Below are 72,089 nucleotides of genomic sequence, written 5' to 3' on the forward strand. Positions count from 1 at the left end.
TTCATTTGGTTCCGTAAATTTAAATTTTATATAGAAAAATTACACAGACTAATTATGAGACGACGCGAGAAAAAAAAATTAACTCCTAAGTTCCGACACCGTTGCGGCGCCCGGCTCGCATTGCGGCCCTCCGCTTCGCTCCGGGGCAATGGGCCGGATCGCTCGGCGTGTTAAAACGCTTTTTATGTACAATCTAAGTTGGTATTCATTTCGTAAAAAGATGAATTATTTAGGGACGAACTAAACGCCTTTTTTAAACACTGATGTGTAGGTGATGTTTTTCGATATTTTGGAAGAGAATTCGGTTCTTGCTGCACCTCTGAGTAAAATTGAGTACTGGACAATATTACCACCCAAAACTAAACGATAATATCGCCCAGGACGATATTATCGTTTTGGACGATATTATCGTACAGAAAACGAAAATATCCATTAGATTTTCTGGAACGGTAATATCGTCCAGAAAACGATAATATCGTTTTTTGAACGATAATATCGACAATAAAACAATACTATCGTCCAGACAATATTTTAGAATTTTTCAATTTAGACGATATTATCGTCCTGTATGAAAATTTTTTGGGCGATATCGTTTTTTTGGACGATAGTATCGTCTAAAAAACGATAATATCGTTTTTGAGACGATACTATCGTCCAAAAAACGATATTATCGTTTTTTTGGACGATACTATCGTCTAAAAGCGATAGTATCATTTTTTAGACGATAGTATCGTCCAAAAAAACGATAATATCGTTCCTGACGATATTGACGGTGTGGAAATGTCCCGCCACCAAAAAAAGGTACAAATACTCTACTCAACTTAAATGGTATATAAGTGAATTTGTGAATGAAAACAAGATTACATGAACAATTTGTTCACCGAACATGATATTTAAAACCAGTTGAGAACGCAGCAGATCGCTTTTCATTTATACATTCCGAAGAAATGAAAAACAATAAAAAATTTACTCTTCGTACAAGTGAAAGACACTGCACACACATCATTCGACAATATAATTGCTTTTGGATTGATACTTCCGTAGATATTTGTGAAAAACCTTGACAACATTTCTATAGTGGCAATTTATTCAACCGTGTACCGGGCTTATTCGATTTGTTTTCCTCATCAATGGTAAGATTTACTTAAGTTTAAGTTATACTCTTATCGAAATAATAGTAGCGGGTTCAGTAATTCTTGTCACAAATAAATGCTCTGAGTCTGAGTCTCATGATTGGTAAGATCTACTTAAGTTATGCTATTATGCTGTTATTAACGAAAGATAATCGCAGGTTCCGTAACTCTAGGCACAAAAAAATGCTCTGCTCTTATTATCCCCTCCGCATCGTACGGTACTTAAAATATTTCCAAGACAATGACGTACACGAACTGTAAAGGGTGTTTTATGTTCGAGAAATGGTAAATAGCAGCGTTTTCATAAAATCGATCGAATGAATCGTCGTTCCATTCTGATAATTTTGTGGAAATTTGTTGGGCCCATTATCACAGTCTCTGAGAAAAATGATCTCCGAAGTGGTCGTGAAAATCGTTTTTCATCAATAACTCTGATTAACGTCAAATTGTGTACATCTATGAAGTTTACAAAAAAACCTTGTTGATCCGTGACCTTGAATTTTTCTAATTAGTGTTTTTTTGACTACATAATCCCATTAAAACTTTTTTTCTAAAATCCATAGGAACGCAAATCACTTTTTTTGACGAAATGCCCCCCTACTTGAGGTAAATACTGTTGACCAACAAACGTCCGGCCCACCCAGCTGCTACAATTTTCTTTAAGTTCCAAAATAGTTTTTTTTTACTACGATGGCCGTCACGACCAGACTTCAGTAGGAAACGGACGCAAAAAATATTTTTGTAGGTTTCGATAGTAGAGAGTAGACTCTGGACTTCGTATTCAGTTATTCCAAGTGTTTAGGGAAGATTTGTCGATTTTTTTACTGAAAAGACGAGACCGAAATGACCGAAATGAATGAACCGAAATGATTTTCTCATAACGACCTCAGCTGTCTGGTTGTCTGGTAGTACATACCATTTGAAAATTTGAATATCAGATAACCGTTGCATTTCAATTGGTCGCAAAATCAATATTAAAACGTTGAAAGATCAAAATGAAGTCATCACTGTACTCAAATGCTTTGTCCTGTCAGAGTTTAAACAAAGTGGATGACAAGCTCAGAGCTTGCTATATGTTCCTACAGACATCGAAATCAGATATGTGGACAAATACTTTGTTGTCAATCTGGTATCTAGCAACATCAACGAATGTTTTACTCAAGATCTCGATTACTCAATGACATAAACGTCATGGCAAACACAAAACATAAATTTTCTCATCTAAAATTCTCAGGATAGAATTTCAAAGAAACATTTCTCAAACTCATTTCCAGCTTATTGATAATAATTGTACCAGATAATATCGCTTTGGCTATACAAATGAAATCTACACATATATCACAAAACGAACTCGTCCGAAAATTCCTTCCTTCCTTCAGGCGATCCGTATTATTAGTCTGATCAAACAAATGTCTCTCATAATCTAGATTTCAATTTAACTTCAAATGATTCTGTATGCATTTCATTTCCACAAAATAATTGCACAATGACGTAAAACTCGAATACACTTATTTACACACTGTACTCGGCTTACCATTTAAAAGCAATTCTCATATCGAACCACAACGTACACTGCATACAATTATCCGAAAATATAGTAACGGCTTGGTGATAGTGGGTAGATTTTCCCAAATCGGTTTTTCTAACTTCTCAAAGCTTTTAAACAGCTTCTCTGTACCACAAAAATAAGGCAAACACTTAATGGATGAATATTTTCATCGATTAGAGTTGCTAAGTTGTGAGTGGTATGGCAAATGGTTTTATAATAATTGAGTTAATTTTATTGGGTACTATTGTCAATGGATGGTATCGATTCGAGTCGATATTCTGATAATCGCTTACGACAGCGTTAATGAACCGAGACCAAAAATAAAAGAAGAAAAAAAGTAATTTCGAATTTCCGGCTAAGTTTCTATCGACTAAGTTTTTGTACGGCTTGTTGTGCCGAATGATATTGTAATCGATCAAATAATTTAAGACGAATCGACACAAATTGTAGCCTATATTTGTACGAAAAAACGATATATTTTCGATGATAACTTCCTATCCGCAACCTTTCTAGAAAAAGTGAGAAAACGCAATAGTTCACGAAAATTTGCACAAAATCTGAGTTTTCGTGTAGAAGGCTACATCACTACAAACATTTATCATTGTTACAGAAAGCCAATATTTCTCGACACAAAACGACGCAGATTATTTTTTCGCACAAATTTAGGCTACAACTGAAGAGACATCGATCCTTTGCTGAGTCCGCAATTAGGACCACACATGCTTTCAACAGACAATAGATTTGATATTAGCAGTTTGACCGGCTCTGAGAAAACTGAGAAGTTTATGAAAATTTCGTTTAACTGCTGACTTTTCTCAGCGCTGGTCAAACGACTACAACTGCAACCAAAACTAATTTTTATTTAAAGCCACATTCGTGGTCATTATTGCGGTCGTAAACACTAAAAGGCTTTTGATGTCATCAAAAACGAAATACGAGACACACAAATGTAGGCTACAATTTCAGCTGAGCATCGATTCCTCTTAAGTTTATTTTGTCGTCGTTTATCCACAAGAAGTTATTTTAGAATTGCAATGTGACGTTGGCCTAATGGAGACAAATTATTACTTGAAATTGTCAAATACAAAACTACCCGAAACGAATCTATGATTCATGTGCAGTGCAGTGCTGTGGCAGTCTGTACATGTATTTATATATATTTTATATGCAACATGCGTCGAAAACCGTACTTTTCATGTTTTAAGCACTTCTTTCGACGCCCTCAGCATGTAAAATCCATTACATAACTCGGGATAAAAGTGAAAAGTCTTGTTTTCGTGTGTTTATTGACCTCGGCTTCGCCTCGGATCAACAAAATTCACACGAAAACTCTACTTTTCATCTTTTTATCCCTATTCATGTAAAAGTATTTTATTTGATTAAGAAGTTGGTAGGTTGTTAACGCATTCAATGGTATATACGATGTGCAATGCCAATCGAGTAAATTTCAACAACGAATGTGAATCTGAGCTCGGTCAAGTTGAGTGGAAAAACTTGGTTAAGTGATGCATCCATTTAAGTTGATTTTAACACAACATTATCTTTCCATGCTACAATTGTTTCGAAAACAAAATGCTTAATATACTTTCATTTATTGAATGAAAATGAAAATTGTTTCGGTAATAATTAATTGAATTGTTAGTCATTTTGGCCAAATGGCAAGAAAATTTGTAGTCGTTTCGCCTTGCTGACGATGTATAGATATGGATTATGTATATTGGCTGGATGCATACCATTTTGAATCGGAATTTAATATCAACCGTTAAATTAATTATATTTATACAGTTAGATTAACGTAGACGTAAATGTTCAATTAAAAAGCATTTTCATTTTCTTTGAATTGAACAAGAACACATCGAATAGATATTACTTGCTCGTAAATATTAAATCGCCAATATATTTAATTGACATAATCTTTTCTCGAAAGCCTTGTGAAATTAATTAATTTTAATTCAAAATTAAACACCAAGCTGAAAACTTCTCAATCAAACGAAAATTTTAACACACAAAAGTATCCCTCAGAAATATATATTATTATGGGGCAAAAAAGAAGAAAATTTTTAATGATAATAACATTTAAAATTGAACTCTTCCGGCCACCTATAAATTAAAGTAAACACAAAATTTATAATTGAATTTAAGATAAATAAAACCGCAGCACTGGTTAGAAATGGGGCTCTCTTCCATGTTGTAAATATTAAAATACGAATCCCATAAAATGTATAAGGTGACAAAATTTCCATTAATTTCTTATTTAGTCGAAAGTAAAATCAACAAAAACCCTTTTTGATAATGATTGATTTTCCACATTGAACCCTATTATAAAGTGTGAGTCAAATAAACATTCAAAAATATTCATAAACATGGATTGTATTTTTATCTGGGACACAGTGGAATTACAAAAATCTATTGAGAAAATATCAGTCAGTCAGTCAAGGGACCTGATCCAACCAAAAGGTGGGACCTAGTAGTTTTGTTAAGCATCACAGAACAAAGAAAATTTTTGTCGAAATTTTGGTGTGTTTTCAGCTTCAGAAATATTCATCAAAAAACTGTCGGTTTTGGTTCTTTCCACGTAAAGAATTCAGTAACAAAAATAAAAACATGCGAGACGTGCATTATGTGCATGGTTACAGAATAAAAATTATGTTTTATTTGAATGTTATGTTTTTTTTTGCATTTTTTTAATTTTTATAATGATTTGATTATTTGATTAGCTTAAGAGACATCGGTGCTTGGCTGAAAAGCATACATTTGGGCGTTTTTTAAATACTGGATTTTAGTTTACTTTAGACCCGGGCGCCGGTTTTTCGGTTGAGGCTACATAAGTCGCCGTTTTACGAACATTCCCTTTTTTCGCACATTTTCTGTGAATTTGTTTTACGGCCATTCTTATTTTCCCATTTTTGACATTTTATAATGTTATTGGCAACTTAAAAAAACTGAATTGTAAAACACATGAATGTCAGTGCTTCCACCTAGCTATTATTACACATACAAGGACCTAATCTTAATCTATTGGAGCCTTACGGACAAATAAAAGTGTAACTATTAAGAAAACAATGGTGCGAGCTCAGCGAGCAAAAAAAAATTAGACTAGTAAATGTCCAGACGTTTGAATTCTGTTCCTTTGAAATGACACGAGTACAGAGGAAAAAGTACCTATATTGACTAAAGGTACGCTAATTCAACGTTTCCGAACTGAAGAAAATAAATTAAGACGAATCGACACAACGCTAAATTGTAGCCTAAAGTTACTAAACTTGTTCAACGTTTTGTAAATGGAATATTCCTTCTACAAAATGTGAAGAAATGACCAATCCCTGTAGAAACGGTAGCTTCCTAACTGCTCGTCATTTCTTCAAGGAACTCGACGTTTCTTCAGAAAGTCATCGTTTTCGTTTGTTTTCTTCTTGTTGCAAGTGTGTGTAAAGTACACTCTTTTAAAAAGATTTTACACACAATGTGTAAAATACACGCTTAAAAGAGCCCGTGCGGCTAACGCCGGCGCCCGGGTCTGGTTTACTTATGATGATAACTTTCCACCAGATTTTTTTTTCGAAAATGTACGACTGCAATAAGGACCACAAATGTGGTAGCTTTAAATAAAAGTTAATTTTGATTGACGCAGTTTCACCAGCCCCGAGAAAACTGAGCAGTTTATGAAAATTTCGTTAAACTGCTCACGTAGATCCGGTCAAACGACTACTACAACCAAAACTAAGTTTTACTTAAAGCCCAGCCCAGACAATCTCAATTCGGAAAATATTACATTTGAAACGCCCAATGTTCCGGTCCGGCACATGATGATACTTTACCAGATGAAATCCAAAACAACGATGAAGACTTCGGTGCTCAAGTGCAACCTGGTTAGACCATAATCACAAAGTAGACCAGAACACACGTTTAATTTTAATCCAGACATCCGATTTAAAATCAAATAAAATTAGCCGTTCGCCTTGAATCAATCTAGGTCGCTATAATCAAAAATCAAAATCATAAATGAACGATCTTCCGGGAATTCGACTGTCAATAATTCTCAGCCGAATCAGATAATCCTGTTGCTGAATTAAACGGATGTAGATCAGTGTTGTCATGCGTCGCGTCGCTGCCCAACATTTGTATTTAAGTCGTAAGTATACCAATACCAAATTACAATATCATAAACAATATCATTACAAATTTTCTTCAAAATCTGTTGTTTACTTCCGTTGTGCACAAGTAGTGTTCACAGTTTTACAAGATTTTTTTTTACATAACCTGCGATTTTCCTAAATACCTTTAACATGATTTGTCAAACTCAACACTACCCACGCACGATGAATCATCCTGTAGAGTATTTCAACACTATAGAATTTTATTGATGTCACAAGTGCCAGTAAGAGGTTTCCTTTTTGATTGACAACATTGGGTGATCTGAATCAGATCTTCTGATCATTAAGCTTCATTCACAAAATACACCACGCACACTAAGTGAAAGATGGGATCAAAAGATAGCGTCAAAAATTGTCAATTCACTTTGCGTGCGTGGAATGGGGGCATTAAATTTGTCATGATTAACGTACTAACCATAACATATTTTACCATAACATAAAACAATTACCACCGCTCTTCACCCTCAATCGTCACATGTCATATCAAATACTCGTTCATTCATACGTCGTATTTGAGTGCAACCCTTCGCGCATTTGCATGCGGATAAATTATTCTTATATGAAACCTCAGCCCACAATATATGAAACACTGCAAAAAAAAAATCATTTCTTTTTCATCCTCTTAAAGTATCTTCAATATTTTCCTTCACTAACACCGTATTTACTTCGGCATTAACTTCAAAAATAACGCAAGATTATAATGAAAACGAAGAGAAAGAAAAGCAGAAAAAAAAACGAATATCATAAACTGTGCTACCAGGCACGTTCATTTTCTAAATATGATTAGCCTCGTAGTGTATATAATAATTCATTTACCCCCAAGTAGCATTTCAACAATAATTTAACTTTTATAATACCCAGTTTTGTGTCGTAATCGTAACCGGTGACTAAAGCGCACCTTTAAGCAACATCATAAAATCAGCATAGTAAAATATTGTAATATGGGTACATTTCACTTAAATTTGATTACATTTATATGCCTTTTATGGTACCTAGGATAACCATTTTTTCTTATCCTTCCAAAATACTTCTTTTTACAACAAGTACGCAAAATATTTTAGGGTTAAATTTGGGGATTGGGGGCTTACATGTATTTTTGATATACGACCGGTTGACATTTTACATAGTTAGTTAGTTCTGCCGTATAATACGTTCAATAGGAATATAATAGTCATGTTTCATTCCAGTTTCGAGCATCATGGGATTAATATAAATTCAAATAATACGAAGATATAAATTCCGTTTAAAATCAGATATATAATTGAAAACAATGAAATGTATTTTTGGGTGACACGTACCGCAAAAAGTTCGTGTTTTCGTTCAGCATTCAGTAAAATGTGGACCGAACGCAAAATAATTGAATCCGTTGGGGCCAATAAGTAAATATAATGAACCTGCACATCGATTAACTGGAACGGGTCGCCAATGCAACAATGACGAAACTTTCTTAGCGAAAACATTTGCGGTAATTCGCGAAAGGTTAGAAAACGCTTCACTGCCGGAAACTTAGACAAATTATACCTAGACCGGTATTTCTTCGATTTTTCACCAATACTTGTATGCGCTGACGCTTTTTGATAGTTCAATTTTCCCAGTTAATTAAGACACTACCAAACATTTCGTATTTCATGTTGAGACCACATATTTTATGTAATTTTGTTCGAAAATTCCTCTCTAAGTATAATTACTCTTAGGCCGGAAATTAGATATCAAGCCCATCCCTACAGACATCACTTACTTCTGAACACTTACCCGTCACCTTTCACCCAACATTACCTTACATTTATCCAAATTGGCCCCTATTCCGTCTGCATTTACCCGAGTTGCTTACCTCTCAACGCTTACCCGAGTCACTTACCTCTTGACGCTTACCCGAGTCGCTTAACTCTCGACGAAAGGTAACATACTCCTGGGACAAAAACGAGTGACGATGGCCTCTTATTCGTAATTTGAATTACCGAATTTACCGATGAAATTACCGAAGTCACTAAATTTACTGACGCAATTACCGAAAAGTAAGTTCGACGTTTAGTGTACGCTTAAGATGATGGAAGGTCAATAAAATTCTGTTGAAGGGCCTGTCGTGACAGACAAGTTTTAAATCGGAAAAATCATTTTTCAAGCAGGAGAGGAACAATATGTTTGTTGCCTTTAGTTCTAAATAGTAAAGATTTTTGGAGAGTCTATTTTTGTAAATTCGAGTCTGATTAAGGGTTAGGTGATTCCTATGCAAGTGTAATAACGTCATCATAAAGACAAAATTCATAGCACGATTTGGCCATGGTGTTGTTTGGAAACTTCGCGTAAAAACGATTTTTCCTCACTTTCGATCCTCGTTGTAAGGCAAACACATATGTGGCGCATACATTGTACGCTATTTTTGATGATCATGTTATTGTTGTGTCATGAAAGGCTTTTAGATTTTAATTATTTTTTGGTCAAGTTCAATTTAATCCACCATAAATAACCATTCGAATTAATTAAGCCTGACACAAAAATATTCAATAAAAACACTTTCAATTATGAACCGAAATAATACCCATAATTTTTGTCAATGAACGAAAAAAAAAATTTGAGAATAAAATAACAGAAACGAAATTAATAACTCAACACAACACATAGTTATAAATAGATCGCTTAAGATTATTCATCGAATAAAATGCGAAAATACATTAGATATATGTCAGTCAAACGAGTGCTGGAGAGAAAAAAAAAGGTAAGCGAAAAAACTCACTCCTTCCTCTATGCATTAATTATTATAACAATTTGTTCATAAATGAAGTGCTATTAAACTCGTGCGACTGTTAAATGGCAATGACATCGATCAAGAAAACTTTTCAAGGTACTCAGCTGAGCTAAATTCTTTGAAAGAAATGTCTTAGTTTGGTAGTTGGTGTTTCGGGACAACTTTCAAATTTATCAGATTTTAAATTCCTGTTCATTTTTTTCGTCACTTTGACTGTATAACGTTTCATTTTTTTCTCTTCGCTTTATTAATTGAAAATAATGCAAAATGAGATTATTTTTTCATTATTATTAATTGACTTGTTGCATTTCGAATATTGAATAATGTTTCTCGGTCGATTTCTTAATATTGTGACATTTCGTTTTTATTTTAATTCAATAATTTTAATTAGTTCGCTAAATTGAAACACGCTATGATTGGATGTTATTTGTAAAAACGAATCATAATCGCATATCAATTTACAGACGCTAGAGTGAGCAATGAGCAGATGTGATATTAAGTTTTTATGCATCAATAATGAGATAATACTTGCATAAATATATGTTTGGATCGTATGCACTCATTGAGAGAAGTTCGTTGCGGTTTCTGTTCTTTTTTTTAAAAAAGACTGCTACAGTAAAGCAAAATTAAAGAGCAACGTTTCTTCTTGTTCATTTCATATGGCAGATGGCTGCACGGTTCTGGTTGTTTTTACTTACCCGCCAAATCTGTGTAACCCAACCATTCCATTACACAAATTTAACAATATTGTTTCACACAATATTCTTCAAAATGGTTCTATAGGCATGGTCTCCCATTCTTTCAGAAAGAAAAGAGTTTTAAAAAGCAATGGACCATTTGCAAATTCTTTCATTCAAAGTCCTTTACATGCTACATGCGTCGAAAACCGTACTTTTCATGTTTGAAGCACGTCTTTCGACGCCCTCAGCATGTAAAATCCATTACATAACTCGGGATAAAAATGAAAAATCTCGTTTTCGTGTGTTTATTGACCTCGGCTTCGCCTCGGATCAACAAAATTCACACGAAAACTCTACTTTTCATCTTTTTATCCCTAGTCATGTAAAATACTATTATATGTGTCGTTATTGACCAATATTTGGTTGAGAAAAATGTTGAAATGTTTTTCAAAATAACCTTAAAAATCTAAGAACATTCTTGATGAAAGATGTTCTTTATATCTTGTCCGTAATTGACTTCGTGTCTGGCCGTAGTACATAGATTGACAACAGCTACAGGTGATTCCGGATTGACTTACGCTCCCAAGATAACCAATACACCCGAAACAAACATTCTAACTTCCTTGCCCGTTCTACACAGTCCAAACCATCGATATAAAATAGGGTAGATTAGCAAACACAAAGAACGTTTGTGCGGAAATAATGTATGTATGTATGTGTAACGTAGCTTACCTTACGTTCTAAGAAAGCGCGCGGAATAAAGCCATACAAATATTTTAAAATCTTAATGTCCCTTTCCTTTTTGAATGTACTTTTTAATGTCACTTAGCTTTATTTTGTGTTGTGTCGTTGTGTGTGTGACATATTTCCGAATTTTCAATCTACACTATACTATATCGATGGTCTAAACTCGTCCGAACTGAAAAATAAGAGACAAGATGCGTTTAATAAACAGAACTTACTGCATACTGGAACATTTTGATCGTACCTGAAAAAACATTAGGACTTTCGTTGGCAGAGAAATGATAACAGATGGTGTTTTTTTTTTCGGTCAGGCTGCAGCAACACTATCTGTTATCATTTCTCTGCTCGTTGTTTGTATCGAATTTTATTCATATTCAGCCTTGCTTCGAACCATTTCTTAAACATCAAACATCTTTTACAGTCTTTGTAGCATAAAACACTATTATTGGTTGGGTTGTTATGGCAAATCTCACCTTTTAGTAAACTACGGCTAAGTAGCCGTATTCCGTGTCTTTAGTGGTAGTGGTAAGCCGTTACCACGTTCATTAACCGACATTAAATTACCGTGTAAGAAATTGGGAGATAGATCACTAGGTCCCACCTTTTGGGCGGGTCAGGTCCCTTGACTAACACTTTTCTAAATGTATTTTTGACGTATTCATAAAAACTTGTCGCGTTTAATACATCAGATATTTACTATATTAATGACTCCACGCAGATGACAGTAAAATTTGACAAAAAAAATTCTTGGAAACCATCGAGCGTAAGGTGGAATGATTTTTGACCACTTTTTGAGCTCTCAATTTTCTTATCAATTTTCAATTTTCAAGATTTTCAATCAACCTCAAATCATAAATAAAATATGACTCGTGTAGATTACGGCCCTCGCTTCGCTCTGGCTGTAAACTTCCCACTCGTATGAGCTGTCTATTAAAGTGGAAGCATATAATTTGATCGATTCTACTCATTTAATTCATTTTTAAATAATTGTAGTTTTTCAAAAAATCATTTCGAAAACATTACAGTATAAAAGCTTACACATGCGCATTAGAGCTGAACGCATTCACTTGAAATGTGCCGAATGCTGACATTTTGCTAAACCCTAAATGTCAGCCCTTCCAAGTGAGGGCGATGAGAAAATTTTCAGTGTATTTTGGTCCAAAATTAAGATGTGAAAATTTTCAGTGCATTTTGGTCCAAAATTAAGATGTGAAAATTTTCATTGTATTTTGGCCCAAAATTAATATGAGAAAATTTTCAGTGTATTTTGGTCCAAAATTAAGATGTGAAAATTTTCAGTGCATTTTGGTCCAAAATTAAGATGTGAAAATTTTCAGTGCATTTTGGTCCAAAATTAAGATGTGAAAATTTTCAGTGCATTTTGGTCCAAAATTAAGATGAGAAAATTTTCAGTGCATTTTGGTCCAAAATTAAGATGTGAAAATTTTCAGTGCATTTTGGTCCAAAATTAAGATGTGAAAATTTTCAGTGTATTTTGGTCCAAAATTAAGATGTGAAAATTTTCAGTGTATTTTGGTCCAAAATTAAGATGAGAAAATTTTCAGTGTATTTTGGTCCAAAATTAAGATGAGAAAATTTTCAGTGTATTTTGGTCCAAAATTAACATGAGAAAATTTTCAGTGTATTTTGGTCCAAAATTATTATAAAAAAATTTATTTTGGACCAAAATACACTGAAAATTTTCTCATATTAATTTTGGACCAAAATACACTGAAAATTTTCTCATCTTAATTTTGGACCAAAATACACTGAAAATTTTCTCATCTTAATTTTGGACCAAAATAAAGTCGGAGCATTATAATTTGATCGATTCTAATCATTTAATTCATTTTTAAATAATTGTAGTTTTCGAAGAAATCATTTCGAAAACATTACAGTATAAAAGCTTAGACACATGCATTTGAACGGATTACCCGCAGGTATACCGCTAGTAAACAGCTCTAGTGCGCATGTGTAAGCTTTTATACTGTAATGTTTTCGAAATGATTTCTTGAAAAACTACAATTATTTAAAAATGAATAGAATCGATCAAATTATAATGCTTCGACTTTATTCTGTTCAATTACCTTTTTGTTACGTCAGATTATGATTTACACACACTACGCAACAAAATAAAATTTCATCAAAGTAATCTTTTTCGATTGAGGCTATAATCAACAGTGTAAAATCCCGTTTTTCTCGGATAGCTTCCAGATCCTTAGTCCTACATAGCCTACATAAAAATTACTCAAGTTATCGTGCCCTCAACGATTTTTTGTTACCCACATTTAACGTTTTTCATAGCATTTCATACATTTTCAATCACAGTGAACCTTTTTGTTACCCACATTTTTCGGTATTTTCTGGTGTAAGACCCTGACTTTCAGTCAAGGGAATAATACTTACATTGCTTACAAAAATACTAATTCGGTCATTCAATAACTACCCCTGATCTTTTTTTGTAGTTGCTTGCGTTTTATAATTGGTATACGATGTGTTAGAATAGGTGTGCAATGCAATGTGTCTTCGGTGAGCTCGATCCGTTAGCTTATTCAAAATTGCTTTAATTTTGATCATTTTTGTTAAACTAACTTTGATTTGTAAGAAATGTAACGTGAAGCCAATTACAGCGATCGCATTATTTCTTTTACAAAACATACATAAAGTTAAAGAAATACCGTCAAGGACATATAAATTACATATATGATTGATCGAGATATTCCGGAAGCAGTCAATCGACCGATGTAATCGTGCATACCATCGAACGATTATAATATGTATCGGTCGAACTAATAAATATCGAACTAGAATTCAAATATTATCTTACGCACCCTTCAGCTACATACTGGCCATCAGACAACCCTGTCAAGAACCCTTATTTATCGGCTTTAGGTATGACTTTGATTTCAGGTTTTGAACATGTTTTTGCGGGAGGGATAGGGATTTGTTCTTGGGTTTTCGTATGCACTTAGAGCAGTATATGGTATACGGAATCGAATTTTATTTTGAATGTAATCTCTATGACGTTGGGGGAGATAAATTGGTATGCGCAGGCAATTATGGCTATTTAGGTGGTCTCCATTTTTAAATTTTTGATATCCTCCTTCTATCAGTTATTTAATAGTACATTACGTCCTTGCTTCGAAATTTTTATTTGCCGTAAAGGACGTTTGTAGCCAGAGCCGAAGGCGAGAGCTATAATCCCTCGTGGTAAATTAACAATCACCAAACAATTACGTAAGCTATTTTATATGTCTCTGTGTGGTTAAGACCAACATTATGCATCAGCTCGGAGAGGGAGTTTGGGTTTATCTTTGCATGGACACATAAAAAATGCTATGCATCTGTGTCCAAATGTTTATTTTGACGAGTTGGATTATAATCCGCGCCTTCGGCTTAGGATCACTATCACCAACTCGTCAAAATAAACATTTGGACACAGATGCATAATTGCATAATATGTACTATACTTTTGAGGCCCTGCGAAAATGAAAATGATCGCAAGTGTCAACGGTATGCCCCTTGCGAAAGTTTCATTGCTGCTACAGGGCCGTAGCTAGACAAGATTTTCAGGGCGGGCTCAAGCCCTTAGATTGAAACTTTATAAAAAGCTTTACGTTTATTGTGCAGAAGTAAATGTTAAAACGATTGTCGTAATTTATTACACTATTTTTGTTTGTGTTTACTAAAACTAGATTGTTAGTTGTGACAACGCGAGCGGAGCGAGCGAATTTTTTTCAGTAATAATGATAGAGACAATTTCAATTTTCATTTGATTTCTTTTGAACATAACATCGGTAGTCAGGATGACCATTTGATGCCGACTTCGCTATTGCAACAACGCCCTTTCATTTTTTTAAAATTTAAGAAATGGCCATCCCCTCAAGAAAGACTCAAAGAATTGACTACAAAAAAAATTAGATTTCGAAAACGTACTGCCTTTTTAAAATCCATGCTTGTATGTTAAATGTAGTTCAAAATTATAAATAATGATGTCTTTTAGTATAACTTTTGAAGTCACTGCTTCATAAAAAAAATTACTTCCAGCCAAAAGTTGTACTCTTCTCGACTCTTCTTTGAACTTTGTTAAGGGTTGAAGAAACTAAGGAAACACAAAATCCTCTGAATAGCTTCGATTTGTTCCAAACAAGAAACTACAGGCTGATCTAAAATTTTTACTTTTTGTCAGTGATCTTGAAGTCAGAAAGCTGAGGAAATATTTTTAATCAAGAACATGAAATTTTTGAGAAAAAAACTTCCAAAAATTTTCTAGCGGTGCAACAGCCGTCTCAACTTGTCTATGAAAACCGCTGCCATGATCCGACATCTTTAGAAGCTTATCAGGTTTTAGTAGTTCAAGAACGAATGCTTTTTTATGAGAAAGCAAATCGTACAGAAAAGCTGTTCAATGTCATTAACAAAGTCATGTAGCTACACTGGAAGTTACTTGTTGACGACCATTTAAAATTCAAAATGCGAAAAATGTAGCTACTGAGCCAAGTGAACGCTGAACATCTTTTATGACCTTCAGCTTTCAGCGTAGGTCAGACCTAAAGCATTCATTTTTGACCTGAATTTACCCGATTCCGAGCCCTCAAACCTTGATCAGGATTTAGATGAACAAAAGTACTTGATGACTCAAAAATGAAAAATTTCAAAAATTTCGTGTTTAAACAACTAAACAAGTTTTTGTCTCAACACGTCGATCAAAGGTAATTCGGGATTAGGATAGCCAAAGGTTGAAGGAAAAAACGCTTTGAGCATCTTGAATGTTTTTCATACAGCGTCCTGCATTAAAACTCAAAATTGTTTTAAGTCTCTACTATGTAAATAGCCGCGCAGCGAGACTTTTTTTATGAACTTAGAAGATATACACAGCAAATGAACAAACAGAATTAGGTTGATAAATACATAAGGCATATGAGAGACATCAACTTCAATCGATATGTCTTTAAGTTAACAGAATTTCCAGATGAACTCTAGAAGTTCCAGGGTGGGCTCGCAAGATTTCAGGGCGGGCTCATTAGCCCATTAGCCCATTAGTAGCTACGGCCCTGTTGCTGCAAGTAAAATTATTTGACTATTCGGCAAGCCTCTATGTTCCCATCAAATGGCAGTAATATATATTGATGTTTATACTGTCTAATTGAGCTTATCCTCGAGCATGTGAGGTGTTTACACGTATAAAACACTGTGATTGTTATACAAACGGTTCAAATGTTTACATTTGTTCCAACATCAAGTTTATTTGCATATTGCATTCACTTGAGCAGACCAATTATTTCCTTCGTTCGAAAAGTATCGCCAACCATTTTTAACACAAAAAACCTTTAACTTCATTTGTTGCAACAATTCAATCGACCATATATAAGACCACATTAATCCAATTTCATCGCACTAGTTTTTCTCTCGTCGTTGACGCAAAAAGATGGTTTCGGAAACGTAAAAAATGCAAAATGAAATGCGGAAAAATGTTCGAAACCAAAATTTGTAATTGATGATGTCAATATCGTTTCGAGTGTAGTTTCCCATCTCTGAAATGCAATTTAAAACTTTCCACAATATAAAATAGCTGACGGCTGTGTGTGGTTTTGCTGTAAAATGGTGACAGAGAACTTCGCGAAATGACTATAATGAAATGTAAACAGCATAAAACCATTCGACAAGCGCAAGCGAAACGCGGTAACGGTTGCAGATTTATTGCACTGAAGGTACTCCATTGCATTTTAACTGGGTGAGGAAAAAAAAATGCAAACACAGTCGACGTTAAGTGTAAAAATATTTTATAATAATTCATCTCAGTTTGTTGGGACGATACCAATTTTTTTTTTTTTTTTTTGAGAGCATTTGTCTACAATCTAAATCATTTAAATCTACTACAAAATATCAACATTTTATGAAACCGGTCGTCGTTTAAATTTAAAAAAAAATAATAAAAATTATTTCAATGCTTAACTAAAATTGTGCATAAATTATAATAGTCAAAAGTTCAGGCTTATACAACTGGGCGCAATAAGAGACACAAAAAAAAATCATTTCAATAAATCCACGCTTATCGATTAAAAACCTAAAATATTATGGCAAAATCATAATTCCTATTAATTCGATCAGTTGGATGAAACATTTAAAAAAAACGACAGAAAGAAATCAGAGAAAAATTACAAAATTGTTAAAATCTTATTCAGGAATTTGTCGATAAACCTCTTTCGGCTTCAAGTCAAAATATGATTTCGATAGAGCTTCTTGATCGACTTGAGTAATACCATCCGATTCAATATCGTTAATATTATTTGTAGCCTTTGTACTATTTGCATTTGTGTCCGATTCAATTTCATAACCCAAATTATCGTGTTCGTTCACTTTGTTCTGTTCGACGTCTGACTGCGACTTTTTGTAAAAATAATTTCTAAGTTTAATCACTGCCGGATTGAGCAGTTTATCGTCACATTGTTCCTCTTTGTTGTAAGTCAATTTGCTGACAATGCATGCAACAAATATTGTAACAAATGTTCCCAGCGCACTGTAATACATATAGCTCATACCGAATACGGACGAGAGTGGTGTTCTGAAAAGACAAAATTGGTACAGAGAACTGGTACAGACATAAAATAAATTTAATTTTTTGCTGGTGGTGGCCGCTTACCTTTCTGGTATGGTTGTTTCGTGTTTTAGTAGAAATGAATTTTCATTATCTGTCCAGCCAATTTCAACGGGACTTGTTTGGGACAACCAGCTCGCCTCTGATTTCGTTATCCACGGAGAAAATGTTGTATTGGTGCATCCCTGTTGCGAGCACAACACACAAAAAATATTGTTATTTGCTAATTGAATTTTCGTGTTGCCGTTCCCTTTCATTAAACGAATTCGCATATCGTTTGGACCTGCTTTTAATAGCTTTACCAGTTGAAAGAAGCATAAATGAAATGTGTCGTTTTTTGTGTCTTGGAATTATTATGTAAATTTTGGAAAATCGTACGCTTAGATAGTCGTGAAAGTTGATGAAGGGAAGTAAACATCCGCAGAGAAACAAAAATCGTGCGACTGATTTACACATCTCAATGTTGAGTTATTTTCTATCTTCGTGTGATGTTAGTGGAAGTTCCAGTCTGGAAGTAAAAGTGAAGATCTTCCACAACAAAGGGGGTAAACGTATCAGAGTGTCTGGCTTCAATATCTTTATTCTTAGCGCTGTCAGCTGTAAAACGTTTGTTTTGTTTTCTTATACGAGAACTAAACATCCACTGTAGTCGACGTGTGTCACCGAAAGGAGTTATTCTGAGGGATTCTTTTGAATTTCGACTGACCGAAATCGGCGCTATTTTTTTCCGGGACTTTTTTATATATGCCTAGTTAGGCCTTGGTGCCTAGGCCCCAAAACCAGTCTCAGATATTTTTGATATTCCATACCTGGCTGGTTGTAAGCGGCCAAAAGTCGAAAAATGAGGTTTCGTAGTTCGGATTTCATTTCCGTAAGGTGGCGAGGACACGGGCGTGTATGGGTTCGTTGGAAAGCTGAGGTCAAGTACTCCTGGGGCAAATATTAACTTCATAAAATTTGCTGATAATCGGCCGAAAATATGACTTCTGGAAAATTTCTCAGAATCGATGGAACCTCCGTGAACTTTGATGAGAGCTGTGACCTCACTAATGCAATTATTTGATAAAATTATTACTTATTGTGAATGTGGAAGGCCTCAGCTTTACAGCGATACGCATATTTACTAGTTTGGCGGAGTGAAACACACAGTTTTCATCTGTTACGTAGTCACGTACCAAACTACTAAATATGGATATCGGTGTAAAGCTGAGGTCCTCCACATTCATAATAAGTAATAATTTAATCAAATAATTGCATTAGTGAGGTCACAGCTCTCATCAAAGTTCACGGAGGTTCCATCGATTCTGAGAAATTTTCCAGAAGTCATATTTTCGGCCGATTATCAGCAAATTTTATGAAGTTAATATTTGCCCCAGGAGTACTTGACCTCAGCTTTCCAACGAACCCATACACGCCCGTGTCCTCGCCACCTTACGGAAATGAAATCCGAACTACGAAACCTCATTTTTCGACTTTTGGCCGCTTACAACCAGCCAGGTATGGAATATCAAAAATATCTGAGACTGGTTTTGGGGCCTAGGCACCAAGGCCTAACTAGGCATATATAAAAAAGTCCCGGAAAAAAATAGCGCCGATTTCGGTCAGTCGAAATTCAAAAGAATCACTCTCTACGAATTCAAGTGCTTAACAAAATACCGTTCATGCGACATTTAAAAACAAGATATAGACGGACACTATCTTCCTCACCCTACTATAAGTCTGAAGCATATGCTTTATAGCTCCGCGCTAAACTGTACATTAAGATTTTTGCTATAAGTGCTGTAGTTGATGCTTTAGTGATGAATAGAGTGTATTGTGTACGGAATACAATGGGCTCTGCTACCCTTCAACTGTACATCATTTCACACTTTTTTTGTCGAATCGCTAGAATTATCTTTATGCAGTTCATACAGTTGCAGCACTTGCATGAACATGAACATCGCCCAGTTTCAACTTGCACACTTCTACTCACCTCAGTAGATGTTGTCAGTACTTGAGACGGTAAATCCATGATGTAGCTTCCAATTGTGAATGTTCCAGTTATGATATGCGATGTTATCATTCCTGCCGCTGCACCCTAATGCAAAATGTCAAACGTTAATATCATAATCGAGTTAAATAAGTTAATTTACGCGAACCTTCCAGTTGGCTATTGGGACGAGAACAGCTAACAGAAACACTCCAACTAACGGGCCCGTTGTTATCGAACTGGTCAACCTGGATATCAAGTGGACATATTTACATTAGGAGTAATTTATGGTGTCGCTGTATGAGTCGAACAAAACTTACATAGCCACTTCGATTACACCGGATAAGAGACCCACACCAAACGCCACTCCCAATGTTATGAATGCGTACTAGAGAGAGAAAAAAAAATGGAAATTATTGGTGCGACTCTTTTCGGTCATCGTTCGTACACCGAACTGCATGAAATTCGATACGGCTGAACCTGTCTCAATAATTGACTCTGAACAGTTTGCTAAAAGTCCCTCAAGATAGAAACATCAATAATGTCAATTCAATTGGGAAATTCAGTGCCGAATTAAAAACGAAATCCAATAGAACTCACCACTATGCCGACTATTTTGATCATTGGCAGTTGATTTTTCTCTTTCATACTTCTGAATCGCGGCAACGGGGCCAAAAAGTCCTCCCAAGTAACTGTTGCCACCGAGTTAATATTGGACACGTTAATGCTGGCAAACGAAACGAAAGGCAATTCGTTATGTTAGACAAAACTTATTTCAATTTAAAAAGAAAATTTCATTTCACATATAAAACACATAACACATATAGGAATAAAAATGGGAATTTACCACAAAGCTCCATTGAACAACGCCGCCATGAACAATCCTAAGCATCCAGGAATGTACATTAGTTTGTCGTGTACAAAGAACGGTAATATTTCATCATATTTTGTTATGTAACCGTCTTCTAGGGGATCACACTTGATGTATGTTGAGTAAATGACCATACCCACTATCCAGGGCAATGTGAATAAAACAGCAATGAAGGGTACGTTGGCATACAGTGTGCTACAATTTATCTTTATCAATTTGATATTTTTTCTTTCTACTTTTTTTTTTGGTTTTTGGTTTTGCAGAGTTGTTGTACAGTTTTTACACAGCAAATTTTATGTTTTACGCTCTAGCTATATAATGCCATACTAACCGTTTAACCTCCTTTTCGGATTTCATGCTTAAATATCGTTGCACTAAATTTTGTTGACAACCGAGAATACTTAATGAAATGAATAATTGACCCAGGTAAGCCGAGCCAGTGTCCACACGCGTTGTTAAATCACCGGTAAATGTGAATAATTGTAGCCTGCCTGCAATGTTCAGATATTAAAATAGAATCCATTGTCCATGCTTAATGTATCGATGCCGTACCATTATCTCGATTGATGTTATACACTTCGGCAATGCCACCACTTTCGAAGATACCTTGACCGATTACCACTATTGAAATGATAATGATTGTGATACCTTGGATGACGTCGGCGGTTATAGCTGCTTTCAGTCCACCCTACAGTTTAAATGATAATGGATGTTTGATTAAGGGAAATGGAAAATTTCATGTTCAATTATGGAAAACTATCTGCATTACCATTCGGCTCCCTTTACAGTCAGCGTAAACGTTTTCCAATATATGACTCGAATTTTTCCTACATTTTCCTATTTTTACCTAAACTTTTCGATTTTTCCAAATTTTCCGGTTTTTCCCAAATTTTCCGTTCCTTTTAAATTGCCAGATTTTTACTAAATTTTCCGTTTTTTTCTGCAACACTGTTACAATATAGTGTAAACACTGTACACTGTAAACTCCCATAAATGAAAACCATTTTTCGGAGCAATTTTTATTGCTCTTAAAAATTAATCGCCAAAATCTGATTTAGCAAATGATAAACCACTCAAGGCATGTGTTCCTTATACCAACAAAACCTAATACATTATGTAGCGGACTTTATATACGGACGAACTGGGTCTCCTAATCTGTCTTTGAAATTGACGACTGTAATTTCATTTCAACTATAAAAACTGTTTATGACTCTGTACGTACAGCATGCTATTTTCTTTTGCGTTCATATAGCTGTTTCAGATGGTTGTCGTTTTGATATGAATGCACTCACAGAAATTCGTGTGGCAAAGCATAAAAATAATAATTTATCACAATACACCACCGACCGTACTGTACGTACATATTGAGCAAAACAAAAATAATTTCATTTAATTTCGGATATAACAAAAAAGTAATCCAATTCGACATGATTTTAATAAATGAAAACTATTAAACTCATGTCGACAACTAAGGTCAGTATAATGTTGAATGCTGATATACAGTGTGATGTATCAACAATTTGCAACGAATATTTTAAAAGTAAATAAAAAAAGCCATTGGGAGTTACCACCATCCAGCATTCTGTTAAATGCTGTGTGTTAGTTTAATGGTCTTCATTTATAAAAATCATGTCAAATTGGATTACATTTTGTTTGTTATCCGGAATTAAATGAAATTATTTGTTGTTAAAAATGATGTTTTTTCATACGAAAATTTGTGTATTGGTCCTATGAATTTCAGAGTATATTGATCAGTGAGTCGGAAGAGCTTTAGGTGTAGATAATTTGAACGGTTCACAGGAAATGGTATTAACTACAACAAATGTTCGGACGTAACACAAGTTCATTAGTAGAGCCAAATGTGAACAACGGCGTAACATTAATAAATTATAATCTGCGAATAGTTTCACACTCGATCATTAGGCTCAAAACACACGAGCCATCGAAAAACTGTTTCAATCAAAATTGTCTTTGTTATAATTTCGTTAAACATCAAATAGCAAAGAAAATTTTGGTCGAAACACGTTTGCGATGCCTCGTGTGTTTTGAGCTTAAAGCTCAAGCTAAACTAAGTTCGCTGCTCTTGTCTCTACTCTTTGAGACCATTTCATTATGGAAATATTTTATTGCGCCAGTCGTAAGCTCAGCGATAAACCTTATTGCCATCTATGATCTACTAGGAGCGAACCTAGTAGAAGTCGAATACCAACGCTTTGCGAAAGTTCTACCTTCAACTTATTAGCTTGACAGTAATATTAATTTTGTAAAACTTTTTTTCACGAACCCCATTCTCATTGGCTAAACAAAGCTTTAGACCTTCAGTGGATCTTATGTCTACAAGAACCGTACTCAAATTCGAAGCACGAAATTATGCCCAACTACTACTTCGTAAGTAACTTTTACTTTTTTTACTTTTTTAGTGTGTGACCTAGCAAAGAGTCAATGGAAATAACAGGCTCGCATGCCACATTGTCATATCAAACAAATCGGTTACAAATAATGTTTATAATTAGTATCAATCCGACCGCAGCGTTATGAGTCGAAGAAAAAGTTCGACCCTGGCAATGTTTTACATTAATTATTTCGGTCAATGTTGTGTAATCCGATAAAAATTCCATACAAAAAAACTATTGCTACGGCCCCATAATATTGAAATGACAGAAAGTCGTGACATCGATTTCCATTAAATTTAATTGAAGAAAGTTTTCATTCGTTGATTTAGCATAATATACTAATAAGCTCCGTCGATATTCATGTGTTTTCAATCGATTTTTTATTTTTATTTTATCAATAAAATAACAACTTACCAATAAAGTGAATAAAATACAAATGGCTGTCATTCCCAGCAATGTTATCCAATAAGGAACGCCACCCACCGTATTTAGAGCGACACTAGGTGTATAAAGTGTAATACCCATTGCAAAGATATTTCGTATAATAAACGAACCAGATGCAAGACATCTCACTAATCTGCTCTTAAATCTGAAAATTCCAGTAAGAAAACGCAAATTAAAATTTACAATTTTTTACTCTGGTCTTTCGCGTTACATAAGGACGCATCTAGAACGGGGTGACCTTTTTCCGTATTAATTCCATTCACAGTGACTTTAAATTAGATTCATGTTCCACAATTTCCATTAACTCACCTTAAATCTAAATACTGATACACAGAAGTTATAGCCAAATTGAAATAAACGGGCAAAAAAACCCATCCCACCAATGGGTACGCATTCAATAAACCATAAATTGTCTCCCACATACCCGCACCTCTGTAATACAATTCACTCGGAAATCCTATAAAAACAATATTTTCCCATTTTTATTTATCCATTTTCATCCTTTTTATAGACTTTTTTTTTAAATACCATCATACCTATAAAAGCTCTTACACCAAGTGATCCCCTTGCTATTGAAAGCATAATAGCAAACATAGAAACCCGTCCTGTCGCGAATACATAGTTGGCTTTTGTTTGCTTTTCCTTTCTGCCTCTTATGTCATTCCATAATGGATATAATGTGGATCCGATAATGAACAGTGCAAACACTAAGTAATCCCATATCAATGAGGAAAATTGAGACGACATCTGTAAGGAAATAAAATTTTCCAATAATTAGTGTTTCGCAAATTATATTAATGTCATTAACTGTCTACACCCGAAGAAAGTTCGTTTATGCATCGCAAAAATAAACAAGTAAGCAAAATGATGAGTGGTTATTTATATGCCAAAGAATCAAATAGCTATTCGCCGAACAAGTGCCGCAATGGATTTTCGCAGAAAATTGTCAGAACAAGACGAAATCGTATGTGTAAAATATCCATTTTCGCAAGTGTTAATTTTACGTTTTCATCAAATCAACGCACCATAAACTAGCGTATCTGCATTTCAGGTATCACAATCTCGGATTTGACTTACACTTAATAAGGAAAAACTTTGAAATTTTCCTACAAATAAGATACATCCATGTCATGTCATTGTTAAAAGTGGTGTGCAAATGTTGGTGCGTTGATCCAATGAATATTTATTCAAACAAAATAGTTTTCTCAACTCTGAGACTCAGTGACGAAAAGTAAAACTTTCATTGGCTTTCATAAGGAAAACGTCTCTGCGCTCTCGAGTAATAATCTTAACATCTAGCTGCCTAAAAAAGCATTTATCACTATTGCTAATAACTAATAACCATTTGTGCGATTGGCAATTAAATATGACAGTTTGTCATGATAGGCGAGTGGCATTCCGCACTTCTTGGATTGAATCGACTAAATTTAAGTGCAGCAACCCCGAGACGAGCTAATTATTTTCAATTCTATACGATTTAGCCCATTTAATGTTAAAATAATTATTTGACATACTTTTCCGCACTTGTATCGAAATGAATGACATTTGCGTTGACTGCGTGTCAATTAATTTTTTTAAAATTATTTCGACGTTTGTCTATTGTAATTGACAATTGCAAAAAAATAGGTATTGTGTGAGCACACGTCCGACATTTCCATTGAATATTTGGGACTAGTGCAAGAAAAACCGAGTCTTTGTTTCGACACAATTAAATCGCACATTCGCAATAAAAACAATCCAAACACACTGCAAATATTCAAAAAATTAGTCCAACAATAATAAGCGATTATCGTATCACTATTCCGTCATACATTATACGGCCGATGCATATGCAACGAAAACAAAACTTTGATCCGCTTTGTTTAAATGGTGCGTTAGGTGCCTACAAATTTTTTAGTTTTTGAATGATTACCCAAAAACCGTTCTTGTTAACACTACTTTATGTTCATTCTATGGTTAGTTTTCGCTGACACTAATTTTACGCTTTTTTAAGAGCTAAGTCAGGCGTCTTTCTCCCAAAAATTGATATAGAAAATTTCATTGACAAAGGATTTTCAATAAGGAAATCATCTGAGGATTTTCTTTACCGTTTTTCCTGGATTTCTAATGACTTTTTTTAGTTTTCTGCAGATTTGTTTTCTTTGATTTTTAACCGATTTTTAAAAGATTTCTTAAGCAATCTGTGACATTTCTACGCACTTCTCTTGTATACATATTCTCACCCATCTGAACTAGCTCACAGAAACACAACACTTCATAGTCTTCCCCTCTCACATATTTCACAATACACTTTCTCAGGCTCATTTCCTTCTGCCAAATTGTTGAATGGTACAAACGCTCACGGAAAACATGTTAACTCATCGAAAATGAAAAGATGTTGCAAACGATTGACACTTTGACTGTTTTACTTAATTTTAATAAAACATTTTATCGGAAAAAATATTTTTCTAGTTCTATTATTCTATGCAAAGTGACTTTTTGCGTTGATACCTGTCACGTTTTGTAAAAGCATGTTGTCAGTTCACCCACCAGCATACCTTAACCTGTCCCACGAAACGTTACGAAAAGAAAAAAAAATTATTTGTGTTTCTGCATTTCGCGTAGACAATATGTCGTTTTGTAAATCGCGATTGTTATTCAACGACTTTACGGTTGAGAAAAAGAAATGAAATCTTGGAAAAATGAGTGCGACAAAACACTTTAGAAAGAAAACCTACAGCGAACAATCATCAATGCACGGCTGAACGCCGAAAAGAGTACGTCTTGGTGTTGAAAAATGCTCGGTACGTTTCACATGTAAGGTGTTTCTGGAGACAAATTAAGAGCCAATGATTTTCTGTGATATCACAAGAAATGTAAAACTTTCTCTGATTATACGTTACAGTCAGAGGCAGTAAAATTTCAGCTGATCCACGCAAACAATCAAAACTAATTATTCGTATTTATACGGTTTTACCACTATGAAGCGCGTGCGTGAACCGGTATGAAACGTTTTGATCAGCTGTTGCAAATTCATGCTGAAGGTTCACTGTCTCTGACTGTAATTACAAAAATGTTTGAATGATAGGAAATTGTAGTTCGTTTTACATGTTGGTAAAGTGAAGATGCGAACGAGTAGATTTTCTTTCAGCAAGACGTAACCTTGCTGAACGCGTTACACAAAGCACTACAATGTGTTTATTTATAAAACTATTTAGGAAACTATTTTGTTTTTGTTTGTTTTTTTTTCGAGCCTAACATATCAACACGACTCTTATCATCTATTATGTGTTGTTTGAAGGTCGTCTAGTCAATTTTTTACATTTCCACCGATTTGCATTTATTTTTATCGAATAGTAAAACGTGTAAAATGAAGCATACGAAGCGAATATGTAATGTTTGATTGAATGTTTCTACAAATTTCTCTCAGTGTATACCTTAAAGACACACTTTATCTAAAATGGGGCACACAGTAATGTGCAAAGAAGATATTTAAACACGCATATTCGAATTGATAGCACACAACAAAACCGCATATGAAAAGGCTTACGGAGAAGAGACTGAAAACGACACATCATATTCCCAGTACATTTAATATATACGACATTAACGTGGCCGTTCAAACGAAGCAGTATGCCATATAAGAAAGTTTCGTCAATTTGGTGGCTTAATAGAAAAGTTTTGCGTCTCAAAGTTTATTGTATTCGCTTTATATGATTACAAACACAATATTCGAGCAAACTAATCCGATTAAAACATCGACTTTCATTAAAAACTAAAAAAAAAAATTAATTTACCCAACTATGTTTGAGCAATCCTTGTGAATTTGGCCAATAAATACAGTGGAAACGTTTTTCTCTAATCAAAGTTTTCCGTTTTCGGGGTGAATCAATGGAATGGTTTGCTCAAGTTTCTCGAAAGTTTTTTTTTTATTTGTTGGTTAGAACTTATCGCTCATAAACTAATGAAAATTCACGATGCGTTACGAAATTTTCCGTCTTGCAATGAATTTGTAAAATTATTGCTATAAAAGGGAACAATTTATAACTTAGATTTTACAAAACAATTATGTGGAATTCAATGCACTGATGATCACCTTTTGTTTAAATATTAAACAGGACCAGACAGATATATACACACTTGCGGGTAAAATCTATTTTTTATCGTCTGAATGATATGAAACTTATTTTGAAATAAAACACTAATAATAGCTCATTGAATATATATATATATCTGTTAGAACCATTGCGACAATCAATGGTTTGATTTTTGTTAAAAATTTTAGACGGAAAATTCGGTGACCTTTTAGCTATTGATTACCAAATGTATTCCGAATAATTTATGAAAAGTATTTAGAAATGAAAAACGAAACTGGGAAAGTAATGACATTTTCTGTGAAATGAAATTTTATGTGCGCCAAACGTAAATTGAGAAGTTTTACGAGAGGAATAAAATATTTTCCGCGGATGATTTTCTTCGAGTTGTATACATCGAAAAACTTCCAATTTAATAAAATATCGAAAGAACTGAGTTTATTAGATTATTGGGAGACTGCTGGATACGAAACGTTCCGATTCGGTCGGTCATATAGAAAACAATTACGATATTTATTGCAATAACAGTAATAACATCGGAGTTCGCGTTCGATATCACCAATATAAAGGTTACGCTTTCACAGAACATTAATTTCTTGAATGCCATTCCGGGCATCCCAGCACATATCTACTGCCGAATTTTTTCAATTCTCGAATATATACCATAAACTTTACGACGGTTTTACGGAAGAGTCGACCAGGTGTCGTACGTCTCGTACGTCTCGTAAACATGTGATAATACTCGCTTCGTTCCTGGTTAAACGAAAATTGTTCAAATAAAATTGCCACCTGGTCTTTTGTACAGCTCAATACTATCAACGAAAACGAGGACATGCATCATTTTCTTCACCAAAGTGAAGACGATAGAAAAGTAAATGAGTTCAACCAGGGCACAACGTGTAAGCTCTACCGTCGACTTCGTTCTATTTTAAAGTGGTTCTATTCTGAGATTGCGTAAGAATTTCAAAAATATCGCGCTTTTGTGAAGTTGGTTAGCACACAAAATCCAGTAGGTGATCTACAGTGAACGACATCTCAAATGTCTCACTGTCATTTTTTTCAGAGATGAATGTCATTGTGAATTTGCAATGACACAATAAAATTCTCATAAAAATTTGACAGTGAGACATTTGAGATGTCGTTCACTGTAGTCTTTTTTCGAATATAAAAGCCTATAATGATAAAATCGTATGAGCACTAAACTAGCAGGGGACACCACACCAAAATTGTATGGGGTGTCCCCTAAGCCAGATACTTCTTCCTCTTGATTGACATACTTTATGAACAACCTCTATAGAAAAATGTACCGACTGAAGTGAACTTTGCTACAAAAGATATTGACGCAAGCTGTAATATCTCGTGTAGTTTTCAGAATTCTTACAGTTTTTCCTTAAAAAATTGTATTCGAATTTCGACTGAATAAGTCAATCGATAATGAAACAGAATTTAATTCATAATTAATTCAACGTAGAATTTATTCATTTTTCTTTTAAGAAGAGCTACCCTATAAATAATACGATAGACGCGTCTAGGTTAATGGCGCCACCTATAAATGAAGGTATTACATCGAATGTGAAGCAAACCATTTTATAGCTGAGAAACGATGCGAGCAATTATTAATTACATCAATTCGCATACCAGTTTTCAGTTATTAATGCAACGTTGCTCCACGGTGTACGTATAATAATAATACAAAAAACCGATGTACGAGGACCGACATTGATCGTTTGTTTCAGTCTGACTTCCACTGTCTGTTCAATATAATTTTTTTGTATCGTTCAAGCTTCATGACACGTATTCGTATCAGCACAACATTATTGACTTAAATAGAAACTCTTTTCTTTTTAGAAAATTAATTTTTAATTCTTTTTAATTGCCGCTCTGTCGGGTATCTTTTGATTGTTACTGTCCATCCAACGTTTAGCGGAAGTAAACAGTGAATGAATCTATTATCAAATTATGTTTTATTTTCGATCGAAAATGTTGGAAAATACTCTTTTGTTTGACGAATGTGGGTTTATCAACAATTAAACAAATTTAGCAAAGATCTGTACACTGATTGTAAACACACGCAGAACATTACACCGCACAGAATGTGTTAAACATATGAAAAATGATTCATGCAGTGGAGTTTCCAGAGTCAAAAAATTCTTTACTTTTAAAAGGAACAATTATCAATATCACGATAATCAAATTGTAAAACTTAATACGAAACAACAAACAAATTAGCAAAATTGTTGTAAATGTGAATAGTTAGGTACAAAGAATTAAATAGTTACATGTGAGTCTAGCGTAATTACCGTGACGAATGTAAACTATGGAACTTCTTAATTAGACTTCCGATGCTGTCGATTGAATAAATAATGTAAACGACACGATCTTTATCGCTTTGCTAGCCGCATTGCACTAGCACTTTTATAATGGTACTCAGCGATTAAGAGCGACAATTTAGGCCTAAACTAATTTAAATGTTGTGACCTAACAAACAGAGTACGGGATTCCCTCATTCATTTGAATATCAATGTAATGTCGAATTTTGTTGAGTCATTCACCATCCAAACATTATGATGACTTAAAAAAACATAACAAAAGAACTCGATCCATACGTAGTTCAGATACGTCATTATCAGGTACTTCGGTGAGAATAAATGTAACACTTCATCATAATCAATATAATCATGACTAACTGGTGACTTTAAAAGCATTAATTCAACAGACGTTACGTATGTCAAGCTTATGTTTAATGAATACGTCGTCATTAGTGGTATATGGTATATCGTATTATCGGTGTTTTACTGTTGTCTTGTCTGATGAGATAGACATTTTGTGAAAATATGCTAAATAAATAGCGTCGAACCTTTTGGCTGGACAAGTAACATTTTTTGTGTAATTACACTATAATGCGCCATCACTTTCGGTTTTCCAGATCGGTCCGCTCCAACAATATCATTTATTTTACAATTTGAAACACAAGGGTTTCTAGGGTTACTATTAGGATGTTCATATACGTTTTTCGAAACTGAAAATAGTAGTTTGGGAGGAGGGAACAATGATTGAAGCAAAAGTTCTAAGAAACTCCTTCCGCGTCTGAAATGCAACAAAAATGCAACGAAAATGCAACAATGCAACACTTTTGGTCTACCGTTAGTAATCATAGAAATCCGCAATATTTCAATGTCTCACTAATTTAATACTCTAGATGACTCATAACTGAAGAATACTAACTGCTCCAGTCAAATTTGACTGGAATACAAAAAAACAAGGCATCAGAACAGTCGGAGCGTTTGCTGCGACTTAGCCCCGTACGACCCGTAATCCTATTTCGTCCGTAGCCGTAATACGCCCGGAACCCTAATACGTCTACAACCCTCTAATGCGTCTGTTACCAAAATGCAAGTCAAGTTGGGCATGGTCAAATTTACTGGAAGTGTTCATTTTTAAAATTGCGCATAGCGCAATTACGAAAGCCCGTACGAAGTACCTCTCAAATAAAACCAACAATTTACGATATTATTTTAGAATTATCTCTCAAATGAAACAAAAACTAGCAAAATCGGATGATATTTACTCGATTTATGTGCAAAAAACACTTAGGACCGAGTAGCGGCCTTAGTCCAAGGGTCCAAATTTAAAACTTTTTTTGCCATCATTCTATTCGGCATTCAATTATCTCTCAAATGAAACAAAAACTAGAAAAATCGGATGAGATTTACTCGATTTATGTGCAAAAAACACTTAGGGCCGAGTAGCGGCCTTAGTCCAAGGGCCTAAATTTGAAACTTTTCGCCACGTTATTTTCGGTATTCAATTCCCTTCCATAAAAAACTAAATCTAGCAAAATCGGATGAGATTTACTCGATTTATGTGCAAAAAACACTTAGGGCCGAGTAGCGGCCTTAGTCCAAGGGTCCAAATTTGAAACTTTTTTTGCCATCATTCTATTCGGCATTCAATTATCTCTCAAATGAAACAAAAAATAGCAAAATCGGATGAGATTTACTCGATTTATGTGCAAAAAACACTTAGGGCCGAGTAGCGGCCTTAGTCCAAGGGTCCAAATTTGAAACTTTTTTTGCCATCATTCTATTCGGCATTCAATTATCTCTCAAATGAAACAAAATCTAGCAAAATCAGATGAGATTTACTCGATTTATGTGCAAAAAACACTTAGGGCCGAGTAGCGGCCTTAGTCCAAGGGCCTAAATTTGAAACTTTTCGCCACGTTATTTTCGGTATTCAATTACCTTCCACAAAAAACTCAATCTAGCAATATCAGATGAGATTTACTCGATTTATGTGCAAAAAACACTTAGGGCCGAGTAACGACCTTTGAGCCCTCCCAACAAGCTCTCGTTGCATCTTACCCAAAAACAATGTTCAGCAACTTTGTTCTACTCGTCAATACCTTTCATTTGATATATCACAAGCAGCTATTGCGTGCGTATTTCGGTAGATATCGTCGAAAGACTGAAAAACACCTATAGGGCCCTAGCTCTGGAAGGTCCGACCCTACCATGCCCATTTTCGAACTTGACCTTACTTTTGTCGATACCAATCGGGGGAAAAAAGAATTTTCAAAAAAGCTAGAGGGGTCACAGACGGACGGGCGGAGGGACGGACGGACGGACATTTTTTTATTGCGGATTCGTCATCTATGAACATAACCAAATGCTTTGCCCTTACTGTCTGCTTCCAATTCGACGTGTTACAAACGGCATATTAATCTTATAAGCCCCCAGTACTTCGTACGGGGCTAAAAACAAAAAATGGATTAGGCCTCTTTCGCGTCGCTATGTGTGCGAGCAGTAAGTCATCATCGTAGTCTGTCCGGAAAGTTTTCTTCTTAATTCATGTCGTTTTGAATAAATTTGACAAAAAGCAACAAATCGTACGCTCATACGATTATTTGCTGGATGGAAAAAAGAACAAACCATTCATTTGTAATACACAACATTTATGGTCTATTAGTGTAGAATGTCGAAGTTAAAACGAAACTTTTCATGCGGTAAATTCATGTCTCGGAAACTATTTTATTGTGTGCTAGTGATCACCTCTCTCTAAATTCCAAAATTGAGAGCCTTGAATTTCAAACTTGCTATCTATCAACTAAGCAAGGTTCTCATTCATTGTAATTAATTAAATATTTTCTAAACAATCCCTTCGACGATATTGTTTTGATCGAGTAATTTGAATTTTTAGAGGTTACCAACACGTTCAGCATAACGACAGTTTTAAACTTGCTTTATTTCAACATCACAATTATTTTCGTTCCGAGAAGAAGTCAATGAAATGAAGCGTCCGATATGTTCGGTTCGTGTAAATTGTTGTTTTGTTTTGTTTTGCGATGCTTTTTTGCAAGAAATGTTGGAGAAACAAGTATATTTAAACAAGTTTTCTATAAATATACTTCCATGGCGTGAATTCGTGTATTGAGAGGGTGTTGGAAAACGGTGATTCTTTTGGAGACTCTTGAACAAAGCCATGCGGAAAACAATCTAAGATATAATCAGTTTAATTGATAGGTCGGAATTTATTTTTATTTTTGGTGTGCTGCTTGTATTCTCAGTCAATTATTTAGGTAGTATAATAGTTGTTCATTTGAACAGTATTTAAGAAGAAAAAGCGATATTCAACTCAATCCATTTTATTTCACTGTTGCAGGGAAAATGTAGGATTTGTGCTGATGTATAGCATTGGACGTTTACATTTTTAAAGCTGCATTCCATTTGGCAATGCTAGCAGTAATGGATTTCGATAAAATTCTGTTTTGTTATCAATTTCGAGTGAAAATATGTTACAAAGTAGAAAATCGGATATTTTTTTTCTATTGTTCACAGACGCAGACGGTGCCATCATCGATTTGACTGTTAGAAAATTAACACGATAGTACACCAAACTCATTTTAACTTTTTAAGTTTTCTGTCTCAAGAATGCATGAAAATGTAAAAAGTTAAAATGAAATTACTTAAGGCAAGACTTTGGTTTATGAAATTAATTATTTATTTTTTGTTGTTGTTGTCATTATCATTAAAACTACTTGCCAGACTTCTTTGTCCAAAACTTTTACTTTACTTCGGTGCTATGCCTTATTAGCTCACTTACTTTTGCAAATAATAATACAAAGACCGGACAAAGATCTTTATTTTCTATTCAAATTCATTGTTTTATTAAAATTTCCAACTATGTAGTTCCTCGAACTTATAGCACAGACATGAATGATTGCCTTTCCATTAAAAAAAAAACTTTTAAAAAATAATTAAGTCAACGAAGGGAAAGAAGATGTTTCAAAGAAACGCAAAAAAAAAGTAATTGCTCAATTGTTTTAATCGTAATAAGGAGAAACGACGTTAATATGCACCGGATTAAAAAAGTTTTTAGAAGACGCAGCCAAGGACGTAACCAACACCTCAAGTTTTATTATTTTTAGATATAATAAGTTTCCGAACATAAATTAATATGGTTTTTTATGAGCTTACCTCAAAGGGACCAATTTTTCCACTAAGGCAGTAATCGTGAAAATATCTGCTGTGGCTTTTTCACTTAATTTACATGCGTCGAAAACAGTACTTTTCGAGTTTCAAGCACTACTGTCGACTCACTCAGTAAGTTATAACTATTTTCCTAATGCGTGTTCAAAGGCTCAAATTCGATTCCCACTCATTCACTTAAAAAGCCAGTTAGCATAAGTTAGGAACAACGTTTTTCCTAATTGACGTCGGAAAAGTTGAAAAGTAGAGTTTTTGCGTAAAGTTTGTTGATCCGAGACGAAGCAGAGGTCAACAATCACGTGAAAACGTGACTTTTTATTTTTAGTTCGAGTTACATACAATGTTTTACAAGCTGAGGGCACCAAAAAATTCTTCATTGATGAAATGAACGGTTTGGGTGCAGATGAGGAGTCATGTAATATATATTATGCACCTGTTGCCAAGATTGGTATTTTGACGTGTAGGACATTATTGCCCTAGCCGAAGGCGTGGGTCATAATGCCTACACGTCAAAATAACAGTCTGGCAATAGGTGCATATCATATTTTATCTGTCGAGAACAGACATATCGAGATAAACAAAAACTCCCTAGAGGGATAAGCTCGAGATTATCGTTCTAGACAGATAAAATTTATTATCTATCTAGAACGATAATCTCGAGCTTATCTCCCTAGGGATATTATCTCGATATATCTGTTCTCGACAGATAAAATATGGTATTACTGCCCACGCCTTTGGCTCTGACAATAATGTCCTACACATCAAAATAACAATCTTGGCAACAGGTACATAATATATATTACGTAACACGGGATAAAAATGAAAAATCAAGTTTTCGTTAGTTTATTAACCTCGGCTACGCCTCGGGTCAACAAAATTCACACTAAAACTCAACTTTTCATCTTTTTATGCCTACTTACTGAAATGCGATGAAAATTACCTACATTTCTGTGATTTTATAACCAAGTGGAAAGAGATAGGTACGTATTGGTTTCCCTTTCCCCTTCATGGCCGTAATGGCTTGACGTCATTTTTGAATGAACTCTCAGGTGGCAGGCATGAGCGCCGACGGAGAAACCTCGGCGGCGGCTAGCCGAAAAAAATTTCTCGGCGGCGGCGAAAAAGTCGGCTTGAGCCGGCTTAAAACGGCTCGGCTGGAGGTTCCTTTTAACTTTTTTTCAAAATAAAAACGTTTAGATAAATTCATGGAAAATGATCTAGTAAGCATGAAAATGAAATTGTACGGAAAGCGAAAATGTAGGTAGATTAGGTTGTTCAAAGTGCAAGTGGAACTGGTCTTGTTACAAGCAAGTCTCTAAGTCTAAGGTTCACTAACACGTCAAGTTTTATTGCCTCAAAACTTGAACTAAATGGAAAATCATGCTCCGGTACACTCATTTAACTCATTAAGAAAATGGTTTTCGAGAAGAAATCGAAAGCTCACGAAAATCAAGTAAAAATTGAAAAGAAAAAAAATCGAGAAAATTCGCAAAGATCGATAAAGTTTTCTCAAATTTGTGAATTAACTGATTGTGCGCCTTCGGCTCGTTCTGCAAAGGTCATACTTGCCAAAACAACAAACTTAGAAGCGAGGACGTAATATACCATTCTGGAAAATTCATGAAAATTCAAGAAAATTTTCAAAATTTTCTTAATTTTGAAAAAAAAAATTCAAAATGTACTTGAGCTGCTTAGGATCAACAGGAATCTCGGTTTTCAAAATTATTTCACCCATTCACCTTTCGAAATCTTTATTTCATTTTCCAGCCGTTTCAAGCCGGCTTGAGCCGTGTTTTTGGCACCGGCTCGGCTGCGGCGCGGCTTGATCAAAAAGGGCTGGCGGCGGCTTGATCGGCGGCGCTCATGCCTGTCAGGTGGTAAATAAATGAAAATTGATCAAATGTGTTGTTTGAGAAAAGTTAATTTGTAGGACATAAAAATCATTGAAAATCGGTTTAGGAATTTAATATGATATATAGGATGAGTACGCTGATGTGAATGTTGTGTGTGTATAATGTAATGAATACAAACTTAATTATCCTCCAACGGTGCCATTTGGAACAAGTTTACGTAAGTAATATTATGTAGAGAAGTGACTAAACCCACAACATATATTGAGTAATTTATTCGCTATTTTTTTTGCTTATTTTCACCAATGACAACGAGAACACCACAAAAAGTTTTGTATTTTTAACTATGCAACCACAGAATAATGTTGTACTGACACGGAAAATCTGTCGTTAAAAAAACAAGAACAACCTGTACACTGCACAGAGGTTATATTCAAATTTATATACCAAATTGACCGTACCACTTATTACAATTGGAATGTTTTATTTTTCTCAGATTGATCTGTACAACGTTTGATTTGTAGTGGTGATCCACACACTTTACTGCATAATTACTTGTTTCGTTCGATTGAGGTTAATATAAATATTTTGAACAATAATTAGTCAAATACCAAATGTTCTGTTATGTCTATAAATATTGATTGTTATAATTCATAAGCTCGTGCTGCTCGTCATGTACACAAAATAAAAGTTGTAATAATGTGTTGCTTGGAACAATATTCCAAATGTGAGCACAGCGTAAAGATGATTTTATTACGGATTACATACAGAATGAACGAAGGAAAATATTTGTTTACGTTATCAATGATCTCCCATACACTCTCTCTTCCTCAGCATCTTTTACAAAGATTTGAAGCAACTTTGATAACTTGTAAGAAGGAGTCAGTTCACTCTGTTAACGTAACAACAATAGAAAGAGAGAGAGATAGAGCAGTTTTTATTGCTTTATTCAAAACAGAAACGTAAACGTTTAGCGCTTTTGATCATGATGAGTTTTCGTACTTATGTTAATGTTACATATTTTAGTGGGAAGTAGATGCTACGCGTGTTTTTATTTTAGGGAGACCTAATTTTTCTTTTAAAAAACGATTACAGTAAGGCATGCACTCTCGCTGTTCAGAAAATATTCTCTTTGCGCATGCGCTCTATGAAAACAGAGATTACGATCCACGATTTAACACTCTCAATAATAGATTCAAAGTCACTCCGTCTCGGTCGTCGTTTTCAAAATGAAAATGAAAATGAAAACTGTTCTCTCTTTTCATTGTTATAGCGTTTCATGCTTAAATTCTCGTCGCCTCTTTTTTATTTCTCGAACTCGGGATAAAAATGAAAAGTCTCATTTTCGTCAGTTTATTGACCTCGGCTTTGCCTCGGATCAAACAAAATTCACACGAAAACTCTACTTTTCATTTTTATCCCGAGTTATGTAATGGATTTTGCCTAACTAGACTAGTGTTAAAATATCGTGACATCGTCACTTGTTTCACACTGCGTTTAAGAAAAAACTTGTTCCTTACTCATGCTCAAAGGCTTTTTTTTAGCGAATTCGATTCCAGCGCTCGCCTCCGGCTCGAGCTAGAAACTTCTTATTCGTTAAAAAAGCGTTTTAGCATGCGTTAGGAAAATAACTATTACATTCTTTTGAAACCTAGACCAATTTTCTTGTTTTCCCTAGGTACGTAATAAGTCACTTTCGACCCTAGGTAAAACAAAAGCAAGCAAAAGATATTGGGAATAAAACGGGAATCTACAATGTTAGCCTCTGTAATGAAAATAGTATTTTTTTGATATCGGAATTTTTCAGAGCACTTCGTGAGCTTGTCCTCGCCTTGGGACATAATCACATTTTTGATTTATGATCTACTAAGCGTTTGCATAGTAATTAAGGCGTAAAAAATTATTAGGAAACAACACCGCCAAAAATTATGCACATCTAGCAATTTTTGGCATCTGATTCTTTCGAATCTTATAGTCTCTGTTATACGCAATAAGAATACTATTTCAATAATGTAAGAATGAGCGACGGACAATTACTTTGTCAATTGAGGCAACTTAAGTTTATTCTAGAATTTGTGTCATAAAAAATAAAGATTTAATAAGCAGACTCCATGTCATTATAGCTTGCTTAATATTGGTCGGTAATTAACTGCAATTAGTGACGGATATAAATAAATATTAAGTAGTGACTGCAAAGCTGACGTTTAATTTTTTTTCTTTTTACAAATATTTAATGTATGAACCGGAGACTTGTCAGATATTAGTTAGACGTTTCGGATAACGTTTCTCGAACACATTACGTTATAGGAGCTTTATACTTGAATTCTGTGTTGACGATATAACTGCTGTAGAAATCCACGAAAAATTTAGGTGGAAGGAACTAAATTTGAGACTTTTTTCCTTTTCAAGAAATTATACAACCTTCACTCACAGTTTTTCAGCCTCTAAAGTTTGTGATATCCCAAACAGAGAAAAATAACAATAAAAAGTTAGCTGCGTATGTGTTCTATTTCGTTCGGCTACAACTCGCTAAATTGCCTAAAATCAATGGGTTGTGATGGAAGTTACAGATTTAGCCGCAAAATCGACTCCAGCGCCAACTTTGTAATTTTCTTTCTCGAATTTCACACGTAATAGATCTTTTAAGTTGAAAAAAAGACTAGATGGTCTGGAGGGATGAATTGACAGTTGACAGCTGTGATCGGTTCGCTTTTGGTCACTATCGTTCACTTTTCACTTTTATTCAACGAAAGTGAACACAGTCAATGAAAAGCGAACCGATCGCAGCTGTCAGCTGTCAATTCATCCCTCCAGACCATCTAGTCTTTTTATCAACTTAAAAGGTCTATTTCTGTTCAAACGGGAATAATTTTGTAATTTTACTTAAAAGATAGGCACGACCGTAATTTTTACAGAGCGACGAAGACTTGAGAAAAAAGAATCCAAAATTGACCTCATTATCATTTCCGAAACTTGAACCAGTTTCTAACAACTTACAAAAGATCGAATAATGGTCATCCAGTGAAGTTTTTGTTTTTCACATGTCTTACTTGACTGTACATTGGCACGTTAAACAAAATAGCCAATTCATTATTCAGATATTAGACATATGCATGCATGCGTCAATAACATAGGAGATATAACATTTTACGATATACTCGACGATTCTACATGTATTGTCAAGTCTATGATGTAAGAATAAATTAAAAGAGTTCAGGCAAAATGATATTAACAAAATGTTTTTGTTCGCGGAAAATTTAATAAGGCATCGGTGAACTGGAAAGCATTCGGAACAGCGTACAAAACGACACGTACCGTCAAAAGCATACTGACATAATATGAAAATTTAAAAAAAAAATGAATTTTCTTGGAAGTATCAAAGGTTTTTCAGAGAATGGCTTTTAAATTTATCAGAATTACGCTAGAAGCTACAATTTATTTAATGCGCTTCGTACTTTTCGACCGAGTTACGCGTTTAGATTTGAATTGAATCTTTCATTTAGAATTGGAAGGAAAAGGAAATTTTTTTTGGCACAGTAAGTAAGGCCCATATGGTCAGATTTTTGTGGAATACAGAAAAGTGGACGCTCAAAGCCGTGTTGTTCTATCGCAGGAGAACTACACTTTAAGAGAGATCTGCTGGGCACATATTTGTTTATCCTTAAAATTTCTGGGCTGCCTATGGCGAATACTGACCACTGGCACTATAACAATTTATTATTAAATTCCACACGAAACTTGCATCGGAGGAATAAACTATTTCTGGTAACGAAGTATGTCATATAGCTCTACGTAGCAAGTTGATCTATTTTCTCGTATAATATTTCAGCAAATATTCCATCTATCCTATGCATATACCGAGTTAAATATTTAGAATTATTCATCAAATATTTGCTAATTGACTTCAATTTTAGAAGCAATTGGCTGTTTAACGTCTCTAATTAACAGTATACGATACCCGCAAAAACTAAAACAGAACCTCAAATATATATTTTTGATGGGTCTTCCATGCGGAATACAAACGATTACCAGTGTGCATAGTGTGTTTTTATTCTACCAATTTTCTCTCAGGTTTATCCCGCTTCCCTTTTGCATATATGGTTTAATTTTGCCCGCATCAACCAATGGATTTTTGTTTCATTGATTGATTAATAGCTTTTCATCAGCATGCTACTGAAACTTTAAAATGAATGCAGTCGAACAAATTATTTTGAGTAAATCAGCATAATCAAGGGTCACATTGTTGAACTGGGTCTAAAAAAAAGGTATCGACAACTGGACGGAATGTCAAAATGAACATCAATAAAACTTAAACAATTCTACCATCATGGGTGCTCGTTGTAAAACTGCACAAGAAAATGTGCTAAAAAGGATGTTAGTTAAACTGAGACTTTTTTGTATCATAATACAAAAACATACAAAATCATGCACCGAAAGTTATGCGAAACGATTGTTCATAGTAACCATCAAACATTCAAAGATTGGAAAATGAACTTTTGAATAGATATGAAGGCGAATAGATTCCTCCCTTTTTATTTGTTCTTTTCTGTTTGTTGTATCATGACGCATGTAAAATCTAGTACATTACATGCATGAAGAACCACCACTGGGATTCAATGTGTCGGAATTGGTATACCTTGCAAATCATTTTTACTTACGTTTGTATGTTATGCCTTATGTTCAAACAAACCGAGCAAACATGTAAAAATAATTCTCTCTGTATACGAATTCACACCTATTCAGGAATCTCGTGTGTTTGTTCCATGCGATGTAATAGTTATTTATGCCACTCAGCATCTTAAGAGTCAACTTGCCAAAACTTCGAACAACTTAAAAAACAAGCCATCGGCGATTTTTGGACAGTAATTGAATCAGGGGACCCTCCTGAGTCATTTGCAACAAAAAAAATCCTTGAAGTAATTATGTTTTCACGCCAGAAATCGTCAAAAAATGGTCTGCACTAGGGTGACCAACATAGTTTTTGTTGCATATCACCAACAATAAGTGTTGCATTTATCTGAAATTACGGTGGTTGGCAGAGGTGTTGAGGACGCATGTGTTGGCCTTTAAAAGATTTCGAAATTTTTCGTGTATGTGGTGCAGCAGCTATTTTAGGGGGAAAAAATTCCAACTTTCGGATATGGGTGTCGTTGGATAGGTAGTGACCTCTACTATCCATGACACCATAAACCTACAGCACCACGACTTTCGTTGAGCTTCAATTTTGATTGAAGTGTACTAACACAAAAATTCTTCAGACTTCCAATATTCTTAGCGTCTAGTTTAATTTTTCTGACGAATTAGACATTTTTAAGGCAGGGTTGGAGTTACTGCCAACTTCCGCTTGGGGAAATTTTGTTTGGGGCCTACAAAATTTGAAAAAAGTCAACTAATTCAATTTTGTCGTATAAAAATTCATCTGTACTTCGGGTGTTCAGTATGGCCAGTGCGGCACTGTATCAAGTGTTTACTAGCATATTATGATCATATTTTGTACGTTGGCCACTTACCGGAAGGATTTGAAATTTTTCACAAATTCACCAATACGTAGAATTTGACATATTTCAAAATCCTTCCGGTAAGTGGCCAACGTACAAAATATGATCATAATATGCGAAGTACTTTATTAGGCTCGAGATGTGTAATTATGACACTAAATGTCATAAATAACTATTATTCAACTCATGTAATCATACATTTGCATACATTTGTATGTTTGATAACAAAGTTGCGTTCAATTGGAAGAAAGAAACAAGTTCAAGAAACAATAGCGTTTTCGTGTGAATTTTGTTCATCCGAGGCGACGCCAAGACACGAAAACAAGACTTTTCATCTTTTTATACCGAGTTTTCATTCTGAGGACGTCAAAATAAGTGCTTGAAACATGAAAAGTACGATTTTCGACGCGTGTAGCTAGCATGTAAATGTCATTGATGAATATATCTAAATTTAAAGCTGACCAGTGGCGTTAGTGTTCATTTATTTTCTCTTTCTCTTCTTCTGTTTTTGTCTATGTCAGCAATTCATTATTACACATTAAACGGCATAAAACAGAAGCTCAATCCTTCTCCCTCTTAACAAAGTAGCGCACAGCTACACTAGTCTAATACTCGTCATTTCCAGCTCGTTTGCAGTAGAACCACAAACCATTGGGGAATAATATATTTATGGAAATATCCTATTTTCAGAAAGGATACTGTAAAAAATTCTGTGATTAGTGGTCTGTACCTATCTAATTATATTTTGTCCTTCATCCGAAGATAACTTAGTCATCAAAATACGTTGAAGGTGATAAAAATAGCAACGTTATTATCACTGTTATGAAATTGTAATCAGCATGTTTCGGAATTAAAACTGAGTGTTTGTTTGGATCGAGGGGTTGCTCGCTCCTTTTTTCGAAGTGATTAACACGGACGAAGTGGTTAATCACTGATTTACCAGTGGTTAATCACTGATTTACCAGTGGTTAATCACTGATTTTTTAATTATTACCAGTGTTAATCACTGATTTACCAGTGGTTAATCACTGATTTACCAGTGGTTAATCACTGATTTACCAGTGGTTAATCACTGATTTACAGTGTTAATCACGTGGTTAATCACTGATTTACCAGTGGTTAATCACTGATTTACCAGTGGTTAATCACTGATTTACCAGTGGTTAATCACTGATTTACCAGTGGTTAATCACTGATTTACCAGTGGTTAATCACTGATTTACCAGTGGTTAATCACCGATTTAACAGTGGTTAATCACTGATTTACCAGTGTTATCATTGATGGCTTATCAGCAAGTGGATAAACAAACAGTGAGTGACCTAAAACGTATAGAAACTGGAACCTCAATAACTGAGCATCAATATTTCGTCTTCTTGTTTGGGAAAAGTCTTATACATGAATGCAGTGAACATCGTTAAATCTCTCTTTAAAGTTTTGATCATGAGTCAAGTTCTAATTAATTATATTGCTCATTCTTGCAAACGATATTGATGATAATTACGCAGGGCTGGGTCTCGGTAGCTGCTGCTCTAGTCCTTACTAGGTAAAAAAAGATAACACAACATCGTCACAGGCTGACTGAATGACATTTACAAACGAGATCTACAGAAAGACGTTATCTGTACTAAATTCTAGACGCAAACAAAATTACAACAACAATCTGATAATATATATTATCTGTCGAGAACCGATATATCGAGATAAGTAAAAACTCCCTATAGAGATAAGCTCGAGATTATCATTCTAGATAGATAAATAGAATAACATATGTGTTGCGGTTGTATTTCGAACCCGCGACTGGCAATTCAATAATTCAATGTGAAGTTTCGACTTACTTAGTTGTTAAAACTTCAATATTTCAGGCGAAAAAAAACTTATGGAAACCAAAAATTAAAGATTTTGAAAGTTTTCCATCACTTAAAAATTTGGATTTCGGAGTTTTGTAATTTATTTCCACAATATATCTTTCACCTGACACCGAAATATAATCAAGAGACTATCGATCGTTTTACACTTTCAACTGCTTCCTATAACGTGTACCAAACGCTACACAGACCTATGTCAGGGGCAAATAGACAGTACTCGTGTCTCTCTTCTTCTTACCAACAAAAAAACTGATAGGTCGCAGTCCAGTCCATTTCAAACATTGTTAAACCGTCTGCAGATCAACTTCAGTGAGTTTTTGACGCATTTGTTTTGTTCCGAAGTTTCATGATTAACCAGTGATTAACGTGATTAAACCAGTGGTTAATAAGAGTGAGCAACCCCTCGCATTGGATGCAATCATCGTCATTAAAAATGTAAAGTTAAAATTTCTTATTTCTTTCAATGTACCTACTTACATGTTTGTTTATTAAATTTGAGAATGTGCGATGCTATAATCACTTTACGAATGTCAAGTTATACCGATAGATGGGTGACCTCCTTCTCATATAATACAATATTATATGAAATAATAAAATATCCCCCGTCAACAACGTTGCAGTATGGTCGATTTGTGTATCGTTTTGTTGTTTCTTTTTTTTTTAAATTATTTCAATTGCTTGAATGCAGCAAAGGCGTTATGCACCAAATACCAAAACAAATGTTTCAACTTCAATGAACAAAAATGTTTGGAAAAACTACAATTATTTCACCATTGCGCTCATTAAAAATGCCATCATTCAGACATTTCTACTATCAGCGAATATTTATTTTCTCTCGAAACACAATGCTATAAATAATGAAAGAGTGATGCTCGCTGAAAGACTGCAGGCGTCATATAATAGTGGACATCAACAATAGTAGATGGAATAAGTAATGACGGGTGTTAAGCAGAAACATATGAAAAGTAAAAAGATTGATTTACAATGGTGGTAACCATAAAGTTCAACGGTTGGAATTCTTAATTATTATCATGCATCAAATCACACCGATGCCGCCGAGTGTATCAGTAACACTGCTAAAACGTTCAAATTTTCATAACACCGAAACCACAAAGACAAGTCGAAATTTTTATGGGGTAGCGTACACTCTTATAGACTCCACGTAATTTATGAACGTCTCCAAATCTTAATAATGTCCGCGGGACTGATGTGTTTACAACGTTTTGATGACTCGAATACCGTTCGAAAATAAGTAATTAGCATATTTCATACGCACTCCATTGGAAATGTCATTATTCGTTGTTGGTAAAGTCGGCCAATTTTAAATTGGTACACGCATTTTAACGATTTATTTCAAATTAACATTTATCTCCAATGTTATGCCACAGGGCATGGATTGGAGAAATTGTTATTGAGGTGCGGTGAAAATTGCAGGTCAACACAGAACGAGCAAAATGTCTAAACTGTTTCATGGTCGTTGGAAGCTGTTACGTAGAATCAATAATGTGAGGTATGGGGAACAGAGCATATTATTAAGTCGAATTGAATTCTCGTCTTCGGCTCGATTAAACCAATTCCATTTTCCTCAAGGAACTTTACTTCACAACTTGAAAATTTCTCTTTGGTGAGCTTTCAAAAAACGAGACCGAATGCGATAAAACTTAGTATATGATGTCAGTCAATCGTTGTTCAATCACTGCCGAAGTTTAATAAAATGCGTCTATTCATTGACAGAGTCCCGAACTTGGTTTATCTGCGGTAAATACTTTCCGCAGATGCAGTTGTGCACGCAAATCTAAAATGCAACAAAGTATCGGAATAATGCTCAAAATCCGTACAACGCTTCAGTCATGTCATAATTAAATTGTGATGATGAGGAAGGGAGACACTGAATGCAATTTGAAACAATTCGCATCGCACGCTCTATGAGTAAGCACAGTCACCAACGCGGTAATGTCAAGGAAGCCAATTTCGTTTAGAATGCACTTTCGGTGGAAGAAGATGAGGGGTGATGTGGTTGTAGGAACATCAAAACGAGAAGATGGGAAGTGTCTGTTCCAAAAATTTTGTGCTAAAAATCAAGGTTCTGAAAGAACAGGTTCAGACACTTCTGAGTTGATCACGAACTCGGTGAACGCGGTGAACCACAAATTTTGACAATTTCGACAGGTTTTGTTAAACACACTCATTTACAGATTGCTTCTAGTTTTCTTTTCACACAATCTATAGACTGTTATGATGAGAAAACCGAAGGCTAGTTATTATAACTTGCGTTGGGGTACTTGTCAAAGTATTTGCCTCTCCTTCAACGTGGTACATTGGTAGCGAGAGGACAGAAGACCAGTTAATTTTAACTTGTCTTGGGGTAGTTGTCAAAATATCTTCTTCTCTTTCATCATACCACTCTATGATGAGTGTGTTTAACAAAATCTGTCTAAATTGTCAAAATTTGTGTTTCACCCGCCTTCGTTAAGACACTTGTTTTTTCAGAACCTTGCTGAAAATAGCCAAAATACTGAACACCTGGCATGAACGGCGCCCTTTCCACTGCAGTACACTGTTTTATTTTGATATTTTACTTATTACTTCAACCAGCAATAAATAATTCTGATGTAACCGGTGTGACGGTTTCTGATAACGATGTTAAATTAATGTATTTCACGCCACATTTGCTTAATTATGAATAATCAGAATGCAGAATTATTCATTTATTGGATTACACAGTGAATAGTGCCACATACCGCATATTGGGGTAACTCAGGTGTGTGAGGTCTACGCATTTTTCCCATGCATTATGGTAAGCAACGAGTAAAAGTACGATTGTAAGCAAGCCCACCGACTGGAGTTAAAGCAACGTGTGCATTTAGCTGTCCCTATTACTCAAGTTGTTCTGATTATGGGAAGTGACATGCTTTTTATTAAAGAAAGAAATGTAATTTTCGCCTTAAAATTCGCTGAAAAATATATGCCGAAGAACGAAGGACAGAAGTACGGAAGACTTGCTGGTAACAGAAAAATTTGAAGAATATTTAGTAAGTAACGTCAATAATTCATTGATTTTGTTGTTAACTATCTATGTCAACAAATCTGTGAATTGTACAGATTGCGTGGATAGCATAATTTTCGATAACAACCAAATACATACTATAGGTTATCTATTGATTCATTGTCAATGATAGCTACACGATATATGATAATTATATTGCTAAATATAATAAATTATGAAGCAGCGGCTTTTATTTCTTGTATAGAAAAAAGAGTTAATTTCGTAACTCTGTGAATCTTTAATTGTTTAGTAATAACATTGAATGATTTGACTGTTTAACGCAGTCAATAGCTTTTATGTGAATGATTGATATTTCTTTATGGATGAGAAAATCATGATTGATTTCTCTAAATGTTAATTCGATTTTCATGACCCTCACCCACTTAACTTATTGATAAATGCCACAATTTATGAATTCATATTTAAGCAGAGAAAAAAAATGTTTCATTCAGCCGTCAGAATCAAATCATCTTTCTACAGCGAATTCTAATAAGTGAGACTTGTAATCTGTCCTAAAATGTTGGTGGAATTCTTGCCCAATCGTTTGCATGTTTGTGTTAATTATGATACAATTTTGTTAATTACGACCTTAAATATTTTTTTTAATGATTCCTTTCAATTGACCTTAACGATCTATAATGTTACAAAAAAAATAGTCTTAGTTAAGAAGAGATTCTGTGACAGAATTTTTTTTAATCCGTTAAATCTATAAATGTTAGATCATAAATTGGTTAGTGTCGTTGGTTTTACGCTCGACAAATTTAAAATGAAAGTGAAATAAAATGATCGATTCTGGTTTTTGGCAATTGAAATTCACTCGATCATTTTATTTTGCTTTCATTTTAATTGCGAAGAATTCTTCACTTCTAGACAAAACGCTAAGTTTAACAGCAGACTTAAATGAATTAAAAACGATTCTTCTCACTTCCTAGCTAATTTCATTTATACTCTTTACACGCTAGCACTTAAGCAGGTTTTGACGTGTTCGATCTCGAGTGCGGATACGGAATGTAGATGATATCATGGCTGCGTAAAGCATGTCCGTTTGTAGCAAAACGAAAATTGTTTTTCATGCGCGCGTTGTGTTTTGCCTTATTTTTTCCACTCAATAGGCCGTGAGAAAAATGTGTTTTCGTGACGACTGGTCGAATGACATTTCTAGTGAGTAGAAGTGCAGCACTTTCTCTCCCGACGGGAGAAAATTGAACTTTTCTTTATGTTTTCGAAAATGGTATGGAGAATTGGTGTTTTCGTTTCGTGGAGAATGCGCTTATAAAAAACGTTGCGCTCACCAACGTTCTCCAACGTTGTGTTGGAGAAATAGGAAATTCCAACTCGAGCAAAATTAGAATTGTTAGAATTTCCCATTTTCTCCCCTCTGTAAACAAATCCAACAAATTCACCACTGAATTGACCAATTTGTACATAATGCAAACCACCTCAACTGTGGCCAGTAGTGCAATACAAGTAGGCTATAGATGTGAATCTAAGTAATCGAAACATGGCCGTTACACACCTGTTCTGGGGTACCTGAAGCTCCTTCATTTTCGTAGCCATATAAGCAGCATGCATTGCAAATGGCTTTAAACGTAAGCAAAATAAAGTTGTTTGTCTTTAATTTCCGGATAAATTTTCCATTTCACTACATTAGTGTGATGAATGGGCCTGATCAATTTCTTGACGTGGTCCTCATGGTTGTTAAATTTAAGGTTCTCATCAATCAGTAGTTGGAGATATTTGTAGGTTCTGACTCTTTTGATTGGTGTGCCATCTGAGCAAAAAATTATTCTGGAAAATGCGACGAATTGAACCGTTTTTTTTTTGTAAAGTGAATTAACCCTCCTGCTACTGCAGACACTCATTTCTTTTGTCAGACGTAAAAAAGCAGTAACGTTTTGACCACTACCACCGGACAATTTTTTGCTTAGATTTAAATTCTATATCGATAAAAAACGTAGAAAATTCGAGGCATTAGACTTTGAGGAGCGATTAAAAATAAACTGTCCATTTTAAAGGCATGTTGTAGAACAATTTTTTGCAAAAAATGAGAACCTGCATCGATTAAAAATAGAAAAACTAACTACAAAAGAAAATATTCGGTCCCTGTTCTCATTGAACTTGTAAAATTTATAGCAAATGAATTTAAAAAAATTCTAACACCACTTCTCACATAGTTTTAATGACTGTGCTTTTCAGCGCTTTCATAAAGTTTAGTTTACATTTAAAAAATATATTCAATCACTTACATTGATATCAAACTTTTATTATCCGATTACGTTTGTCCACCGGCCACCGATATACAATTTGGATATTGTCAATTTAAATACGACAAAAAAAATGTTTTGCTATAAAAAGCTCGTATACACACACAATCTCACTCTTTCTCTCTCTCCCTCTCTCACCCCTCGACGATACGAATTACTTTAAATATTTAACGTTGCTGGTGCTTCAATATTCAACCTCAATGTACGGTTTAATTATTCGACATAGATAAATAAAAAAAATAAAAACAAATTTTTAAGTGTCTGTGAGTGATAAAATTCACGAGATAAATCAAAATTCACTATTCATTTCCAGCGTAGAGACAATAATATGATGCGATTGTTATCACACTAATTAAATCTTCATAAAATTTGTCATAAAATAGATTTGTTGAGTTTGATTGGCTGCATAATTACATATACTTAATAGGCAACAAAATATTATTATCACCAGTCACAATACACTGGGGTCTGTATGCATATGTTATGTTAACGGATTGTTTTGCTTTTCTTAATTCAATATTTTCTTTCAATGCAACAACGGAAACGATTTTCACAAAAGCAGCGAAAATGCAATACAAAAAACAAAAACAAAAATATCTCAGAGAAAAAAACAATTTCAAATGCAAAAATAATTGCACCTCGGACTTGAATGCAAACACTTATTACACTTACAATAATTAGCAACGGTTTAAGGTTCGTTTTTTTTTAAATTTTAAAGTAATAACAAGAATAAAAAAAAATCAAATTCAACCACAAACACAGAGAGATTATCGCGTGTGTCGTACTGTTATGATATCGAGTTGACTTCAGACTGGTATATAAATTAATAAAGAAATATTTACAAAAGTAAAATTTCATCGATCTTGCAATGATTCACTATGGATCTTTTTCTTATGGATATTTTTGTGGTACTGCGTATAATACCACACTGCATTGATAATATTGAAACCGGTACACAGCCCAACTCTATTTTACTTTACTAGCGTACCGAATGAATATATATGTATGTTTTTGGTCAGCGCGAGATTCGTCTGCAACATCATGTAGCAAACTCGTTTCAGATTATTATGAACTTAATAACAACAACAACAAAATCAGAAAAAAAATTAACAATTTTTTTCTTCTTCTTCTTCTTCTTCGTCCGATACGAAATAGTATTTTTCCTAACTAGTGGTGAAATATCGCTTATTTCCCACGTCGTCTAGGAAAAACGTTGTTCCTAACTTATGCTAAAAGGCTTTTTTAAGCACTCGTTAGGAAAATAACTATGGGGTAAAAAGATGAAAATTTGAGTTTTAGTGTGAATTCTCGGCTACGCCTCGGATCAATAAACACACGAAAACGAGACTTTTCATTTTTATCCCGAGTAATGTAATGGATCGGAAGTAGTGCTTGAAACATGAAAAGTACGATTTTCAACGTATGCAGCATGTAAAAGTTGTTTACGTGTACAGATATCCGAAAATATAAACTTAATATTTTGTTTTTGGTTCCGTAATATATCTTAAAGCGTATCTGCATATGTGCACAAGTAAACACCACACATTATTATGTATGGCAATGGCATGGCTTTTACAAAAGATACAAAAAAGCAAAACAAAAAAAAAGAGTATCCAACTGGGTAAGTTGTGTATTTCTTTTACCATCAAATGTAGCAAGTAAATAAAAATTCATCTGAGGAGTGGAGAGATATTGATTGTTGATGCTGAGGATACATTTCGACTTATATTTGTACACACAATATAACTACGTTTTTAATGCCTTTGCAATAAATCGGCTTTTTTAATACCCATAATGTATAATACTTCTTCTTCTTGGAAAGTGTATAAATTGTATGGGTAAAATAATATTTTAGAAGATGTGCACGGTGGACAGTCGGTTTTAAAGCCAATTTTATGTGCTGGCAAGATTTCGATCAAGAGATTGTGTGTATTAAGGTGAGGTCGGTTACCCGAACAGTGAACTGAACAGTATTAACCTTAAAAGCATAAGTATTAATGACCACCAATGTTCGCAAATGCTAAATTCATGGAACAATGGCGACATTATATACCGGGGTCGTTAAAACACAAAATACAACTGGAAATAAAAGCTTCAGTTGACGAAGAGAAAAGCGACAAATTTTTGTATCGACAGTAAACATAATTCTTGACACCGACAGGCTTTCCGCTTAGAAATGTTTTTAGGAGTTCGCAGGTCGAACATCATAATCAAATGAATAACCAACGAACACAAATATAGACTGTTCTTTCAGGTCACAATTGGCCAAATTCCCGTTAAATAGTTGTTTGTTGACCGAAGGAAGAAAATAGCATATTACAATAGCGAAGTTTCGTATTCAGAGCGCAGCGATGGCCGTGAATCGCTCAAGTTGGAATTTACTATTTTCTTCCTGAACACAGCATTTTTCCACGAAACAAAAACATCAATTCGTTTCATAACTTTCACATTTAAAACAAAATGAAAGTTAACAGCTCGGAAGAATTTTTTTTTTATTATCTACCCAAACCAAAACAAAGGGGTAGAAAATAGACATTTACATGCTACATGCGTCGAAAACCGTACTTTTCATGTTTTAAGCACTTCTTTCGACGCCCTCAGCATGTAAAATCCATTACATAACTCGGGATAAAAATGAAAAATCTCGTTTTCGTGTCTTTATTGACATCGGCTTCGCCTCGGATCAACAAAATTCACACGAAAACTCTACTTTTCATCTTTTTATCCCTAGTCATGTAAAATACTATTACATGCTTTTGATTTGAAATCATAGATTTCCCCACGGCAGAAAATGGCACTACTAGAGAAAATAAGAGAATTGGTTTCGGGATAGGAATGAAAAGGCCTCGAAGCGCCAGTAAAACATCATTTTCTCATGATCTTTTCAGTTGAGACTCAAGTCAGTATTTCCCTAGGTTGATAAATAGGAAATTGTTTCATGCTTTTGGCAAAAGTATGAAAAGTTGTGTACGCACTTGTTGGGAACGGTTTGTTTTAGGCACTTCCGCCACTTCGTTCAGGCTACAAATTGCCTAAAATATACCGTTCACAACATATACGTAAATTAAAAATTTTTTTTCTTTACCGTGAATTACTCTACGAAAAGAAAACTCTTTCGAGTACTGTGGAACGACAACAAATTCAAAACAAATTTTACGCGCCTTATTGTTCCAACATTAAAATTTTTTTTATATTCGGGAAAAAATTCCCCGAAAACGACAATTTTATAAAACGATTTTAATGACACAATCCAAAAGGTAAAACAAACATTTCTTCCCTCGAACACTCCAGAAAAAGTAACCGATCACAATATTACACAATAAACTACAAATTTACGCTGATTTCGTCTTTATAAGACTCATCAGTGCACCTTTGTTGCTTGCAACCATGTGCATATCAGCGTGTTCAAATTCAAACTAAAAAATAATTTGAATTTGATCACAACACAACACAGTCTGAACAGCATATTGCGAAACAAAGGATCGTGACGTCACATATAGAGGTTTCTCGAAGGAAAAAAATGTTTGTTTTTTGTCAGTCTGAGTGTACTGAAAACCTAATTCTTTCTATCCAAGATAGCAAAATAAATTCGGATAAATAGACACTCTACTCAATCTTGCTTGGCAGCTAAATCAAATTAAAAATTTTTCTTTACCGTGAATTACTCTACGAAAAGAAAACTCTTTCGAGTACTGTGGAACGACAACAAATTCAAAACAAATTTTACGCGCCTTATTGTTCCAACATTAAAATTTTTTTATTCGGGAAAAAATTCCCCGAAAACGACAATTTTATAAAACGATTTTAATGACACAATCCAAAAGGTAAAACAAACATTTCTTCCCTCGAACACTCCAGAAAAAGTAACCGATCACAATATTACACAATAAACTACAAATTTACGCTGATTTCGTCTTTATAAGACTCATCAGTGCACCTTTGTTGCTTGCAACCATGTGCATATCAGCGTGTTCAAATTCAAACTAAAAAATAATTTGAATTTGATCACAACACAACACAGTCTGAACAGCATATTGCGAAACAAAGGATCGTGACGTCACATATAGAGGTTTCTCGAAGGAAAAAAATGTTTGTTTTTTGTCAGTCTGAGTGTACTGAAAACCTAATTCTTTCTATCCAAGATAGCAAAATAAATTCGGATAAATAGACACTCTACTCAATCTTGCTTGGCAGCTAAATCAAATTAAAAATTTTTCTTTACCGTGAATTACTCTACGAAAAGAAAACTCTTTCGAGTACTGTGGAACGACAACAAATTCAAAACAAATTTTACGCGCCTTATTGTTCCAACATTAAAATTTTTTTATTCGGGAAAAAATTCCCCGAAAACGACAATTTTATAAAACGATTTTAATGACACAATCCAAAAGGTAAAACAAACATTTCTTCCCTCGAACACTCCAGAAAAAGTAACCGATCACAATATTACACAATAAACTACAAATTTACGCTGATTTCGTCTTTATAAGACTCATCAGTGCACCTTTGTTGCTTGCAACCATGTGCATATCAGCGTGTTCAAATTCAAACTAAAAAATAATTTGAATTTGATCACAACACAACACAGTCTGAACAGCATATTGCGAAACAAAGGATCGTGACGTCACATATAGAGGTTTCTCGAAGGAAAAAAATGTTTGTTTTTTGTCAGTCTGAGTGTACTGAAAACCTAATTCTTTCTATCCAAGATAGCAAAATAAATTCGGATAAATAGACACTCTACTCAATCTTGCTTGGCAGCTAAATCAAATTAAAAATTTTTCTTTACCGTGAATTACTCTACGAAAAGAAAACTCTTTCGAGTACTGTGGAACGACAACAAATTCAAAACAAATTTTACGCGCCTTATTGTTCCAACATTAAAATTTTTTTATTCGGGAAAAAATTCCCCGAAAACGACAATTTTATAAAACGATTTTAATGACACAATCCAAAAGGTAAAACAAACATTTCTTCCCTCGAACACTCCAGAAAAAGTAACCGATCACAATATTACACAATAAACTACAAATTTACGCTGATTTCGTCTTTATAAGACTCATCAGTGCACCTTTGTTGCTTGCAACCATGTGCATATCAGCGTGTTCAAATTCAAACTAAAAAATAATTTGAATTTGAATTATTTTTTAGTTTGAATTTGAACACGCTGATATGCACATGGTTGCAAGCAACAAAGGTGCACTGATGAGTCTTATAAAGACGAAATCAGCGTAAATTTGTAGTTTATTGTGTAATATTGTGATCGGTTACTTTTTCTGGAGTGTTCGAGGGAAGAAATGTTTGTTTTACCTTTTGGATTGTGTCATTAAAATCGTTTTATAAAATTGTCGTTTTCGGGGAATTTTTTCCCGAATAAAAAAATTTTAATGTTGGAACAATAAGGCGCGTAAAATTTGTTTTGAATTTGTTGTCGTTCCACAGTACTCGAAAGAGTTTTCTTTTCGTAGAGTAATTCACGGTAAAGAAAAATTTTTAATTTGATTTAGCTGCCAAGCAAGATTGAGTAGAGTGTCTATTTATCCGAATTTATTTTGCTATCTTGGATAGAAAGAATTAGGTTTTCAGTACACTCAGACTGACAAAAAACAAACATTTTTTTCCTTCGAGAAACCTCTATATGTGACGTCACGATCCTTTGTTTCGCAATATGCTGTTCAGACTGTGTTGTGTTGTGATCAAATTCAAATTATTTTTTAGTTTGAATTTGAACACGCTGATATGCACATGGTTGCAAGCAACAAAGGTGCACTGATGAGTCTTATAAAGACGAAATCAGCGTAAATTTGTAGTTTATTGTGTAATATTGTGATCGGTTACTTTTTCTGGAGTGTTCGAGGGAAGAAATGTTTGTTTTACCTTTTGGATTGTGTCATTAAAATCGTTTTATAAAATTGTCGTTTTCGGGGAATTTTTTCCCGAATAAAAAAATTTTAATGTTGGAACAATAAGGCGCGTAAAATTTGTTTTGAATTTGTTGTCGTTCCACAGTACTCGAAAGAGTTTTCTTTTCGTAGAGTAATTCACGGTAAAGAAAAATTTTTAATTTGATTTAGCTGCCAAGCAAGATTGAGTAGAGTGTCTATTTATCCGAATTTATTTTGCTATCTTGGATAGAAAGAATTAGGTTTTCAGTACACTCAGACTGACAAAAAACAAACATTTTTTTCCTTCGAGAAACCTCTATATGTGACGTCACGATCCTTTGTTTCGCAATATGCTGTTCAGACTGTGTTGTGTTGTGATCAAATTCAAATTATTTTTTAGTTTGAATTTGAACACGCTGATATGCACATGGTTGCAAGCAACAAAGGTGCACTGATGAGTCTTATAAAGACGAAATCAGCGTAAATTTGTAGTTTATTGTGTAATATTGTGATCGGTTACTTTTTCTGGAGTGTTCGAGGGAAGAAATGTTTGTTTTACCTTTTGGATTGTGTCATTAAAATCGTTTTATAAAATTGTCGTTTTCGGGGAATTTTTTCCCGAATAAAAAAATTTTAATGTTGGAACAATAAGGCGCGTAAAATTTGTTTTGAATATACGTAAATAACTATTGTCTACTAAAATAGCGTAAGTTATCTATGGGTCTATGAAGCAAAATTTATAGACTCGCCCGAAAGCTAGGTAACACAATCACCCTCGTATCTATTTCCATCAAACCCATTGTTACGTAATTTACTGACTGCTGCATAAGTTAGTCATTTATAGGGGCTGTAGTGCAGCAGGTAAGGTCTTTAATAATACGCTAATGGAGCCCTATCAGCCCTATTTACTTAAACTAAAAAAGAGCAATAGGACTTCCGTTGGCAGAAAGCCGATCTTTACGCATTTCCCTTCTGTAGGTCGTATATCCCACCGAAAAGGAGATTTAGTGGTCTTCGGCCAATCCTAAAATTTCAGTGGAACTCACTGCAAAAATCTTATGCAATCTGACAGTTCAATGACTTACATATCAACGGATGTTCTGTAGTTTCGATATTTGGTGTTATTCATATTTAGTTTAGTGATGTTTTCAACGCCTCCATAGAACTTGGTTGGTCTTTTGTACATACCATACAATTCTAATACAACATCTTTGGAAGCAATATAATTTACTGGAAATTCGGATTGGTATTTCGAAATATTATGGCACTCTCTACACCCGAAGCGTTTTTGAAATACTTGGTTGCCTCTTGTTCAGTTGTTTTCCATAACATAGTAGCATTTCGAGCTATTTGAATTCCGAATAATTTGCCACAACATGAGACATTCGATAAAATATTCGTAAATTGTAATCGTATATAAAATGCAGATGTACCATGATGGTCTTACATATTATAATGAATGCACATTGCATATTCTTTAAACGAATTTGTTTGTTATGAAATTTTTGCTTGAGTTAGTCTACTCAAGTCAACTACTACTACAAATGAAGGGTTTCACAGGAGAGACAAACTATGTATCTGTCGTCAGATACACCAACACCCGATTAATTTATAAACTGTTTAAATGTTACGAACGAACAACCTGTGACAAACTTAACAAGATGAAATTGGCAATTGTTTATGTTATTCGAATTCGATGTACGGAATAACGGTAACGGTGAGCTGTTGATTGAAGTTAATTGTAAAACCATTTCAAGAAAAATCCTCGAATGCTCAATAGAATGCCAATAAAATTCTATTTTAAGCTATCTATGTCATTCCTTCCGCATTAGTCAGCCTCGACTATTTCCAACCAACGATTCCGGTTTTGTTTTTCAACTTTTTTTTGGTGGCTAACGATAAAAATCAGCTGAAGTTTAGCGGTCGACCTTCACGAACATATGTTTCAAAATGCAGATTTCTTCCAGCGAAAGACAACTGAGAAACGATAGCACGAGATTCATAATTTTATGATGTATCGGCTAATGCTCCAAGTATTATCCGAAAGTGGATGTCATGTCATGGAGTACGTGCGTTTTTTGCAAGTACGATTTTTTTTGTTACCTCAATTGACAAAATGAAGTAGCTTAACATCAAACCAATTTTGCCAAACATTTGCCATCATCCCTTTGTAAATATTTAATACGAAACCACTACTGCCATAATTCCACATCAAAATATATTTGCATATATGCCAGTTTATCGAGTTTATCGATACATTAAAAATTTAGGGGATAAATTGATGGGTAAATTACAGTAGCAAATAGTGGGACAGCGAATTTGGGTTAAATGTGAGAAAAAAAGGCAAAAATGCGATAGTAAATGAGAGCAATTTGGCAATGAAATCAGAACATGGGACATTCCAGCTTAATTGTGACATAACGAGATATTTTCACTGAACCTGCTGATCCACTCATACAAACAAATATGTGTTTACGTCAATCAACGGTTTTGCCGCTACCACGCGCATTCAAGTACATTGTTCGCCTGTATTTAACAAATATTAGAACATTTGTTTGTATGACTACATCAGCTGAAACAAAATTGGTCACTCATTTCAAAGTCGCCGACTGCTAGCCCAAACAAAATGTAGTTTCATCTACGTACATTTGCTAGTATGACCACATAAAACATTGTGGAACTTATATCAGAAAGAAGCTCGATTTTTCGACCGTTAATCTGCTAGTCTTTGACACCCTTTTGACCTTATGTGGGACTGTCAGACAGAAAGAAGCTGTATGCAAAATGTTCCGCTAAATTATACCAAAATGTCATAGATGTGTAGTAACGCTGCCAACCGACTAATCCGTTGACTACCATACCAGGCCTGGACTGGCTGTACTGGGCGACGCCCGATGCGCCTTTTGCTTTTTGGCGCTCCTCAGATCAAAAAAGTTTATTTAGGCGCCTCTGAACCTTTTTCAGCCAATTTGCCCGATGCGCCTTTTGGTAGCCAACTTCAAAAACTGGTTAATGTGTTTAGTCTGACGTTTGATAAGTCGAGTAAAACAATTGATTTGATTTGATTTGTAATCGCAAACACATTACAGTTCATAAATGACGACCTTTTGTAACTCAACTAACATCGGAAGGCCGATAATGATCGCAGTGAAGCACAGTCCTCTTGTAGATGACATGATTGCATCGGTCAACTATAGAATTGGTCAAGCAGGCAGTGCAACATGATATTTAACTGTTATTTTCCCCTTGGGAAAATTTATAAAATAAACAGGCGGCTAGGTAGACCCAGTAATATAAATTGAGTATGCAACATGCGTTATCTGGAAAATGTTCAGATTAATTTTAACCGAAAAAAATGTTCATTTGAAAAGCTAAAAATAATTGCATTTTTTTTGGAATGCAGGCCGAGTAATATAACAATTGAACCATAAAGCAATAGGTCACTTTTGTTATTAATGTCTGTTTTACTGTTGATTGTCTATCCCAATCAATATTTTGAACAAATTTATTAAAAACGAATTAAAAAAAATTCGTGCACAGCAAAATGATGCACAGCCAGCACTTTTTTTTTGAACGAACAATAGTGTAATTGAGTTTTATGAAATACTAAAAGTTTTAATATAAATTCGTTCAAATATTGAATGCGAAATTCTATTTTGACTTTCGACTCATCCCATTGATGTAAAACTTTAAATTCTATTATGTGATTATGTCACATGTAATGTCGGTTATCGGATTATTTGCTTTGATTATAGGAGTTTTTATGTCATGTCAGTTTTTGTATATAGCAACCGTGAATAGTTTGCATAGTATAGATTAGATACTAACATGTTTATTATAAGTTAATGAAGACTAAGCCCTTAAAAACAAACACATTAAAGCTTATAGAGGGGTTCTTAGCAGAATTTGCTTGATATTCACAAAATTGTTTGACGTTTTTGTCGAATGAAATTTCGAGAAAATCAAGAAAATATTTTCTCGAAAATTGGCCCTGCTAACAAGGTGCAAAACATAGACAAAATTTTATTTCTTACACATTTATTTTGCATAGTATGTTACGTGCATTCCAACTCGTCTAAATAAAAATGACTAAACAAGGAAGACAAAGGACTTTTAATGGAAAATTCAAAGGATTTTTCTTTGATTTTCAAGAATTTCTCGGTCAATTTAAAGGTTTTACACGATTTTTAATCATTTTCATTTACAGTCGGCGACTATGAAATAAGTGATGCATTAGTTTTCAGCTGATCAACTCATACAAGTAAAAGTGCTTATACTCATTTATTCGGGTTAAATAGTTACACACCTGTGCGTGATGGTGGTAAAAGACATAAAAACACTATGGGTTGTATGAGTGGATCAACTGAAAAACATCTTAAACGATGTGCGTCACTTATTGCAAAGTCACTTGTAATTTTATTGCATTTTTTTAAATTTAAACGATTTTTTGATATTTTCAACGAATTTAAGGATTTTTCGTTGAGTACAAAAGGATTTTCCATGTTTTTCTGACCCTCGTAATTAACTATTTTTTACACCAAGTAGTACTTGGCAAGTACACAAAAATTGTTAAATCTAAAATGATACACAAAAAAAGCAATTCTGAGTTAGCCATGGGAAGCGATAGCCTCTCGCTGCGCTAGTGTTCCAATAAATTGATTTTTTTAATCATTTACTACTTGGGTACGCCGCGCCGTATTTAGCATTTTGAAATAGAACGTTTACAAGGATCACAAAATATTTATACTACAGCTAGAGGCAGTAGTGTAGTCGATAACGCAAATTCTGTTAAGGAACGTTTACCGAGCGAGTTCCGACAAACGAGTGATTGGAGGTTGTTGGGTACATCGAAGAAATAATTTTCTGAAGAAGAGACAAAAAATTCCTCCTCGTCCTTCCCCTCCCCACCCCTTCAAAGTTTAAATGCAGAGGTGTCTTTGTCGAATTATTGACCAGTCTAAAAATCCTATGCGAAACCATGGAATTTTTTCATGAAAAATTAATATGGCGCCTACATTTTGTAAAATACAATTTTACTTTCTTCGGCAAAATTGTAACAAATTATATACAGAACAATATTACCAAAAAAAATTTTTTACTTCGGAACATATTTAAGAAATTATTTAACTTTAACCTTAAATTTAAAATATCAGTTTGAAGAAAAGTCGGAAAAGTCTTAAACGATTTGGAAAATTCGGAAAATCTAACTGCGCCAAAAAAAACTTTGAACCTTTACCTTTAAAATGAGCTATCACACGTAACTCTCCGTTTCACACAGCCCTGTCAATAATTCGACAAAGACACCTCTGCATTTAAACTTTGAATGGGTGGGGAGGGGAAGGACGAGGAGGAATTTTTTGTCTCTTCTTCAGAAAATTATTTCTCCGATGTACCCAACAACCTCCAATCACTCGTTTGTCGGAACTCGCTCGGTAAACGTTCATTGCGTTATCGACTACACTACAGTGAAATTTCAGCATAAATTTGCTTCAGCTGTTTTTCAGCTGACTCATACAAACAATCACAACGTTTGTACGTCTTTCTCTGTTTTTTTGTACAACCACGCGCGTGCGTATAGCAGCTTTAACCGTAAAAACAAGTATCAACTGTTTTGATTGTATGTGTGGATCAGCTGAAAAACAGCTGAAGCAAATTCATGCTGAAATTTCACTGCCTCCGACTGTACGCCCACATCATTTAGAAAACATAGCTAACGCCGACCCGTACGAAACACCTATTCGTATCAAAAGCCTTTAATGTGAAACTCTTCATTTCTCTTACTTCATTTTCTTCTCTGCTGAAAAACTATTCTTCCTTTTAAATCACTTACATTATCCACTCTTTGCCTTGTTATCATATACAATTAAATTGCCGGAGGCAATATAGACAGCCCCGTACGAAGTCAAATTTCATAAATTCCTATTTAAACAGCTATATACCGCTATATTTACCTATATTTTCCTATAAATAAACATTTCACAGATGAATATGCTATTATATAGCTATATATGCCTGTATATAGCTCAATATAGGTGAATATAGATATATATAGATGTCCATATATGGAATGCCTGAAACACCCCACACACATAACAAATTATTTCCATGTTAACAGAAACTCTCTAAGTATCATTTTTCCCAAGATATTTCTATTTTACTAACATCCAATATGGCCGCCGGCAGCCATTTTGTTAGGAGACCGGAAATAGTACCGACGCTTTACATTCGTTAATACCTTTCAAACAAAAAAAAATTCATGAAATTCGGTCAAAATTTACTCGAGATATTGGCAAAATACACCACGTTCACTGTACTTCCGAGTACTTCCCTGATTGGTACGGTCAATACCTATCTAATAAAGCTAAAACAGACGAAATATGTTTAAATGTGGCCGACCTACAAGCAAAAACTGCTTGCCGCCCTGTGCCTGTTCCACACCAAGGGGTCTAACTCACGAGTCGGTCATCCGATTTCCATAAACTTTTTTTTTGTCGATCGGTATTGTAAATACCTTTTATTTGACGTATCACTTACAAGTTTAACGTTTAAATGTCCGGAGATATCTTCGAAAAACCGTAAAGCACTTATTGGGCCACAGCTCGGGAGGGGTCGATCCAAAATCACTCATCTTCGAACTTAGCCTGTCTTTTGACATTACCAAACGGGAAAAAAAAGAATTTTCAAAATCGGATGCGTTTTACTCAAGTTATCGTGCAGACAGACAGACGGACAGACGGACAGACGGACATTTTTTTTTCGCGGATTTGGCATCTCTAGACAACCACAATAGGTTTCCCCTTACTCAGGGAGTCCAATTCGACGTGTTACAAACGTATGCGTAAACCTATAAGACCCCAGTACTTCGTACGGGTCTAAAAATACCTTTCTGCCCGCAAATTTAAAAAATGCAAGCGGCTGTTGAAAACCACTTTTTCGGGCGGTCTCATTTATACATATTTCTTCTTCAAATATGCCCAAAATTTCATTAACAATGCGTAGATAGAATAATTTGGGATTTGGTACTGTTTGAAACACAATGGATGCGAAAAACCCTATTTTTAGAATTCTTTGGTGTACAATATGACGGCTCGAGTTCAAAGGATGGCAATCATAGACTGATTAATCACAAGCTAGAAATCTGACTAATTATGTGAGCCAGTTGCTAAACGCTATATACGATCCTAACATTGGTCGAATTTGCAATTTTGTTTCTATTTTTAGTTCCTACCTAATAAATGGATCGTAGATCTCCTATAATCTTGTTTCTTTGAAACAGCAGTCTTCCGAAAACCTGAATCGGCTGAATCGACAGTCCAGTCGACAGCCACATAAATATTTTACCTGCTTTGTGCACCTAACGAAAACACAATCTTCTTAAAACCGATATAATTCACGTGACTCTGAGTGTTATGCTATCTGCTATATCCTTTTAAAAACATTATTTCTTTTATATATCTTACCGAGAAAAAAAAAACAAATTAAATAAAAACAACCGAAATTTCCATATAAAAACGAAACACGTTGAAGATATTAATAATATATTAACATATCACGAGATAATTGGTAATATATATTCGCATGCGAAAAAATATTCTGGGAATATCACACGACTCACATGCTTCTCTTCTTCTTCTTCTTCAACTTTTTTGTTGCTCAAGAAATAAAGCAAAGCGATATAGCTTGGTAAATATAAATAGTAAGTTAGTATCCACCACTGAATTCATAAAAAAATATTTTGTTCATTATCAAGAATGTGTACGTGACTGAAACTGTGTTTATTTATTTATATTTAAAAAAAAAACAATTTCTCCCATATGATCAAGAGTGTCGCACTTTTTAATCCAACCAATAATTATTCATTGATTGAGCTACTCTTTCGGGGACACCGTTCATTAGGGATGTCACGCGAGGGGGGAGAAGTGATCGGATTTCAAGAGACCATGGGTCCAACATTGTTTTTAGTTTTTTTTTTAATTATATATATTGTTCATTTACCGTCAAAATTATCGTTAACGACTTACCTTTAGTGGATGACGCTTAATACTTCGAAATGACCTTGGCACCGACTTTAATTACACTTGAGAGAAGTTCGAACCCGTGTGAACTGTAACGATGTTCCATGAATGTTTCAATATCCAATTTATGAACGGCATCTTATGTTGTTATTTTAAAATTTAAAAAAAAATAATAATTTATCACTGGATGGATATGCATAAATATTAGTTAGGCAATTCGGTTCGCATCTAACTTTGAGATGAAGTCATAATTTTTTATACCGAAACGATGTTGTGAGTCGATTTTATCTTCTTTTTTTTTACTATGCAAATAGCAACAACAACATTTGTGAAATTAAATCCAATCGTTGGATCAAACAAGAAAAACTTTAGCATAACATTCTAGGTTAACAGTTCCAAACGGAGTGAGATTTGCGCATTATAAAATTTATCCGTTTATTGCAAGAATATTCGATTTTAGACAGACATTACACAAACAAAAAATGCAAGAAATTGGTGAGGGCACGCAAACGAATGTCCTTAATGCTTGTTTTTCACTTACCCAAAACGTACTCCATATGAGAGACAAAATTGAATTTTTCCAATGATTACTTTGCTTTAACAGCTCGCTCTCTCACAGCTCAGTCACGGAGTACTTTCTGTTGAGTTTAAACCATACTTAATGATTGATTTCCACTTACGCTATTTTGCATTCTGTTTAGCTAAACCACGATTTTTCATTGTTTTAAGAGTAAACAGAGACAAAAAGGAGTACATTTTTCGTAACTGGAAATCAAGCCTAACTCCATTGTTTGTACGTTAGGACCTTGTAAGTTTAGAAAGAAATGCATGCCTTTTTTAATGCGCATTTCGTACGAAAAACACATTTTTGTCAACAACTTACAAAAATCAGTGATTCACGCAGTAAGTGCGCCTTATATTTTAATATTTTATTGAATCAATGAAGCAGGGCGAAGATTCTAGTATTTTCGAAACTAATAATATTCGTAACTTCCTTGACAGTTGCGTGTATAAAATCCTATAAGAACCGTCAAGTTACAAATTCTTAAAGTGGATGAACAAACGCTGCATTCGCTTAGTACTTGTGAATTGTAATTTTGAAGTGCTGCCTTTCGTTATTTTGATTATTAGGTTGAGTTGAAGCAGGTCTTACAGTTTGTTCATTTCAACTTTACACAGTTTTAGATATGTCAGAGTTTTAAATGTACCCAGTCAATTAAGTTCTTCCCAAATTATGAATTTTTGGCGCAAAATTTAAAATTTCTATCGCGAATTCAAATATTGCGCAATTTGGGAAGAACTTAATTGACTGGGTACATTTAAAACTCTGACATATCGACAATCTTTAGAAACTGTGTAAAAATGAAATGAACAAACTGTATTTTTGGTAAATTAACTTATGAAAAATTCTGAAAATTCAAAACAAAAATTGACAAATTTTTGATTAAAAAAAATAAAATGACCAAAAGTAAGCCCTGACCGTAAGGACACTAAATTTGTTTGGTTAGGAATACCTCTAATATAAGGTCATATTATAACATTACCTATCAGAAAACGTACAACACTGTGATGACCCAGTTCTACCGACTAAAAGTCATCAAATGAATAAGGAAATTGAAACAAAAGCTACTGTAGAAATTTTAAACTTAAATATGCCGGAACCATATATTCGTAATGTAGCATTGAGGGAAGTTGCAGAAGTGTTTTTTTTCTCCTTTTTGGCTTGAAAATTTTACTATTTGACTCTTTTAAGAAGTAACGAAGCATGCAGTTGACACACACAATATTTTCTGCAAATACATGAGCATTTTTCTTCTACGGAACGCGATGAGTGCACACTGTGCACAACCAAGGTAGATACATCCCATTGCACATAACGTCCTTTAGGACTACGTTTTCACAACGCGAAAGTAATTAGTTGTATTTAATACTAGCAAGATGAGTTCAACCTAAAATTATCAGCAGACTATTATGCCTTTGATCTGAATACGTTTGGGGTTAGAGAATTTTTATCCCATAAAATCACAAATAATAATTAGGAAAGTCATGTTTACGCATGATTGTTGAGATATAATACGGCCGTCTTTGTCTTGAATCAGACTTAGGCTTGATTTCCACTTACAAAAAAACACTTCGTTTTGCCTCCGTTTAGCTAAACCTTTTTTATTGTTCAAAGTGTAAATGGAGTGTTTTTTTCGTAAGTGGAAATCAAGACTTAGGCTCGGCTTTTAAACTTTTTATTTCTTGACATCGGGGCTACAATTTCGAGCTACAACTCGCGATATTGCCTAAAATCTACTAAATCTACTACTACCTAAAATTGTCGTGTTTTTTCTTGTGATGTAATAAGCCAATAAAACGATTTTGATCTAAAGGAAACTACTTACCTCGCCGCAAAATGGAAACACTTGCTCACTAGTTCACCCAAATGTAAGTGCAAACACGTTTGAAAAACTTTATGATCGGTGACAGCCACACATCCATCCATGCATCAGCCTCCGAATATTTTCAACAACAATGCTAAAATGATGAATCAAAACAGTTTTCATAAGGGAAGGTATTTATTAAAACAATACCATGACCTGTTATCCGAGAAAATAGTAGAAAACATCTTAGAGCCGCAGCTATAGCAAATGGTACATGGCTTGTGGAACTTCCCAATAAAATGCTTCATGTCTAATTGTAACCTACAATCAAAGTTAGCAGATAATATAGATGAGCTAGAGTAATGTAAAAATGTGGAACACATAAGTTGTCGTGTAAAGTGATCGATCTGAATGACATTTACACCGAAAAAGAGCGGTGGCGGGACATTTCCACACCGTCAATATCGTCAGGAACGATATTATCGTTTTTTTGGACGATACTATCGTCTAAAAAACGATACTATCGTCTAAAAAACGATAATATCGCCCAAAAAATTTTCATCCAGGACGATAATATCGTCTAAATTGAAAAATTCTAAAATATTGTCTGGACGATAGTATCGTTTTCTTGTCGATATTATCGTTCAAAAAACGATATTATCGTTTTTTAGACGATACTATCGTCAAAAAAAACGATATTATCGCCCAAAAAATTTTCATCCAGGACGATAATATCGTCTAAATTGAAAAATTCTAAAATATTGTCTGGACGATAGTATCGTTTTCTTGTCGATATTATCGTTCAAAAAACGATATTATCGTTTTCTGGAGGATATTACCGTTCTAGAAAATCTAATGGATATTTTCGTTTTCTGTACGATAATATCGTCCAAAACGATAATATCGTCCAAAACGATAATATCGTCCAAAACGATAATATCGTCCAAAACGATAATATCGTCCTGGGCGATATTATCGTTTTCTTAAACGATAATATCGTCCAGGACGATACTATCGTTTAAAAAAACGATAATATCGCCCAGGACGATATTATCGTTTCGTTTTGGGTGGTAATATTGTCCAGGACTCAATTTTACTCAGAGGTGCAGCAAGAACCGAATTCTCTTCCGAAATATCGAAAAACAATTGTCAGAGGAAATCACCTACACATCAGTGTTTAAAAAAGGCGTTTAGTTCGTCCCTAAATAATTCATCTTTTTACGAAATGAATACCAACTTTGATTGTACATAAAAAGCGTTTTAACACGCCAAGCGATCCGGCCCATTGCCCCGGAGCGAAGCGGAGGGCCGCAATGCGAGCCGGGCGCCGGAACGGTGTCGGAACTTAGGAGTTAATTTTTTTTTCTAGCATCGTCTCATAATTAGTCTGTGTAATTTTTCTATATAAAATTTAAATTTACGGAACCAAATGAACCCATTTTTAATATATATTTGCCGTCTATAAAAAGGTGTTTATCTACAAGATTTTGTGTTTCGTCTTCAACAACCATCCAGAACGATAATATCGCCCAGGACGATATTATCGTCTAGAATTTTTATTTTAAATAAATTAAAAACAATATTATCGTCCTGGACGATATTATCGTCTCAAATTTAAAAAAATAAATTAATTAAAAACGATATTATCGTTCTGGTCGATACTATCGTCCAGAACGATATTATCGTCCCAAAAATTATCGCCCAGGACGTCAATAAAACGATAATATCGTCCTGAAAATATTTTAAAATGTATAATTTTAGACGATATTATCGTCCTGGATGAAATTTTTTTGGACGATAATATCGTTTTTTAGACGATAGTATCGTCTAAAAAACGATACTATCGTCCAAAAAACGATACTATCGTTTTTTAGACGATACTATCGTTTAAAAAACGATAATATCGTTCCTGACGATATTGACCGTGTAGTTATGTCGCCTCATCAAAAAGAGTTGTTGTATCGTAATCCCCATTTCCACTTCGACTTCAATGATCCCAATTCGTCCGAAACGAATGTTGAAGAAAGATTAGTCTTGGTCAGCAAAAAAAAGAAAGAAATGTGACTCTATCCACCCTAGCTCTGGAAAGGGATTGAAAGTCAGTTAAAAGGCAAAATTATAGATAATATTTCTTTATTCAATAAATAAGGATAAATGGTTTTGAGTCATTATACAGTTGAAATTTACAAAGTTGAATAGATTCTCATAAGTATTTTTATTTTTTTTATTTTTATTTTTTGGATTACAAAATCCAATTTAGTTAGTTATTGAGTTCTTGTTTTTTTTTTTAACTTAATTTTAAATTTTCAATTTCTTTCATCTATAGTATTTTTTTGTATTTTTATTTTTTTTTCTTCATTTTCCATGTTAAGTATCATAGTTTTGTATTTATTATTTGGTTAATAAACAAATGACACACATAATTTTTATTAAATATAATTTGTTTTGAATTTCTTTTTTGTTTATTTGTTTATTTTTAATTTATCATCAATATAATTTTAATTTTACTAGTTTTTTAATGAATGATTTTGCTAGGTGCGTTAACTACATTATTTAAATTGAAAAACTTTCCACTACATAACTTCTGTATTTTTTCTTCTCTCATCATCATCATTTTTTTTGGTTTAATTTTAATTTATTTTACTCTTTTTTGTTTTGTTTAATTAAATTACATTTAATCAATTTGTTTATTAGATTTTAATGGTGTTTATTGACGTATTGATTTGTTTGTTTGTTTTTAGCGAAATACTAAATCAATGCTATCAATTCACGGTTGAAAGATATTAATGAAATATATAACAAGAAAATGGGATTTGTTTTGTTTATAAATATTTTGTGTTCACTTTTTGTTTTTGTCGGAAATAATAGATACACATGGTATGTGTCAATTATATGCATAAAATTACACAAAATCTTGTTGGTTTTTCTTTTCCATTTTTTTAGGTTAATTTTTCCATTTTTTTTTTAAATCAAGTTAACATCATAAAATGTGATAGTAAAAATGTTTTGAATGATATGAGGATGATGTGTTTATTCTGAATAATTTTCCTTTTTTATCTCTCTTTTAAAATGAATAATAGCACCATTTTATTTCGTTGTAGAACGAGCATATTTATAAAGAATAAAGACAACTTTTTTTCATTTATTTTTCATTTTTATAATATAACAACGATGACCTGTGAACAGAAAATCTTATAATTTAATAAAATGCACTTGGATAGTTCTATATTCTATTTGGAAAATAATTTCTTCATCTTCATTTTTCTTTCATTTTATCTATTTAATGTATAAGGTTAGAATAGTTTCATTTTCCTTCTTTTTTTTGTTTGTTTACAATTCATACAGTCGAAATACATTTATGGTACGAGTAAAAATTATTAATTTTCATTTACATTTAAAAGTAAGATCTTGGAGAGCAGCTAGAAAGGAGACAATGGAAATATAAAATTCTAAATGTAATGCGAAACCTTGTCTTCAATCTATTAATAAATTATTTGATTCTTCCGTAATGTGAAACTAATACCTATCCAAGCAATCTACTATCAGAGAGACGACACATACGTATCTTCTCTACGTCTATTATATGCTCCAACCATGCCGTTCGAACTTTTACTTTTTTGAATTTGAAACGGAAAATTAAAATGCTCTACTGTAGTCGGAGAAATCAAATATTGTCGAGGTTTTTCTGAGAATAGGATAGTCGGATGGTCGGGTGAAAGAAAAACACAAATCGTTATTCGACCTGTTACATAATTGATTTCTTCGGCAAAGTTGTAGTTCCTTCGTGGTGCTAAAACTTTGCTGTAGAACAAATATCTGTTCGAAAGAGAATTAGTTTCTCATCAGTTTCTTCGTAAATCGCGTTCAAAAAGCCAATATAAATGTCGACGTTTCAAATATATTCCCTGTCTTACACTTAATTATCCCGCTAAAAACATATTAAATGTGTTGATATTGCGATGCTACTCAGCTTAGTTGATCAGAAGATTGGTGCTGCTATTAAACATTCCAAGCGTTCCAGAATTCACATTTTTGTAGTGGAGTGTGGAATGTTGCAACAATTTTCAAGTTGTTATTGTACATAATTGCTTATGGGAGGTAAGCCCATACTTTTGATAATAAAATAAAACTTACTTCCCAGTAGCGACTAGCGGGTACAATTATTTTAATAGGAAGAACGTTGTAAAAATGAATCGTTTTTCTGTATTTGTTATCGATTATTGTAGTTTGTGTGTTTAGGTGGATGGCATTCTGGACGTCAGAGATCAGAGACTTCGAAGTAATTTACTTATATGTGGACGGGCATTTTAGTTTCATTTTACATAAATCATAATGATCCTCGATAATGCAATCTCGTAAAGGCTATAGTGGAGTTCTACTGTTAAATAAAAATTAAAAATGTGTGTGGCTTAACGTGAATAAGTTTTAGGAAGGGATATGACCAAAAATACATTCGACGTGCACATAAAGGCCAGTTGTGGATTGACTCTTTGAAATAAGCAAATTAATTTACGTGGCAAGCCCGACTAGCCACATCAAACCACAGTCACAAGGTATCAATTTTATAAACACAAGACCTGTGTTTCTGTTCGTTATACAAGCTGTGAAAACGAAAATAGGATCTTGTGCATCTCGCTCCGCTCGTAAGGAAAATATGGACTAGTGCTGAAAAATTCAAGATTACGAAATTTGTTGCACATGATGCAAATCGAAAATATTTTTCCTTTTTTTTATAGAAATCACTCCATAAAAATAGTTAGCGTACGCGGCTCAAATAATCGAGGTTTGGTGTTCAAATTCATATATAGTCCAGATCTAGGTCCTTGTGTTAGAAAAAATAGCTTCGTTCGCCAAAAATGTACTGAAAAAGTCCATTTTCGAAAAGGAAAATATGTTCCACGACATTTCATTTCCATTCATTTATGATAACTGAAAAGCTCAAAAAACGTAAAGCGAGCGGATTGACACAAGGATAGCGGATTTCGAGGAATATTTCGAATTATAACTTTTTAAGTACAGTGACCAAAACAGTGTGTAAGTGAAAAAAAAAACAGATGTGGAAAAATGTAACATTTCCACTCTCAAATGAGTTACAAAAAATGTCGTATTGTGACACTCGGTTGCAGAAAAATAATTATGGAATCGAAAAACAAACCATCCATGTTCCATACTCGGTGCAACAATACAAAAACGCTTTTCTTAATTCATTGTGACAACTTTTTGTTTCGTTCTAAGAAAGGCTATATAATGAAATGTCATCAGCATTCAGACCTATGTCACTGACATGTAAACTAAAAATCCTACTATAACGTCTTGAAATGCACAATTTTTGTCGGCCTGTATCAATGATACATTGTATCATGCAAGTTTTAGGAATACCGAAATTATTATCGGAATTATTAACAATGAATCATAACCCTTATCCGAAACAGACGTGTGATGCTTAGAATAAGGGTGGTAATCCATTGAGTGCAAACTCACCGAAATCATGATACGAAATCGCTGGCAAGCCGACATTAGTATTGAGGATGGTTTTTCAATTTTGTCGTTGAGTTTGTGTACCGGAAACAAAATCATTTAACCAAGATGTAACATTTCTCTGGAATTACGATAAAAATAGTAAAAATTAACTTACCAATGATCTTACTAATAAAGTCAGAAGATTACATGATTCGGTAATGTATATTTTAACAATGTCAATTGTACCTACAATAATTCTGTTTTTTTTTTCTTTCTTTAATTTCATCTAATTCATAATTAATGTTCGGTTTACATTTACATTTACATATAATGAAATATTTTCTTCTTCTTTCTTTCTTTACTGGTTTGTCTCTTCTTCAATGTAATGTTAAGCTTAAGAATAAATTGTATTAACGGGAATTATATACAGATTAATTTATATAAATAACATTAAAATAGATAAACTTGTTAAATAATACATACAGTCGTATAATATTATATAATATTCAATAAAATCTGTGGAAGACTTCCCTGTTTTTTTATTTTTTCTTTTTTTTTTACTTTATTTGTTTATTTTAAGATTCTTTTCAATATTCCATTGTTAATAAATGTCGTACACATATACTCATTAGTGTTTCAAATGAAAAAAAAAAACAATTTAATGGCGAGATATTTTTGCAAAGAAAATAATTGAGCATTGGGTTTTACCCAACGTTTCAAAACCACAAAATTAAACCGCGAAATTTTTCTTTTAATTCCGAATGAGAATGAAATTTGTGTTATAAAAAAGTGGTGTGTAACTCTTCTCTTTTAGACCGAGAGCCCACGCGTGTATTAGCCCATCGAACGGCTATGGAACCTCTTCCATATCATTCCATATCGAATTGAGATTATTTACAGTGGAAGGCACAGTATAACTTGTGTTTGATAATTCATACATTTCTAACATATTGTACGAAAAGACTATTCACACTTCGTGCAAATAGTGACATAAAGACGAATATCACAAAGCGCGAATAGTGGAGACACTTTGCTCGATTAGTAATTTCACTATTCGCACTTACCCATATTTGTAAGGTGAGTTGGAGATTATTTGAAATAAAGCGTCATTGAAAAATCAAACAACGTTTTTATTGTTTATTGTAAACCCTTCATTATCAGTTTTATTTTAGTATTTTTACTTTACAAAAATGCAAAGTCATCACTCAAAATTAAACAGCGACAACTGAAGTAAATTTTCAAACACAAGAACCGACACGTTGTTACACTGTCTCATTTTTCGCATTACAATTTTGTAATCGAGCCCAATGTGATTTCCCGAAAAATGCCCTGTATAATCGTGTTACTATAAACTATCTAATATATCTAGCCTACCTTTAGGCGAGATATCAATCAAGAATTGGTGGTTATTGGTCGTAAAAGGCTGTTTAGGAGGTCTCTATACAAACAAACAAATATTTTTGTTCTTGAATTTTTGGATTTCTGTGCTATGAGGACAGGCTCACAATGATACCTTCATTATAACACCAATTCGGTTTCACTAGCACAGTTAAATTTTATTTAAATAATTTTTCGATTTTTTTTTTGTTTCCCGGGGTCATGTTGTCCAGGGGTTACTTTGTTAAAAGTTATTTTGTCTATGTAATCCTATAGTGTTGCGGCTACCCTCGTTAGGACCATTCATAACACTCAAAAACAAATGCGCCTAAACTGCCGTTTTTCCTGTCAGATCAATAGGTTTTGAATTTGAAACCGGTAGCTTGATGGGGAATGATCTGCACGATGGGCTCTCGATATATTTACATCATTCATTAAAATGAATGTGAATTTATAATAAATAATAATTTTCTTATTAATTTTTTTTTGTTGTGTTTGCTGAATGCTTTTGATGAAAAAAAAAAACTTATTCAATAATTACATTGATGGTTATTGTCGGATTTTATTTGATTTTTTTTGTTGAAGAATATAACTACGCATACAAAGACATATGAAAAATG

The 72,089-nt window shown here is 34.1% G+C and overlaps 1 protein-coding gene across 4 annotated transcripts; it reads right to left on the bottom strand.

Moving 5' to 3' along the window:
* Positions 1-16,772: 16,772 nt before the first annotated feature.
* LOC119069346 (sodium-coupled monocarboxylate transporter 1) lies at positions 16,773-49,376 on the bottom strand. Of its 4 annotated transcripts, none has more exons than XM_037173416.1 (13): positions 48,349-49,376; positions 23,818-24,028; positions 23,591-23,738; positions 23,252-23,426; positions 20,997-21,132; positions 20,776-20,935; positions 20,421-20,639; positions 20,174-20,300; positions 19,894-19,961; positions 19,743-19,821; positions 19,577-19,681; positions 17,650-17,789; positions 16,773-17,571 (listed from the first exon to the last, which is right to left on the bottom strand). In XM_037173416.1, exons 2-13 carry the CDS (start codon positions 24,026-24,028, stop codon positions 17,184-17,186), a joined length of 1,956 nt encoding a protein of 651 aa, XP_037029311.1. In that variant the 5' UTR covers positions 48,349-49,376; the 3' UTR covers positions 16,773-17,183. The 4 variants fall into 4 exon arrangements, with proteins under 4 accessions (XP_037029311.1, XP_037029312.1, XP_037029315.1 ...); XM_037173417.1 differs by lacking the exon at positions 48,349-49,376 and adding an exon at positions 40,893-40,897; XM_037173420.1 differs by lacking the exon at positions 48,349-49,376 and adding an exon at positions 29,655-29,749.
* Positions 49,377-72,089: the final 22,713 nt, after the last annotated feature.

Source organism: Bradysia coprophila, assembly GCF_014529535.1.
Source record: "Bradysia coprophila strain Holo2 chromosome X unlocalized genomic scaffold, BU_Bcop_v1 contig_26, whole genome shotgun sequence".
Classification (NCBI taxonomy): Eukaryota; Metazoa; Arthropoda; class Insecta; order Diptera; family Sciaridae; genus Bradysia; species Bradysia coprophila.

Excerpts from the sequence above, each read along its gene's own strand:
- LOC119069346 (XM_037173416.1), bottom strand. The coding sequence starts at position 24,028 with ATGTCGTCTCAATTTTCCTCATTGATATGGGATTACTTAGTGTTTGCA. Across the intron at positions 20,301-20,420 it reads TTGTTCAATGGAGCTTTGTG|CATTAACGTGTCCAATATTA; the intron begins GTAAATTCCCAT and ends TTCGTTTGCCAG. Across the intron at positions 19,962-20,173 it reads TCAAAATAGTCGGCATAGTG|TACGCATTCATAACATTGGG; the intron begins GTGAGTTCTATT and ends TTCTCTCTCTAG.